The following is a 72,089-nucleotide window of genomic DNA, read 5'->3' as shown; positions in this document are numbered from 1 at the left end:
TATGTCCAGTTCATGCGTTCTGGATGACTACCCCTATATAACACCCCTCTCTTGGAATCCTCCTGACCCCACTGAGCCAAGAAGTAGTTCTGTTTTGCAAGTTTAAAAGGTTTATTTGATAATTTAAAATATATATATATCACACTTTATAATAAATTAATAATTGAATAGCACACTTAATCTGATATGATAAAGATCAACAACGGAGAATCTGGCACTAGCACACTTCTTATAATCACTAATGAGTTGACATGAAATGGATAAGGTATCACACTGGTAAATAGGAACAAAAGTATAATGTGGTAGAGGATGCTTTATGTAAGCTCAGGTGGATGCAATATTCAATGAATGCAGTACAGAAAATACTCAATATGATTTCAACCAAACAATGTAATCACTTTTCTCTGGCAATCCCCTCCCCCCCTTGATGCAAGGCAAGGAAGTGGAAGGAAAACACACAGTTCTCAGAAATGCAATCAATGTAAATCAGTTCACCCCAGCAAGCTTACACGACAGAAGTTTAAAACACAGGCAAATGCTTTGATATGTGCTAGCAATGGATGAGAAATATGCTGGAACTGCTTTTAATTCCCTTTCAGAGGTTCAGGGTGAGTGGTATCTAGTTAATATTAGTCCAGGCTCACACTAGCAATGAGGCAGGGATAGTTAGCAGGTTAAACGAATTTCTGGCAAATGGAAGGCAAGCAGCAGCAGTTTTTACATGTGAAGAAATTTGCAAATCGCGGTAAAATTCGCGGATGCGCCGAGCGCTATTACAGAGGAACCACAAGGACTATCTCTATCGTTTTGGGGTCCTAGGAAAGCCTAGGATCTCAGCTTCAAAATGAAAGTTACTGCAAGTCTCTAGCACGGTTGCGGAGATATGAACGATTGAATAAAGGTCGTTTTTCAGATTTGAAATTTTAAACGCACACTTTTTCAGCTTTAAAAATGATGGCAGGATAACACAATTGCTAAGCTGCAGTTCTACTTAGGTTAAAATGGATTGAATTATATTATTTTAACTAAGAGATGGGTTCTACACAGTTTTACTATGTACTCACACTATATTCTTGAGTGAAATGGGCCTCGCCATGGATCTGGTCAGGTTTTAAACTCGCCTCTGGTCTCTGCACTTCACAGTGATCTGGGTCAGCTCTCTCTGGTTCTCTGGTCTGGGTCTCTAGTTCTGGATAGATTGAAGTCTCTAGTTTGGCTCTCTGGAGGTTTGATGGAGGTAAAGTATGGATTTTTCCGGCAGAGCGTCCCGCTGCAGATGGAATTGAAGGTCCCTATCTGTCCTGTCTGTCTGCTTTTATGTGTTTAGAATGTGGGTGTGTTCTAGCATCACTGACCCTACCTCTCTCTCAGCTTCTAATTGGTCAAACTTCCATTTCTTATATGATTGGGGAATCAACTGTGAGTCAGAGGGATGTCATTTTATGGCTTGCAGATAGGACACTCCTCTGTCAGATTGCACACATTCTATATTTGATAATAAAAGACATATTTCACAGTTACACAGTTGCTTGAAATTACATATACATGGTGTGGCTGAATTTAGCCATGTCTCTGTCCAAATCTGATGTTTCTAAGAGCTTGCATTCAGAAATGGCAACTTCTAGCACTTTTTCATGTGCTAAACAACATTGGATCTTCATTAAATTTTATACAACTGTTCCTCACATATCTACCCACATACCAATGCATTTTCGTTTGTCTAGCTGAAACAGGGAGTCTGTAATATTAATAAACAATGGGGTTTTGCCCCAGAACATCACACAAATTCGAGTTTAGGCTTGAATTAAAGGTACATTTTTTAAATTAAAGCTCTCAAAGTTATACATTTCTGTCATTTGATTACAAAGAGTTATCAGTGTTTTTGTAAAATATATATTTTACTTTCAATTCAGTCCTCAGAGTGTTGAAGTCCGCCTCCAAGACTTGGGTGGGTCAGTCACAGATCTCTGCTGGCTGGCAGATCTTTGTTGACAGCAAACATCCAGAATTAACATATTCCTTTCAGAGGAAAGGGTCCTTTGTGTGGTGTCTGGCAAGCTCACATCAGGAGGCCAGGGGGCCACTTTGCATTTAATTAACAGAACCCTGTTATTTCCTGGCTTCTTGTGTTGAGTTCTGAAGTGTCAAGAATTCTCAGGACAGGCAACCCCTTTGAACCTTTGATGAAATAAGACCCCTTTCTTTGCACTCATGCAGTTTGCAAGACAGCTCTCCTGTCAGAGTTTAGACCGCTAGCGCCACCATCAGGATTTTGTGGTTACTGCATCCATCCTTGGGATTTTTTTCTTTTAGATTGATTCCTTTCAGCAAGTGATATTATATGGAGTAGATTGTCCATGTTCAGGACATGGCATTGGTGTGTTTCTGCAGTAAAGTAATTCTGTGCCCATGATTTTGCCATATTTGACATTCAAGAAAAATGAATTCCCAACAGTATGGGTTTGCTTTTGGCAATCAGCATTGCATCTCTGAACTCACAATATAGGCAAAATGGGATTTTCCTGTGCATTTTCTGGGGAGCTCTGGCCATTATGATGTTTTCAATGCCAGTACTGCACAGTTTTGAGGTAGGGCCCGGATGCATGGGTAAATACATCCCACAACCCCTAGTCAAAACATGATGACATAATCATATTCGGCGAAGAAAAGGGCCCACCCGCAATTGATGCGAGGACTGGGCTTTAGCTGTTTTAAGATATTGCAGGTCTCGGTGGTCTGTGATAACTGTAATGGTGTGTCTGGCCCCCAGAAGGTAGTACCGCCAGGCCTTAAAGGTGGATTTGATAGCCAAGAGTTCTTTGTCAGTGATGGCGTAATTAATCTCCAGAGGTGAGAATTTTTTCGACCAGAAGGCCACTGGGTGTAGCTGGCCAGTTTCTGGATCTCTCTGTGAGAGGACAGCTCCCATTGCCATACTGGAAGCATCAGTTTCCACGATACAAGGGAGATCTGGGCGAGGATGTTGCAGGATTGGCGCGCAGGTGAACCTTTTCTTGAGTTCCTGAAAAGCTTTTTCTGCTTCTTCGGTCCAGGCAAATTTTTTGTTTTTTCGTAACAATACGGTGATCGGGTGTAGAACCTGAGAGAAGTCTGGTATGAACCAGTGATAGAAGTTTGCAAAGCCCAACATGCTTTGTACCCCTTTCAATGACGTTGGTGATGGCCATTTCAAAATGGCGTCTACTTAATGCACGTCCATCCTGATGCCTCCTGGAGTAAGGATAAAACCAAGAAACTCAACTTCAGTGACGTGAAAGAAACACTTTTCAATCTTTGCATATAAATGATGTTCACAGAGCTTGGTGAGGAGTGAAGGAACGTGCTTGATATGATCTTGTTTCGAGGTTGAGTACACTAAGATATCATCTATGTACACTAAGGCGCAGACATCAATTAATTCTCTCAAGACGTCATTCATGAAATATTGAAATGCTGCAGGAGCGTTGCATAACCCTATGGGCATGATGCCTAGGTGTATTGGAGACCCGAGCCAAGACCTCTCCTGGCCCATGGGCTTGCCAGAGGGGTTGTTGGATGCGGGTCATGACAGCCATGTCCTCCCCTTCAAGCTGATCAAGCAACCACTCTCTCGCAGGTGGCTCTTCCGTCTCACCCCTATACATCTTCCACACTTCTAAAATGGCTAATCATTTAGGTAACTTCTTCCCTTTGACTGCAGCATGCAAATATATCAAAAGGGTGCCTTCCTGCAGCAAAGGTATGAACATCTTGCCTGCAGTGTCCCTAATCCACTGGGTGTGATGTTTGATTATTTTGTCCTTATATTGGGGTAATGCTTGCATAAGGGGAGTATCTCCCATAATGGCACCTCACAGTTTAACATACCCATACTTACCAAACCTCTGTTCTAGTGCTTACTTCCCATTCACCCCTTCTTCACACTCTCCCTTCAACAATGTGTCCCCTTCCTTCCCCCACTTCTACATCACCTCCCAATACCTTTTTTGTTACAATAACTACCCCGGCAGGCACCACAATCACTGCCCATGCTACGGACCACTCCCTTTTGGTCCAAACCACAACTTTAAGTCCTCCACAATAGGCACCACTAAGCCCAAAACTTCTCTTTTCACAAAACTAAACACCTACTGCTGGTGACAGCAATCATGAAACACATGAATACACTACAATATAACACTGTCGTCTTCTCACCAATGGGTGAGGTGTCTTCTCATCTTATCATACCCTGCAAGGGAGTTTTCAATGCACTCTTCTGTGACCTTCTCCTGGGGAGTTCTCCCATTAATACCTCAGACAAGGTTTAGTGCCTTGTTGCAGGTATTCCACTATATTCAATCCTTTATCATCTCACAGTGTCCCAATATACAAACAGTTTCCTCCCCTGTTTGCCAGGTCGATGATCTATACTTACATCCGTGTATCAGCCGAAGATGTCTGGTATCGAACTTCCCTCAATCAGCCAGCCACTTTCCGCCATATTGAGCGCTCTGTGGGGATTGGACAGGATTTTCTCCAAGAGGGCTCCTGTCGACCTTCTCAGTGCACACATGATTCACTGGTCTCCACAGGTCACCTCATAGTCGCCAGGCCCCGACAAGGAACTTTGACAGTCCAGGTGCCTTGGCCAACCATCTGAACCATTACCATATGTAATAATGGTCTGGGAAACCCCAGTTTAAGCAGACACGGTAGGCCGGGAAATCCCAGACTCAAAAATTAAACTAGTCAAGGCAAATGGCAAAACCTGCTTTATTAACAATCCACATAAAGCATGGACAGAATAGTCTTGAGCTCTCAGCTCTTCCCAGTCACGACAATGGTTTAAAAACAGAAAATATGTCATCATTGATGTCGCATTACAATCTTGGTTACAAAAACCTTCAGGGTTGAGGGATTGGTTAAGGGAATTGAATACATATAGAAGCTATAGTGGTTAGTCTATTCATTGGTTACATTTACTATGATGGCTCCACCTGGGACAGCCTCTAAATTGATAATAGAGAATACATGTCATCTTTAAGGTAGTTCATTGGTTACTGCAACATATACTGGGCGGCACAACATTGAGTTTCTTTTGGTTGGCACTTCACTTACCAACCTTGGGCAACTGACAGGCCATTAACACATGGGCCAAAAATGGGAGTAGGGGGCGATGAACCCAGAAACCACTTCCTTCCAATTAAATAAGACTATCTCTTACTCCGAGGCTACGAACCAGAGTCTACTTTTGTATATAACCTTGCTAGGCGCCATGGTTCTGAGAATATGTGAGGAGTCGATGCAGGTGCTTGTCTGTGCCTGGTCCTAATGGATTAGAGGTCACTTGCGAGAGGACCATGTTCCGAATTATTTCACCTTGCTTTTACTGCAATTGTAGCCAATATGAACATGAGTGTTATTACTTTTCTAATCACTAGGGACTTGGTTGATCAATTCCTTATGAAGTTTTAACTTTAATAAGTCGACACCTGGCCTTCAAAGGCTGGTTCTTCTTTGATTAATTTAAGAAAAATATGCTTTGTGCATTTGGAATTATTATCTTGTGTTCTTACCTGAACCATCCAAACCCTCCCTAATCGTTCAGTAACCTCAGAAAGGGGCCATGCAGCTACTGCTTGCCCCCTTCACGGATCTGTATTTCAGTGAATTCAGCAGTTATGAGTCTCAGTAAGCTTCAGAGCCTTCTATTCATTTTATTTCATGCAGTGACCTCTATTTTAATAAAGATGGCTGCCTTTTACTGTTGCCTTTTTATGTTAGTAAACTATATATGTATATCGTTTGTGTTGCATTTCAGCATATACATTGCTTATGTTATGTTCTTCATGTCTTTATGGTTGCAAGTGATATTGTTCATGTATGAATGCACGTTTGACCTAGTGTTCATGTTTCTTCATGGTGAGTGTATATTAGTGAACAGTATGTTTGCTTATTCTCACCTTCTTTAGTTAAAACAAGTGCATTTCTTCCTGTATCTGCCTGGGATAAGGCTGGTATGGTCTTAATGCTCATCGTTTTTCACCAACATGATGTGGGGGGAAGGGCCATAGCTATGAATGACATATTAATTTGCCTGTCAAAATAGGTGTGTACTGCAAGTTCCAAAGGAGAGCTGTTAAGACCGCGTAGCACGCTGTGCTTCTTTTTTATATTTAGTTCTTTTGGTTAAAAAAGAAACTTTTACAAAGTGCACAGTCGCACAGCAAACAACAGGATCTCTCAAAACAGTGTATAATACTTCAAGACGAGTGAAAACCCATATTTAGAAGAAAAAGCAGAAAAACAGACGAAGAAAAGAAAATAAGAAAAGGAAAAGGAAGAGTCCTTAGACCAAAAGGCGCCCGGCCTTGACATGGGACCATCTTTCGTGCTTCATATATTTTCCCTTTATATTGTGATGGTACTTCTTTCCAGTACTCGCATTGTTGTTGCTGTTAATAGGGTCTCATGTCCGGCTATCATTCTGTCCCAAAAAAACTCTGCTATCAGGCCTTCCTCCCGGGCCACGAATCTCCTGAATAGTAATAGTCTGGCTTCCCAAGTGACCTCATACTCCATTAATGTCTTAATGATTGTTTACAGGGTGATTTGCACTGTCCACAGAGCTTTTTTGCCTGGTCCCCCTGGTTTCTCTTTGCCAATATTTCCCCTTTATGAGCAATGTTTAAACTGAGTCTGAGAAAGTTATTTCTCGCAGTTTTATCTGAAATTTTTTGTAGATATCTTGGTAAGCATCCTAGTTTTTTTTCCGCTTTAAGTAATAGATTTGGGGGATTAAGAGATCTCACGCCCGCGATTGTGTATATCCAATCGCTTGTTTCTAATGACCTCTTCACTTTCAGTGGGATTGTAACTAGAGTTTCAAATCTGTTCAAGATATCTCTTGTTTTCTGCTCCAGACTAAGAAGTATCTGAGATCTTGAGGTTTTAAGATGCTCATTCACATCCACATAAAGTGAATTGTTTTCTGCAGTGATTATTTCTCGATACAGTGTGAAAGCTTCCAGTCTTCTTCGACACCCCAAAGATACTAGGCCCAGTTCAAATCATAGTCTCCGAATTGCTGTACACATCGGGAGGCCCAGAGTTCTTTTCTAGAGGGGGCCCTCCAGCTTGTTCCAATGTATGTGCCAAAGCAATGGTTTTGCTTCCAGGCCATAATGTAGCACTGGATTTGCTTTTGCCAGGTAGAATCTCATTTGAGGTGTTATTTGTGCAACTTTCTCCATAATTGCTATTTCTGCTTTGCTTTTTGCTGGGGAGGCATATATCTTGTATCCCAGATATATTAACTCTTCAACCCGGGGTATGGTTTTCCCCTCTAGAACCCAGTTCATGTATCCAATTTTCTTTCTTGGATGCTTGAAGACTAGGATTTTAGATTTTAGAGGGTTGATTGAAAGTCCATTTAAGCTAGCATACTCCCCAAGCTTATTTAGGAGACGTTGCAGGCCTACTGCAGACCTGTCCAGGAGTACTATGTTGTCCGCAGAGGCCAGCCAGTCCTCCTTCCATTAATCACTGGACTGACCAACGCTGAGTAAAACAGAAATGCACCCAGATCTGACAAAAAAAGATTAAAGAACAGTGGAGCACCCAGGCAACCCTGTCTTACCCCTCTAAAGACATGTATTAGTTCTGAGAGGTGTCCTTGTGCATCTAACCGCAGTCTCATGGTGGTGTTTCTGTGAAGATCAATTAGCATTGCCAACAGGGAGTCTGGAATCCCCCAACTGTATAGTTTTTGCCAGAGCAGGGATATATCCACATGATCGAACACTTTGGATAGATCTACCCATGCCCCGTAAAGCAGGGTGTCCACTTTCTCCCTTGATTTTTCACTTACTAGGTTTAAGATTAAACCATTAAGGCTGTTAGAAAATCCCTGTCTAAACCCTGCCTGGTGGCATGATAGAATCAGCCTTGTCTCCACCCACTGTGATAACTCCTTCAGCAGTAATTTCATGAACACCTTGCTGTCGATGTCAAGGAGTGCGATTGGCCGGTAGTTTGCCGGACTTAGCCGATCACCCCCCGCCCCCTTGAAGAATGGAATGACAAGCACGTTCTTCCAGGAGGAGGTAAATGTACTATTCTTCAAGATTCTCAAAAGAGATAGTTTAATACCTTGGCCAAAAGTTTTGGTTTGTTTCTCAAGACCTGATAGGTCAACCCGTTTGGGCCTGCAGCTTTTGATGTAGACGATTTGGTTATTATTTCGAGAATATCTTGCTCTTCAAATGTAAGTTGCCAGGGAGCGTCTTTAACCATATTGGTTTCTGTTACACCGGAACCTTTAAAGTTACCTGAGAGGTACTCTACCCATTTGCTTCTGGGACTAAATCAATCAAAATGAAGAATCACTAGCTGATGGCTCTAAGACTAAGTGGTCACTTGAGTTTGTATTTGGACATTTTCTCTTGCAGAACTCCTGTACCACTGCACAGGTAGGAGCTATTGTTTATACAAACAACCTATAATGATGTTCAAATGGTAGCCAATGCAGTTGAGCAGCATTTGCCTGAGCGCTGGTTAAGGTCCATTTTACAGCAGCATTTGGAACAACTTACATTATTTGTGTTAGGAAGACTTACTACGTAAATGATGTTGGTGTTATGTAGGCATGATAGTACTGTGGGGGTAATGGTACTCTTTGGATAAAGGAGAGGTATGGCATGATGTGACTGAGTTTGTGTAGTTAGTTGAAGGGTGTTTGTGTCCCATTGTTGATGTTGGGTTGCAGTAATAGAGTATGTCCATGAAGTTTTAAAGTCTTGCACACACTGAAACCATTTAATCCCAAACACTGCCATTACAGTATGAAGTACCTTGAACCGAATGCAACTAGTATCACAACTTTGCAAACATCTTGATGACTGGGAGTTGGAAAATGAAATCATTAGCCAGGATTTTTTTTGGCTGTTTCCAAAATGACTTCATTTGCTCTTCCAGGAAGGGCATTCATTGGAATTTGCCAAATAAACAACAAAACCACAACTGAATCAATAACGTATAACCCCATCATATATTCTGCTTTATATTGCAATATTTGTGCTCTTCTTTCAACTATGAGATTATTCAATTTCTTTACCTTTATCACCCGGCCTCTGAGCCATCGCACCGCCTACCTACAGGCTTTACTATACTGCACTCCATGCAGAAGTGTCAGTGTCTCTTAACACATGACTCACTTCCTGAAATGGCTCCTGTATCTTCCCATTTGCTTTCTTCATTGTTTGTAGGTCCTTTATGTATTCATCATTAAAACTTGTATGTGGACCTGTATCAAGGGAGTTACAATAGGTCAGGAAACCCACAAAATAGCCCTATACGCGGATGACATCATGCTCTTCATGGGAGACCCAAAAAATACAATGCCCAGAGCTATGGCCCAGCTGGAGGAATTCAGACGAGTCTCGGGGTTCTCCATAAATTTCTCCAAATCGAAAGCTATGAACATAACGGCAAAGAGAGAAGATATCGAGACATTGGCGAGATCATTCCCGATGAGCTGGGTTGAAAGAAAACTGGAATATCTAGGAATTTATCTTGCCAGCAATGCGCACAAATTATATCAGACAAACACGCCACTGTGGAAACAACTACAGGAAGACTTGCGCAGATGGGACTCCCAGGAGTTGTCATGGTTCGCCCGCATCACAGCGGTCAAAATGACCATCCTCCCCCGCCTCCTCTATGTGGTAAGCTCATTGCCAGTGCCAATACCACCAGCCAAGATCCGAGAACTGCAAGATGCGATATTCAAATTTATATGGCATAATATGAAACCTACAATTCAGAAACAAATCCTAATGCGCTCCCCTCATCTGGGCGGTCTGGGAGTTCCAGAAATGGACAGATACATCATGGCGGCACAACTAGCACCAATGCTACGATGGGCGAAACCAGAGGATCATAAAGGTTGGTGCAGAATCGAACAATCAGTCTCATTCGTCCCCCTAATAGCCCTCTTGAGCCTGAGCAAAGAAAACCGAAACAACAGAGAAGCTCTACTAGAAATGACGAAATGGTCTTTACTAAGCTGGGACAAAGCCCGGAAAAAGAAACGCATTACTGGTGGGATGAGTCCATATACGCCACCGATAGGCAATCCAGACTTCACACCGGGTCTCCGGCGGGTATACTGGGTGGGCTGGTCAGGGGCAGAAACAACGCAACTGAAAGACATGTACAAAGACGGTGCCCCACTGCTCTTCACAGATTGCCAGTTAAAATTCAACATAGGGGAAAACGATCGCTATAGATATGCGCAAATCAGGCACTGGATTACACACCCAACGGTGAAGAAAGCGGGCACGAGGACGCCATCAGGCCTAGAACTGTCGCTTCAAGAAGGCAATACTGCGAAAGGGGTCTCTAGACTCTACAAACTCCTCTCCAATGACCTGCCAACTGATCATCTCGCATACAAAATGAATTGGGAAAGAGATATGCAAGAGTCACTAACGGAGGAGGAATGGTACCAAATATGGGCATGTGCACACATCACTTCCAGATGCACCACAATAAAGGAATATGCGTACAAACTGTGCCTCTAATGGTATAGGTCCCCGAACCGCATCCACAAAATTGCAAAGTCTTACTCACCAAACTGTTGGCGAAACTGCAGTGAGAAGAGAGACCTCTTCCACATGTGGTGGACGTGCCCTAAAGCAGCTGCCTACTGGAAGGAAATACTAAGCTACATAAAAGACCTCTCAGGGGTGGATCTACCGAGATCTCCGAAGACAATCCTCTTAGGAGTCCCTATAGAAGGGAAATACGCGATTTCAGGAGCGACAGCTAAACTCATCACCCATCTATTATCAGCAGCTAGAATGACTGTTGCACAAAATCGGGAAAACAAAGAAGGTCCAATCTCAGCATGCTGGTGGGTTAAGATCTGGGGGGTGATGGCTATGGAGAAGATATGCGCCATCAGCACCGGCAAATACCTAAGATTCCTAACTATATGGAATCCATTTCATGAACACGTACGGGACAGAGAAGCCCATTTCTTCAAACCCCGCCTGTTCCGAAACACACATGTAACCTGAACCTGAAGGGAAGAAAACGGTAAAAGCCTGGAATCTGAAATATAAAATAATACTTGTAGGGGGGTTGAGGATTGTATAGAGGCGGGGGGATTAATACAAAGAAATGGGGGGGGTAAGAGAGGAGGGAAGAGGGAAGGAAGGAGAGAATTGGGGAATCTCAGGAGGTAATGCGAACTATAACGTTCTGTAAGACAAGAACATGAGTAAAATGTAGAACATAAGAGTTCAAGGTGCTGAAAAGCTATGCTGTAATAGCTTATATACCCTGGAACCAAAAATAGGCATGGAAGCTAGACCGAAATGGTAATGTCGGACTGAAAAACAGCCTTAGAATGGACTGTCACTAAGACACAACTCGATCCTGTATAACGTATGTAAGTGAAATTGATTTTGTACATATAAAGCTGGTTAAAAGCACAATTTCTTTTCGAAACAATACCAAAAGAGCATGGTCTAAGCACTGGTGGTAATTAATTGAGTTGAACAGAGTTGTCATTTACAATGCCTTCAGATGTAGTCCGAATTTATTAACGCTTCAGTAAAACATTGACAGGGAGACGAAGCAGGGAAAGCAATGTATTGCAAAGTTTCACAACGGGAACCTTAAGTTAGAATCCATTGTTGCAGGCAAAATACTTTCCGAATGTACCCCTATATGTTGCATATTCGATCTCAAGCCAGATCGGACTTGAGATCGAATATGTAATAAGGTTGCTAAATGTAGTGGGGGGGATAATCTATTTTTGTTTATTAACTGTTCAATGGCTTTAGGAAATGACCTACTGTTGCGGTTATTCTTGTTGAATGTGCTTAGGAAGTACGCTATCGAACTGTTTTATCATTACTGCTCTGTGTTATAAATTGAAAATCTAATAAAATATTTGTTTTAAAAAAAAACTTGTATGTGGACAATAATGGGCTAATTGTCACTATAGTATTGTCCACAGACTCATCAGGACCTTGGAGCATGAAAAAAATGCATATTTCCCAGGTTTCTATACACAGGGCCCTTTTAGTTAGATCCTTCCTATGCTGTATGCCCGCAGTCCACTCTCCTCACCACCTGGCTAACATTTGAGATCAAGGTGCTGCCTGTAGATCCAGAAATCCGCATCAGCAACCTCCTCCTTACCTCACAGCCACATTGTAAACATATAAGAAATACCTCATCTGTGCCCCTGGAACTTTGGGATCCACCAATTCAACCTACACACATGTCCCCAGCTGTAGGCTGGTCCCTTGCTCATAGGTCCCAAGTTGAGGAAGCCCCCACGAACTGATCACCTGCCAAACAGCCCAATTCTGCGTGGTGCCGGAAACTCACACCTCTCGAGAAACATAGATTGGTCCTGCTGGAAAGAGTCACAGTGGTGGCTCTTTTTGATTTTGTCGAACTGAATTCATCAATGGTCAATTCATTGATTTTTTCTTTTTACTGAACCCACCCCCACATATTTGGGGCAAAATCCAATCAAATGAATCCAATGAATTCTCCTTCGATAAATTTTACCGTGGCAAAAACTGCTGTTACCACAGTGATAACCCTGCATGCTGGTGATCAGATGAGCAGCTGTGCACTGCACTTGTGCAAATTTTATTTTTATAAACGGTTACACTCATTATGAAAAGCCAAGTATTAAGAACCATCTGGAAGGGTACCCAAATTATCTTTTCAAAAAAGGCTCAATTAGTTAAAGTTTAGGTGAAGATTAATTGTCCTTTTTAAAGGGGTTCTCGCCCTGTTCAGTTGGGCCCTATACATCTATCCCCAACAAGGCTGCACACTAGACTGGGTAAGCCACCTCAATTGTGACATCCCCCCGTCACCTCCCCTTGCCCATGGTCGGATCATCACATTATTGTATTCAAATTCCCCACTCAGAACGCCCCATACCAGCTCACCCTGCCAAACCTGAATACATGGCCCAGTGCACAAAAAACCTCAAACCGACCAACCTTGCACCGCTACTTGTCACCCTGGCGCACCCGTCACCTTCAGTAACAGACCGAGCAGCACTGGTTGACCTCTACAAGCAATCTATTGCACAAGCAGTCAACACGCTTGCCCCTCTCAAACTCTGGAAAGCCAAACCCTTGCCCAAAAAATTGCATGGTTCACCCCTGAACTCCTTGAAATCTGCGCCAATAAGCACACTGCCGAGTTAGTTTGGATAAAAGAACCTTCCACCGCCCCCAGAGCCCTTTTCTCCTCCCTTGCCAAAAACTACAAAAGGAAAATCCATGCTGCCAAAGCCAATAGCTACAATTTCAGAATTAGTAATGCCTCCTCTAATTCTCAGTAACTTTTCACAATTCTGCTAGAACTAGAGACCCCTCTACCCACAACCAGACAGGCCTGACAGTAGACAGCACCTGGTGCAAAAAAATCCAAGACTCCCTAACTGCAAAGGTCAATTCCCTCAAAGGAAAAACCATCGCCAAGCAACATGCCAAGCTCACCAAACCACCACTGCCCACAGCACCCAGCCCCTTATCGACCCACACCAGCACCCTGTTCAGTTTCCACCCGATCACAGACATGGACGTCACCATGAGTCTCAAACCGTCACGCTGCAAAGGCGACACCTGCCCAGCTCCAATCATTAAAGACTCTGCCAAGACACTCATACCCCTCTTCACAGACATCAACGCACCCTTCTCCACCAGCTCACTGCCAACTGCCTATGTTAAGTCACATAGAAGGACACTCATATACACACAATGTTTATGTTGCACTAAGTATATTAGGTTTATTTGTGCGTTTTACTGTGTCTAAATGCCTTATGAAATCTCTTTTGCATTTTTTTTACACATGCCTCTTTCTGAACAAAATTTGCGGGAATTACTCATTTGTACCACTCACTATTGTGTTAGTATTGCACTATGTTTTATGTTTCACCGCACCAAGCCAAGCACATGCTAATTTTGGTAAGAATGTATTAACGAACGTGTACTTCACTGTTTGCAAATAAAAGCACTTATGTTTCGGCGTATTTGAGAAAGGCCGTCCCTGAAATGAAAAGTTAATTAAAAATAAAAACATATGTTATAAGCTAACCCTCTTTGCTTATGACTTTTTGAATCTAGGATCAGGCTACTGATGGTTCCTAAAAGGCAGATTAATTCAAGCCAATATTCCTTTGACTAATAGTACATACCTTACATCTGGTATGTCCAACTTGTAAGCTGATGGACTCCTTCTGCTTTATAACTTCCTTGAAGGAAGCATGAGTCCTGCCACTCCTTAAGAAACCCTCCCTTGACCCATCCATCCCGACAAACTACCGGCCCATTACTACAGTTCCCTACTTCCTGAAGATCCTGGCATGTTGCCTACATCCAGGTCAAACAGTATCTTGAGGAAAACAACATCCTGGGCACTTGCCAATCAGGATTCCACCCCAAACACAGAACCAAAACTGCCCTACTAGATTTGAAAATACAAATCCATGCAATCAAAGACACTGGCAAGCCTGTCCTCCTGATGATGCTAGACCTCTCTGCAGCATTCAATTTGGTAGACCACGAAATCTTCTGCTCTCAACTTGCCTCAACAGCAAATTTCTCACCATCAGCCACCAATTGTGTGAGGTCCTTCCTAGTTGACAGATCCTCTTGTGTATTCATAAACGACTTCTCCGTTGAACCGACTCCTGTCACTTGCGGAGTCCCCCAAGGCTCCTTCCTCTCCCCCACCCTTTACAACATTTACACTAAACCCCTCTTCGACCACCTTCACCTACTAGGCATTTCATACACAAACTATGCAGTTGACACACAGATCTATATCCCCCTCTCCAGATCATACGCCCAACCATAAATGCTGCTTACAATGTCATTCAAAATTGAATAGCTTTTCACCTACTCTGGCTCAACGAGGCCAAAACTGAAATCCTCATTGTAGGTTCAATCTCCACACTTTGCAACATCGATGGTAACCGCATCATCACTTCTACCGCTGCCACAACTATTGGTGTCTCCGTGGATGCCAAACTCGATCTCTCATGTCAAGTGAACTCAATCGCTTCAGCAGCGGCTTACACAGCCAAACTGCTTCATGTCAGCAGGCCCTTCCTCTCTGCTCACAACTGCCTAACCATAGCAAGAGCTATCACTGGAGCCAAGCTCGACTATTGTAATGCCTTATTTACCGGCAGCACTGAACGCAACCTGACAAATGCCAGACGATCCAGAATAATGCCATCCGAGCAGCCATTGGCCACTCCAAATCTGACCATATCTCAGGAGCGGGGAGAGCTGCACACTGGTTGCCTATCCGGCAAAGTATTACATTCAAAACATTGTCGCTGGTCTACCGATGTCTCTTCAACACTGCCCCGACTTACCTCTCACAAAGCGTACAGAAATAAGCCCCTGCCCGTCCTCTGAGATCGTCAAACTCTCACATCCTGAAGACCCCCATTTTCAACTGCCTCTCAGTAAGAGGCACGAGTTTCCTGGTCATGGCGGCGAAACTTTGGAACAATCTTCCACTAGCACTCAGAAAATGACAGGCCTACCGGACCTTCCGCAGAAACTTAAAGACGTGGCTGTTCAGCTGACTGTATTCCTAAGACTATTGTATCCCCACACTGCTTTGTACCACCCCCCTCTCATTTTCCAAACATAACTTTTAACTTTGTGCCTCTTTTCCTAATGTAACATGTAACCTTGTACACTAATGTAACTAGCACCGAGATACCTGTGGGTTTCGTGCACTGTAACAAATGCAAAAATAAATAAATAAATAAATAAATAGGGACTGTTCTCCAAATATTAGAAGAGGCATCACTGTTGCAATAACAATCGCAATAGGGTTTTTGGGTAACCCAAAATACCTCTATATTGTAGAACAGCTTTACATATACTCCAGATGTCTTCGAGGAGATTTCAGCATGTTTTCTGTGCAGTGCACTCATTACGCGTCACTCTTTCTCGGCACTCTTTCTCATGCGCAGAATTTGAGAGTGAAGCCCCAACTCCTACTGAGGTTCGGTTGGTGTAATAAGAGACAGAAAGGAACGGAAGATAAGTCAGCTGCTAACCGCGCACCTAAACCGCAGAAGCTCTCTAGAAATAAGTAAAACGTAAACGTACCACGGAAGCACACTTGGCACGAGGAGTCTGTTACGACTCAAAACCGGAAAGACTGTATTTCATCCAGCATTTCCAAGGCAAATATTTGCAGCCTTCGACTCGGAGGCTGGCGATCAATTAGGGAGTTTTGTGCGAGAGACGTCACGCAGTAAGGTTCTATTATTGGCATAGGCGCGGATGGACCCAGGAAAGAAAAGTCTACCAAAAACAAACGACTCTGCTTGACCATTTAATAATTATTTGCCGAGCTCTGCCATCAGCAGGTATAGTAGCAGCGTGCCGCTGATATGTCATATGCGGTATCCATACTAAAGTGATTAGCTATCCACACGTCAACCGCTCCTGACATTTAGCCAATAACGCTGTGAATGCTGGAACTTGTAGTTTCATACGTAAAATCAAGAAGAAAAGCCGAACTTCAAGCTTTCAATTTTCAAGCCACACACAGAAAAAGACCAATGGGTAACCATCGGGGTTCTCCCAGCGTCTCCTTGGGCATTCTCGAGTAGTGTGCCGCTTTAGGGGGTGCGGGGGTGCAGTAGCCAGGCGTGTGCCCATCACCTGCGCTTGTCCCTTTGAAGCCACGATTTGGCGCTGGCTCCCCTGCACAAGGGGATTAACTAAACAGATTAACGTGGGAGATCTCGCCGTGATTCGGCCGCAGCACTTGCGAGGCATTTTAGCCAGTTAGACTTGTTATGAGGAGCGGAGCGGTTGGCTGGGTCCGCCGTCCGGGCTCGTGAATCACGGCTCGGCGCGTGCGAGCCTGAACCATCAGGTTTCAGTGAAGCAGAGGGGCCTGGCGTGCTTCTGTTTCTGGCTGCTTTCCCCTTGGATTTCCCAAACTGTCCAGCCTGTGCGACATCTCAGAAACCAAGTGAGTAGCACGAATTCGTTGTACAAGGCGTGTATACTGAAAAGTAATCTTGTGATGACAAAATAATGCACCAAGTGATTATTTGCGAGGTTAATGCTCCGAGCTCTACTAGGAAATGCCATTTTAGTAATTTGTCTAGCAGCTGTCAGGCTCTCTGGGGAGGTGCTCCCTCGCAGCAGGTAACTGCTGTGTAGGTTCAGGGTGCACCCATGTCGGGAGGGTACCCCGCATGTGCTGGCAAAGTATACCGGCTTCAGGAGGGCGAGAAGTGATGAGATTGGTGTAATTAATAGGCATGTTCCTTTCAGGGGAGAACGGCCCATACGTGGCAGCATATCGCCGGCGTTGTATGGGGCTGCTTATAAAGTAATCCTGGTTGAAAGCTATATCTACACGCATGTATGTGCCATGTTATGATTGATATTCACAACAGAACAGTTTGTAGTTCACCCCCTTTATTTTCCGAGGTAAACACGCACACCTGTGCATTGTTCTGAAAGACCAGTGGACGGGATTAAGCAGAGGCGTGCAGTCTGCCCATGTGTACGTGGGCCAACCAGTCCGTTTATTTCATCGCAAACTGGGATTTATTGTTCTGAATTTGGAATGGTAAAATAAACCTGCAAGTCCCATTACAAAAAAAACAAAAAAGTACACAACTAAGACTGGATGACCTACTCGTGTGTGGCATGGACCCACTGAGGAGCTCTGTATTAAATTAAGGAACTAGTAGGAAGCAGACTTGTGGTTTAATGTGTTGCTTGCAAATGCAATCGGTTACTATATGTCTTTTGATTGAAAATAGAATCAGTGAAAGTTATATACATGCCTTCTGCAGTTTTTTTCTCCATTTATTGTACCTCACAACTAGACCCACGTCAGGTGGCTGTAGAACCAAAGCTCTCAAGCTTCGACATTCGATGCGTAAGAAACTCCCATAGACCCGTTTATTTTTCTTGACATTTTTATTTTAGTGTTCCTAAAGTTAAAATGGCACCCATACCAACATTATCCATTCCACTCGGGAGATAGTCCAATTTTGCTTTAACATTGTATGCTGGGATGTGTTGTCCTGAATGTCCTCATTATAAACCAAGGACTACAAGTCCCAGAATGGAAAGCTAAAACCGGGACTGGACAAGCATGGATAATGTTGGCAAATATGAAATGGAGAAAGGAAAAAATATATGTGCCAGAATTCAACAGGCGGAGGGGGGATGGCTCAGGTCTGGATGACCTTCTCACACCTGTCATAGGAAACCTGAGGACTCCGTAGATCACCTCATCCAGTTTTGGAAGTCTACTCCTTGTTTTGTCTTTGCATTTTGGAACTTCTACTATGTTTCCTGGCACTAGCTCTGGGTCATAGTGGGAAAATCTAGGATTGTAAGTCCCAGAATGCAAGGAAAGACCATGACTGAAATGGATAATTGTTAAGGGGATTTTCTGTAAGGCCCTGTGTCTAGGGTATGTCTTCTTGACTCTGGCACTAGTAGTGATTCCCTCAAACTAACCAGCCGCACCAGGCGGTATTCGTGGAAAAAGCAGCCCAACCCTAACTCAAAGGCAGCGTAGTGGAGTGATTCATAGGTAGTCTACACGTTTTACGTTTGATATCAAATAAGAAAAGTTCCACACACTATATTTGCATCAGAACTATAATCTTAATATTAAATATAGGCAAAGAGAAAAACAATACACCAACAGTTAGTAACCACTTATAAAACCGTGAAATTACATTGCAACATGGAGCAAACACAATGTAGCAAGTATCAACTTTTACATAAGGTATCTTTTAGAGTCAAGCGGAAAGTCCTTCATAAAGAGAAACGGCAGTACAAGGCAACTGAAAGCTTTTTGGTTCAGGTAGGCAAGTTCTCAGAGACCAAGAGGGATGTTTGTGATAAAACCTAATCCGATTTTATCACAGGTGAAATAAGCATCAAGAACATTTCATATGCCCTTATCCTCTCTACTCACCACCCCTTTGCCCCTAAATAGCCCCACTTACCTGCATTCGCCTCTCTGCATCTGGCTTCACCCTGCAAAGTTGGAGAGACACTTGCGTACGAGCGCGATATAAATAAAATATTATATCGTAACAAAGTCATTTTCATCTCCCAATTATGGGTGGGAACTGACGGCGCAGGGTCTCTTACTTTAAGAAACATTTTTTTTACTCCATTTAATGAAAGGAAAGCGGGGGACACTACGGACCGACCCCCAAAATATCATAATGTCAAAGAAGGGGAGCAGAGGACACTTGCGTTATTCGAGAATTTCTTTTTTTGTATATTTTTCCGCGCCAAATTGAGCATTTTCTCGATTTCTGCAGTTTTTCTACGATGCTTTCTACAGCCAGTTTTGTGAATATGCACAGTTTTTGGCAGGAGAGCATAACTTCTGTGCAAAATTTCCCCAAGGAGCAATTCCCAGAGTACAATTGGTGGGAGATTTGTGAGTTAGTGGGGATGAAGAAAGAAATGAAGATAATGTCCAACAGCAGTGCATGATTTTCAGGAGAGCAATACCCTGTGAGAGGCTAAGCAGTTCTGCAGGGTGTGGTTGTTGGTTTCTAGAGGCAGTTACTGTGCACATTGTTCAGCGACTACCCAGGGTGCTGGTGATGATGCACCAATGTAGAGGGGAACCTCAGCCTCTTGAAGAATTATTATTTGAGATTTGGAGACTGCCCAGGTCCGGGTCTGAGCCAGAGTAGCTGGAAGGGGAGATGCTGCGGTTGCCAGGGATTAAGGGCTCGCACATGATCCAGCCTGATTTATCAATTTACTATTTAGGCAATGATTTCTGTCCACTGATTCACAGCCTAATGTGTTTCACTATACCAGTGTGTATTGCAGGATTCAGTTTATTTTAGCGATTGTTTACAAAATGCGGCACGCAGCAAAGAGAAAGCATTTTTGGTGTTATTTAAATGTACTCCTCTTTAGCTTTAATACAGTGAAAGCAAGATGTATAACTCGCAAGCTACAAAATCCTATTATCATTATGTTAATAATTGATGAGCCCCTGCACAGAAAAATTCGGTTTCTACAAGAAGTCAAATATAAGCACTCAATCATATCTTGATATTTGTATGTGAAATGTTGTGAGAAAGCACTATTGCATTTCACACACACATATCAAGATATTCTATTTGGAATGAACACCCCAGTTCCCTCCCACTTCACAGACTTAACAGGACAATGATCCTAGGAGACTTATCAAATTAAATTTTGAGGGAATTTTTATGCTCTTGTCAGAATAATTCTTTAAGGTGCCGAGTACGGATGGACATTCGAGGGTTTGCAAGAATCTACCAGTCGGCCCCTCCTCCCTTTTGGAAAGCAGGTCTGCTCCAGTTAAGTCTCCTTCTGCATAGGGCCCAATCCTCCAGGTAATATCAGGGCTCAGTTCTCATCCATTTTTATCAGGTGATATGCCTTCTATTCCAGAGTGCGTTGCATATTCCCTGTGTGTTTCTCTGTTTATCATGGGTGATATTCCCACACTTTGTCAGCATTATGTCACAATTTTGGCTGGTCAAATCTTTCCATTGGTTTACCTAATGGCCTCACAGAGAATAAACCCCGCCCCCCCTCATCTTCATATGCTTATCAATTGGTGGTTGTATGCTTTTAATACTTTTGAATACAAAATCATTTGTATTCCACATTTCAAAGTAGCAACACACCACTTTCATGGAATGGGAATTTTCTGGGATCCCCCAACACTCACAAATGTTGAGGTACATGGCATGGATATGTGCAATATTTATTTTATGAAGTTATTATTTATGATTTTCAAAATTGTTTTAAAAAGTAGGCAATTTGCATTTGGTTTAATCTGATAGAGGATTAGAACATGGTCCCAACACACCTTTCTCTTTGTATCTAGGTCATGCAGTTTTGGATATGTAAAGATTTTAAAATGCATTGACAATGTTGATTCCAGTGACCTACAATTCATTATTATTTGAATTGTGAAAGCCAGAGTTCAACACAATGAGTTATGCATACAGGTCGCCCCATTGTTCATTTTCCATTACTGGAAATCTAGTTGGCTTAGTTGCCTTTACTGATGTCAAAGGTGTCACTGTAAATGCAGAAACGTTTCTTTGAATTCCACTATTAGTATGACAGGCTAGAATTTCATGTAAGAAATTCTGATTTTTATCTACTTAGGGCCCTGTAGATTCTGTCTTTGTGGAATTTTAAACTGTATTTATTAGAAAATGTACTTTAAACATGCTGACAAGCGTGGGGGCACTTCATTAACTGGGGATATTGGTTCATATGGCCTCTTGTTCTATGAACCCAGTGTGTTTTCATGATAAAAGCAATGAAACATTATTCACTCCAGGGTCATTTAATCTTCTTCCATTTGAACATTGTAAGTAGGACTGAAGTGGAATTTCAGTTGTAGTCAAGTCCGCAAGCAAACGGCATTTGCCAAGTCAACTGAAGCAAAATATGATTTGTGTATGCATGAAAGGCATATTCACTTCTGTTGTATTGACTGGGTATGTTCTATGTGTTTATAACGACAACCAAAATAACAACATACGTTTTCAGTGACACTTTAATAACAAAAAAAGTAAAATTTAAGTTCTCTTTTTTTAAATTTGTTGGTCCCCAAACCCTGCTTTTCTACATCTTTTTTACCCTTCCCCAACCGTTTAATCCCCTTCCCCAACCCCGTATATACTTTGACAAAAAAAACGTTTTTATTCAGGTGTCACTGAAAATGTTTGTTATTATTTATTTTTCATTATTAACACTGCATACCGACGGGGTGTAAGCCATTCTTCTCAAATATGTGCGGATGGCCTTCAATCACCTTATCCCAAACAGGCCCACCACTTAAGATGTGATTACACTGTTGTCCATAATGCAAGTGTATTGTACAATATTCCGGGGAGAAGTTAGATGATATTGCAGGTCCAAACTAACCAAAGTCTCAACGAACCACATCAGTTCACATCTTTTATACAATTTTGCAACAGTTAAAACACTCACAAAATACTTTATTGCAATCCACCCACCAAACATGATTGGACACAACTCTCTTTAAAAAAAAAAAAAAAAAAAAAAAAATCTTTTCCCAATTCCTACGTTTTCATTGGCCAGGGTTATCTTTATATTATATTCATAACACGCCTCTTCTTTATGATTCGTCCATAGTAGGTCATGACAACAACATATGGTTATTGAAAACATAATTTATTACTAGAAGTAACTGGCCTAAGCCGTTTAAACTCTAACTCTTGATTTGCACATGGTTCGCATGGACATTTCCCACGATCTGAGGCTGGTGAAAGATTTCTCTTTGTTCATGATGCCATTGCATTTCCCAGGTCCCCGCTCAATTGAAGATGTCCAATCTAAAAAAAACTCCCACTTTATTGCTTGTGGACTAGAGGAGATTCAAAGGTCACAAGAAGCCTGCTCGAAGACCACAGTGACAGCCAAGTCTCTGCCGCACAGAGATTTAAGATATGCTAGATAGAAACTATGATGATCATGAGAAACCCATGCTGGTGGCAGGGTAAACTCAAAATAAAGCTATGCCTGAGCTTGGGCATGGTGCATGGTACTACTTATGAACATGGCCGGACAGGAAACTGGAGGGCCAGGTCTCTTTGATCTATTTCAGTTCCATCAGAGAAAACTGTCCTGGGCCCAGGCATCAAAGGAGCACACCCATTCAAAAGGAGTAGCATCACACCAAGGCGCTGCATCTCAAAAGGCCGTTGTTCTTAATGGGAAGGGGACTGATTAGAGTAGGAAGGAGGCCCTGATCAAAGGAAGGAGACTTTCACCATCTTATTTCCCTCTATCTTTCTCTTTCCTATCCCCTTCACTTCCTCTGGAGCAAAGCACTCTGGGTGTGACATCAGAGGGGCAGAGTCGACTCCGTTGAAGAACAGGGATTCGGCCACTAAATCAGGCTTGCTTTAGTCCAATCACCTGGGAAAAATTGACTTTAAAATAAGGGGTCTCCCACCCCTTATTTAGATTCTCTCAGATGCTTTTGGATCCTCTCAAGACAAGAAGATTCACCTGCGAAGAACTCGCTGGAATTTCTTTGGGAAATTTGTGCCTTCCAAAGACCTCCGTCTGAGTTGAAGAATGAGCCATCTAAGGCAGAAGGACGGTCTGCACCGTACCCACACACAGAGCACATTGGGAGTGACCTTTGCTGTGGACCAGGATGTACCAGAATCTCTTTAAGCTGGGACAGTAGACCCTGAATGAAACCCTCCTGTCCACAAATCTCCCTGAGTAGGCTTCCCAGCAGTTGGAGGGCCAGACCAGCTGTAGCTCTCTGTTTTCCCAAACTGGTCGCTTGGTGTTTATTGCACTGCGGATGAGAGGGAAGGCACCAGCGCTGGCTTTTGTGCTCTTCCACCAAGTAGAACTATTGCTTGCAATTTGAACCAGCTTGATGCTGCCTCTTGCCCTAGCTAAGCCCGTCACCTGCTAGGCCTGAAGCAACTGCTCGATGCCAGGACCTAATGTGAATCACTGGTGAGTCACACGCCAACTCTGACCAGACGTTGCAACTATGACTCAGCCCAGCTAGCCCTCAAACGGCCATCTCAAAGACCTGCACATTGATGCCCCCAAAGTCACCACTTCGACTGTTGCCCACTGACCCAAACTGCTGGAGTGCCACTCATCGACCCCTCCCTGTGATTAAAGCCTGACTCTGCATTGCTCAACTGCGAAGCAATCTTGGGACCGCCCTGGCCTGCATCATTGCGAGCACCCCTTCTGCCACACAGAGCAATCACATTTGCCCCTACTTGGCACCCACCAAGAATTGAATCCTGGTACTGTTGACACTGAACTGCCCTTTTGGTCAACTTAATGCTTAGAGACTGTTCGGTCATGATCACGTACACAAACTAAATACGTGGCAGCAGACGCGACCACTCGGACTAGGAAGCCGACTCGAGGAGACTCGTTCTGGAATTTTGAAGTAAGCCCTAATGACAAAGCGGATGAGTACTAGAGGGACAGTTACCACAAGAGGGTAACGCTCATACACAAGAGTTATGGAAAAGATTATACCTAAGATGTACGTTCATGGAGGGAACGTCTAACTTTAACTTCTACATTTTATTTTTAAAAAAAAGGTGACCGAGATCTACAAACAAAAACTAACTTAAACTGTGAAGGAATGGAACTTAGAAACACTTGATGATAGTAACGCAGATGCAATGGGGTAGGATGGATTGTGTCAAACACGGGTGGATGTTCCTTAATATGCATCCAATAATCCCATTGACACCAATGACATGAGAATCAGCTCTTCACTTTGAAACTACGGGATGCTAATCTTTAATGCAAGTTTCTTGAATGACCAGATTAGGTGGAATGTTTGCTTAATAGAGATATGTGTTAAAGGTGGGATTTAAACCCGAATAATTATCTGATGTATCGAAGAAGCTATCAAGCATGAACTAAAAATGAGTATTTAGGGTAAGACCTGTGCACAAACACACTTTTTGGAAGAAAACTACTAGTGGCACAAACGCATGGTTCTGGAGGTGAAATAATGGGAGTCAATACAATCCAGGTGTTGATCTGCAACTGTAGAATATGGGCAATTGGCTCTTTGAATACTTCAGTAATGTAATTTGGCTTAACGTAACTACATGATATGTTCATATTACTTGTAATTCAAATACACAATGCTCATAATTCCCCCTGATTTTGCTTGTGTTTTGTTTATTTTTTTTAATCAAATTCTACTTATCCCACCCAACACCCATCCTTTTTTGTCTGTCCATTATGATTTTGATCTTAACCATTGTTTGTACAACGTTTATATTCACAATGAACATTAAAGATAATTGCCCTGATTTGAAAAAGGCACACGAAGTGCAGAAACGCATGTAATCAAGAGGGCACATTTTCCTCCCTTGAGTGATGTATTTAATTTCAAGATTATGAATTAAAATAATCTTTTGTAACTAAATAACAAGTGTGGCACAGCCATTTTTGTGAAGGGACCTTCTTGTTTCTAGGTCATGATCACACCTGTTTTTAACATTGACATATACTTTTTGTGGCTAGTAATTCACTTACAACTCCTGGAACCATGCCCAGATACCCTTGGGTTCAGTGCGCTATACAAGCAAAAATAAACTAAACTAAAGCTCAGAGTGGTAGTTTCTTCTTACATATTCTCTGTTCTTCCTTCAGGGTTGGCTTTTCTACAGTGTTTATTATTTGTTCCATTGCTGGTGGTGTGTTTAATTCAAGTATATATATTTCGTATGGAACGTTGATTGGGCATTCCTTTTATTTTGGAATGAGATCCTGTGTTGTTTGGGTCACTACTGGTTCACCTTCACACCCTTCTTAAGAGCATAGCCTTCCCTCGGCCCATGTTACCACAAATGGCAGAGGAGGTATATCTGCTAACTGACCCTGTTTTTAACTTTATGATTGAAGCCAGATTGAATTATTTGGCTCTGTTAAACATTGAGTCTGGAATAGTTCAAGAGAGAGAATTCTCTGACATAAATAATGATTTTGCAATATGCAAATCTAGAAGGAAATGCATAGTTTAATCTTGGCAGTATTCAGGACCATCAGCCTTGTCTAGTAGAAAGCATATACTCATTGGGTGTGTAGAGGAGGAGCCAAGAGCTTCCACCGGATGTCCCGCCCCTAGCTTGCCTATCTGTTGGGAACCAGAAATAGTGACAAAGGCGACACCTGTAATGATGCATAGAACACAAGCAGCCTTTGAAGCAAAGGTTCCGTTAAGGAAACCATTCTTTATGTATCCGCGAAAAGCCGACAGTCTCTTGGGAAGGATCCCTGAAGAGCATGTGAAGACGGATGAAAGAAGAGACTGGTGACATCACATGAAGAAAGTGACACACCTCATAAGAGATTACAAGAAAGAAGGTGGCTAGACCATATTGAATCTGATGATGAAGTAAGAATCGAGGAAACTTTCATATGCTGAATGCAGATTGCATGTGTAAAGCACAGAAGAAAATGAAAATCAGTTTATAATTGTACAGACGCAGTAACGCAAGTAGACTAAGTAATCATCCGGCTGGCTATACATTGTAAGTAGTGCAGGCGGTGCTGCCAAGGTGTGTATATAAAAATTACACGGCCACGGTAATCTATTAAAGAATGTACTCATCTAATATCATTGTATTGGAGTGTTGTTGTTAATACAGAAACCTAATTACACGGCCATGGTAGTGGCCATGTAGTTATGGTTATGTTGCTGTTTCCATAGGAAGAGCACTTTTTGGGCGGCTTATAACTTCGCTCCCCCAGGACGAATCCTCATCAAACTTTGCAAAAAAAGTATATGGCCCACTCTGCAAAGTTTGGTGAGGTTTGGTCCAGGGGGGCAAAGTTATAGGGGGGGGGTCCCAAAGCTTCTGTTTTTCCCATAGACATAATGGGAAAAACTTTTGCTCATGCCTACAGCCCAAACCGCTAGACAGATTTACACCAAATTTGCGGCAGCAACGGAGGCTTGCTCCTGAAAGCGTGCGTTTGTTAATTTGGTGTAAATCCGTCCAGTAGTTTTTTTTTTTAAATGACTAAAATGTAAGGCAAAATAATTAGTGATATCTATGTTCGCTCCGCGGACACCCTTCCCTGTTTGCTCCGCGGACAGGTTCCTGATTGGCTGGGCGATCCGCGTCATGTCCGCGGACATTCGACGTGCTCGCTGATTGGGTGGTTGAGAGCATGTGGTGCGTCAGTTTTTCTGGGCACGCCCACCATCTTGTATCCGCGGACATCCATGGACAGCGCGGTAAAACTTGGAAAAATACTATTTAGTCAAGTGTGTTGGCATGTAAGACTGTTTGGGGAGGGTGGGGGAGTAAGAGATGGGTCAAATGTTGTATTTATTTAGGTGGCAGGCACCCCTGTTGTGTTCATTCTGACCGCGGACAGCAGCACTGTTCTTAATGTCCGTAGTTAATGAAAATGGGGTGTCCTAATGGACACGGTACCTGTCAGTATAGTTTGCATGCAAGTCGAAACTGTTGTAAGAATACATCAAGTGTTCTAGGATGTTCGTAAATAAACAAAATGGGGGTGTCCGGAGGACAGTACGCCTGTCCGTATTGTTTGTAGGCAAGTTGAAACTCTTCTAAGAACATTCATATTATGACATAAAAAGTGCCCATATGGCATAGTTAAAATGTTTGATTCTGTGGGTTTGATCTATGGGTGTGATATGCTGCGGTGGTTGCGGCTAGGGCCTAGAGTATTGGGTGCATGGCCGCAGCATATCACACCCATAGTGGCTTATAGCTTCGGCACCCAGGACCAAATTTATAAGCAACAAAGTTATAAGCTAGTATGGGTGTGATATGCTGAGGTGGTTGTGGGCAGGGCCTTTAGTCTTGGGTGCATGGTTAAGACCTAATTTATAAGCAGCGAAGTTATAAGTCACTATGGGTGTGATATGCTGCGGTGGTTGTGGCTAGGGCCTAGAGTCTTGGGTGCATGGCCAAGACCAAATTTATAAGCACCAAAGTTTTAAGCAACTATGGGTGTGATATGCTGCGGTGGTTGTACTTATTATAATATACTTACTGTTTGGTTTGGTAACTCGAGTACAAATATTCCTTGTCAATTTCTGTGATAAAAGATCATGTTAGTATTGGTAGTTTGTAATGACTTATAACATTGAATAATATACATTTTTTATTTATTTTGACCCTCATATTTAGTAGATTACAAACCAGTGTACTGTGCAATTTGCTCAGTTTCTGTGTTTGTTGCTAAAATCATTGGGTCTGTGGGAAAAAAAAAAAACATGTCAGATTAAAAAAAAAACTTTTTTTGTTATGAAACAGTCTATTTGTTTGTTTTCAGTGTTCACTTGTTGTTTCTGGCTAATGTTCTATCTGTTGGCTTGTTGCAGATTTTTGGAGCAGTTAGATACCTGTTGGCATATTCTAACTGTCTATTTTATGTTATAATGTAGTGGTATTCATTTATCTGTTTAGTTGTTATAGAATCTTGGGGCAGTTAGATAGCTGTTGGCATATTCTAACAGTTTATGGTTTTTTAATTGAAGTTTTGTTAATGTTTAAGTACAGTTTTAGTTAATAAATTTTGGTTATAAGAAGATTAAATAAGCGTTTGTAAGATTTGCTGGTAATCTCTGCTTTAGAGTAATGGTACTATCATTACATTCAAACCATGCACATTTCTTTTTATATATGCAGTGTAATGACCTGCATTGGTTGTGGCTCCGGTGTGGTAGATTATACCTATTGTTGTGAAGGTTTTCTTACCAAGTAATACTTGACCATGTGTGAATCCAGTCAGCTTGCAGTTGTTTTTGGTACCATCTGCATTGTAACATAGCAGCATTAGTATTATGTATTTACTATGTGTTTGTATTAGTAAGGTGGAGCGATTATCCGAATTGCAGGTAGTACATAATCTGCCATGGTTTGCATTTTGTACAAGTTGCTGAAATGGAACGGATTCACAATTAGATATGGATACATACACGAAGCGCTCATTAGGGATTTGTTCCTGTGTCACATTGTTGCAGAGAGTGAATGTATGTTTTCACATGTATGAAATCTGGAAGATTTCATTTATAGGTATGTTTTTGTTTTCCAGTACTTGTAGTAAGTACATTAGAAATTCTTGTGGATCTTCCTGTGAGTCTATAGTGAATTTCACCATTCCAGCATAGTAGTCCAATTCTTGTCTTATTCCATGAACACTATATGTGTTGTCAGGATTATTTGTTGCGTTTCTATGAAGTACTTACATTTGCAAACACAATTGGTCTGTACTGTGTAAGTAAATGTTGTCAACAATTGGTGGCAATTGAAATGGAATATTCATTGCTACATTTGCGTAGCAACTTACACCAGTTATATTTGAAAATGTAAATGGACCAGATAGGTCTGTGTCCAAATCATTTTTTCGGAATGTGTGGTTTCTTTGAAGAAGTACCCGAGTTACTTTGAGTGATAGGTTATTCTTTGGTTGTGGTAATTGATGAAGTATTACCTTCTTTTACTCTCTTTGGAGGATTTGCAGTGACATCTTGTTGCATTTCTGTTTGAATTAGTTTTGTTTTATAACATTTTACTTTTTGTGGAACAGGATATGTTTTTAGATGGGGGGTGTATAGTGAACGCAGTCAATTGTATTCTAAAATGCAAGGCATATCAGCGTTTACTTTACTTGCATCAAAGTTGATTAGAAATAGACCGTCAAGTGTACGTAAGCGTGATAGTGCTGCGTAGCTCATGCCTTCTTTAAAGACTGTTACCAATATCTATCAATGCTTTGTCTAGGGTAAGACCTTGTGATATATGAATGGTGACTGCGTATGCAAGAGTTAGAGAAAATTGTTCCCTGCGTACATACATGTCTTTGAAGAGAAGGAATCGAGCTGTTGAGCGTCCTGTCCTTTTCACTTCTGAAATTTTGTCAAAGAGAATATTGACAAACTGAATGTTGTCACGTGGGTATGTTTGAAAGCCAACAACTGTACCCAGTGCTCCATTAACTAGTCCTTGATCCACGTCAAGGTTACGTTTAAGCATTACTCTACAATTTAAGGATAATTATAATATTTATTTCCAACCCAGCTGTGAACTATTTAGTCTTGTGGCTTGCTCACACATGGGTAGTGTCATACCATGTACGTCTAGTTAGTCTGTGGCGCTAATTTCCATTATTGGTTGCATTTCTTTATTTAACATTGTTTCATTGAATTTGAAACAGCTTGCAAGAGCTCGCATTAAGGCCATACAATTGACATTTTTGTGCTCTAATTGTTCCATAACATCAGTAGCACATGCATTATCGCCCTAAAGTGCATGAATGTGCCGGGTTTCAATATTGCTTGTGCTTCTTGAGATAGTATACCAACTCTAATAAAGATGTTGGCATAAGTGAGATCTGCACATTGCTGCATGTTTTTTGTTAAATCTCTGTATTGGAAATGTTGCCAAAGGTTGACATTTCCTATGCTGCCAACAATTTTACAGCAGAATTTGTGTCCTAAGGTTTTAAAAATAGGTTCACCTTTCACTGGTGTCAATTGAATAAGATCTCCGAAAATAATAACGTGTTTTCCTCCAAAGAGCTCTTCGTAGTTTGTTTTGAGTACTTCTTGTAATCTGATGTGAATCAAAGCCAACATTAGATGAAGTGAGCATGGTCTCCAACCTATTAGTAGCATTTTCATTTGTTTTGCACCTTCTGTAGAAAGTTTGTTGCAGCTTCTGTAGAAAGTTTGTCATAGACTAATTTGTTTTGGTGTTCTACTGGCGGAAGTAGTAATCGGTGTCAAGTGACACCGCCTATGTTGTAGGCAGCTAAACCTGTGGGGGCAGTGACAACAGCTGACAGTTTGTTGTTTGTGAATTGTTGAAGGAACTTGCTGATGATTTTGATTAAGAATGTTTTGCCTGAACCAGCTTCACCACTGATGTACAGTAGTATAGGTTTGTAATTTTGGCAGGTGCATTCTTTATTTTCATGTTGTACACCAAGCTCTGTTTTTTCAGCTTTGGTTAAGTATGCTGTAACATATCGTGCACCTGCAGTGGAATTGACTGCAATGTACTGCACATCTATGTCTGGGTTCCATAAGAGGGCAATGATTGCATTGTAATCATTGATATATTTTACTTCTTCTGTTCCTTTTTGTAATATGTATTTTTAGGGGATTTACCTTTAACACTATGTCTAACTGAAGACATGAAGTTGTTAACCGGTCTAGGGAAACCAAAGTGGCATTTGGTGTAGTATTTCCCTTTGTTTTTGTATTTGCAACGACAATATTTGCCACATTTGTGTCTTTGAAATTGTAAAATTTGTGCATGAAGATCACTATTTGTTGCTTCTGATGGAATTTTACAAGTGACATATTTTCGATAAACTGTAACACAGTGGCATCATTGTCTTGACCAAACTTAGGACATCTTTAATCCATAAAAGCATGTGGATATGTGGTGCTCCTCTGGCTTGGTATTCTTTTCTCCAAAAGAAGTGTTGCACTTCTCAGAGGGGAGGAACAGTTTTATTACAAATAAAGTGTAGCATAGCAATGAAGCGATGGTGAAAATATCTTGAAACATTAACAGGATCTAGAGAACAAAGTTATCCAGGTGTTAGTATATTTATGTTTGTTTTGTTTTTGTTTGATATGCGTAGGAAATCATGTAAATCTTCCCATGCATATTCTGCTCAACTTAATGTAACAAACCAAGTGGGTGGGCAAAGGTTTCTTAACATACAACGTACATCTCCATGACGTCGGAACCAGTACTCTCTAGTACCACGCGTGTTTGCTAATAGATTTGTAATACTTGATTGTAAAGCCTCATCTTTTTCTTGCACTTTTTGTAATAATTGCGCAGCTGACATATTTTGAAAGTGGGTTCCTGATTTTAATGTGTGTGTAACTCCGTAACATAGAGTTGCTAGTTCACTTTCAAAGAGTAGGTGAAATATGTATTCCCAGATTTAGACAAAATGTGGATCTTCAGAATACATCCGTAACGAGCGGTATTCTGATGCTGTTATTTGAATAGGTCTATCATTGTACCTTCCTCCTTTGCCAGTAGGAAAGAGTAGAGGAAAAGCACGTGCTTCTATACTTTTTTCCCATATGCTGATTGGTGATCCTTTCGTTTGTTGCATTTGGTACGTTTCTAGTGCATCTTTTATGGTGTCATTAGAGTGGAATGGATGAATTGTATAATGGTCTAAAATATTGGATAATGTAGCAGGATCTAGGAGCTCAAATTGACCAGTTTCTGGTGACTCTTGAATTAATTTAGTGGTTTCCTTCAAGTTTTCTTCAATATTCATTTCTTTGTAGTATTCATTATTGTCTTTTAGATATTGCAAGGCTTGTCTAACTTTATGTAAGTCTACCAGTTGCCAAATTATTTTGTCTTTTGTAGGTACACCATTTACTAATATAATTAAGGATTGCTTTATTGGACGTTGCATTACCAGAGTGTGCACATTTTGTTTTAGATCTAATGGTAAATACATTACTTTGCCATGAATGCCTTTCACCAATTCAGAGGGAGGTAATTTTGCTGTTTTTGGTTGAAGGCGTATTCTTGCTTGAAAGGGGTGCACTGTTTGAATTATGATGCTTTCATATAAAGTGAGTTGTTGTAGGGGTTTTGGTAGTGGGAATAATTCCAAATTATTTGTGATAGCACGTAAAGGAGTTTGGTTGTTGTCAAGTTCTATAGTGCAGTAACTGCAAAGTATTAAGGGGTCAGATATTTCGTATTAGTTTTCTGCTATAAGGTAGAGAGTTAATTCAAACCATTTAGAATCTTGGTTGTCTTCTATTTTGTATGTTAGGTCTACAGTTTTTGTGTTACGGTCTGACAGGTAGGTGGGACTGCCGAGACTGAGGCATTTATGAGTCGTGGTTAGTATTTTATGGGTTATCCGGTGTTTAATGGGAAGCCAATGATGTTTTTTTCCTGAAGGTGGGAATGTGTGCGCGACGGGACTGAATGAAGATATTGTGCACAGCATTATTCTAAGCCACTTGTAATGATTGGATGTTGAGAGCTGTGGTGCCCGCTAGGAGGCTGTTACAGTAATCCAATCTAGAATTAATTAGTGCGGTGGGAATAAGAGCGCAGTTCTCTTGTGATATGAATGGGCGAATATACCCTATTCTCTTATTTATGAGACCACAGCTTGATTTGATGCTGGAGACGTGAAATTTCATTGAGAGATCTTCGTCAAGAACAACTCCCAATGTCTTAACCTTCTTCTGAACGAGAATGGTGTCATCAGCAATATGGAAGCTAGCATAATCGGGATCTAGTTTCGCCCTAGTGTTTTTAGATGCCACAATGAGAGTTTCAGTTAATACTTTTTTTGGTATGCTTACTTGGCACTATGTGAAGATTTATAGGAGCAGTTTTATCATTAGTGGTAGCTGAATTCTTGTTAATTGCTTTCTGTTTCGTTTTACATTTTGATAGAGGAGGCAAAGTTTCTGTACTTGAAGCTTGTTTTGTTTTTCGCTAAATGACTGTACTAGCTGTTTTGTTTGAACTTTTTGTACAAATTCTGCTAGAGATGGATGCTTATTTTGGACACTTCTATTTTAATTTGCTCTACTTCTGCATTGCTTTCTACGGACTTGCTTCTTGGTTGGCATTCTTTGGGGTCTGTTGAAAAAAATAAAGAAGGTATGGGTTGGGTTGTTCTGCAATGTATGTGTGCATGAGTGTCTGAGTATGATGGTAAAGATGTATGTGATGGTGTGTGATTGTGCATTGGGCAACTAAAATTAATTGGGATGGCTAGTCTTCAATTTGTGTGTTACTATACTGGGGTGCAGATGCAGACTTTTTTTGTGTGGAATGAGCAGGTTTCTTCTGAGTTGTTGTTTGTACTTTAGATTCTGCTACTGCTTTTTTAGAAGAGTGGTCGTCACTGCAATTGTAAAGGTAAGACGTTAGTAATGTTATGTGTTTATAGCACTGATGTTAATTTAGACATTGATTTTTATGTTTTTGTAGAAGCATACTTGTTTGATATCTGAACATAGTGTGTGCATGCAATTCTGTTTGACTATGTGCAGTCTTTATATTTTTTACTTTAAATATGTAAGTTCAACATGCTTTCCAAATATGTGTAAAAAGAAATTTAATAGCAGATAGGTTTGGAAGTGACAGTTGATTATAGCAGATGGGACAAATGACAGCAAGTTCATTTTATAGGTTATACAGGTTACAAGGCAGTTATTTTGTTTATATGCATTTATAAGAATTATCTGTAAATTGTGTTCATGCATATGGATATGCATGCAGCTGCAAGTAGAAATCTTGGAGACTTGTACAGTAGTTCTTGTAGTAGGTGCTTTTCAATGATATGACACTTGTATTCAGAGTGATTAACAGTACATTTAAAGTGCTGATATATGACGATGGAGTTGGATGTAGAGGTCTTGGATCTGATTGGTGGATGGTTGTGTGACTGTTTAACTGTATCCAATCAGGGAATGGCACAGTGTGTGAAGTGGAAATGGTAGAAGGGCTGTCCATGTTATGATCTGTCCACGGACATGGCGGTAGTCCGCGGACATCGTGTGTTACATACAGGGATTTTGGGGTGGTGGGCATGCAAATGAGAATGAGCAGAGCAAGGGATTGGTCAGTAAAGTTTAGTGGGTGAGTTGTCGGGAGAGAGTTTGTCAGAAAGTATTTTTCCTGAGAGAAGAACAGATAGCTATGGCTGTGTGTTTCAGAAAACCGATTGTCTGGATTTTTGGAGCTTGGTGGATACATTGGTTGAAGGTGCATGCAGAAAGCTGTGGAATAGCTGTAGAACTTGGATTCCCACATGTGGAAGTGCACTGGCATGGAGTGCGTGGAATGAAGTGGCTGGACTTGGTACCTCTCTGTGCTACTTTGGAGACAGAGCATCATCCAGACATAATGATAATTCATTGTGGAGGGAATAGTTTAGGACATGTGTCTGGATTTTCTTTGCAATTTGCAATGAAAGAAGGACTTGGGAAGGTCATGGACATGTTTCCAAATTCTGAAGTAATTTTTTCTCGGATTGCGCACAGACAAATGTGGCTGCGTTCTTCTTCATTTGGTCCACAAATGGAGAAAGTGAGACGCAATGTCAATAAGGCTGTCTGTGCCTTTTTAAGAGATGTTGGCATGTCCTCTTTTCACAATGAAAATATTATGTTTCGTAGGACATACATTTTTTTCGCAGAGATGGAGTCCGTCTTACTTATGCTGGCAATCAGATTTTTCTGAGAAATGTACAAAATGCATTGCAACCTTTTTCGGAATTACAGCCATCCATTTTGCAGTAGGTGTTGACCATTTCAAGTTTTTCAAACACAAACAAACGGCACCAAAAGGTTTTTTCAGAGCCACCACTTCCTCCCAGAGAAAAGTGCAATGGTTATGATAGGGCAGCACCCCACATTTCTAGATGTCTGCGAACTGTCCACGGACTTCTAAAAAATACACAGCTCCCTGCTCCATTTATTTGCCACTTCTATTTTTAAACTGTGAAAGGCGGCTCTGGAAAGAGCCTTTTTTTTATTTTTGTTTTTTACACACGACACACTAGGAGAGGAGGGTAAGGGGGGGACACCAACCACAGGGATAAGAAATGTGGAGAGAGGAAGATGTAGGATGGGCCTTGCTTAGGTAGTGGGCAGGTCTTCTCGTGCTCTGAGAAGTCTCTCCCCCCTGCAGAGTACTGTGTCACAGCACATACACACAACTTTGACCCTTGAAAGGTAAGGGTCCTCAGCATTGCGAATGGCCTGCGAGGCCGCTGGAGGAATACGCTATCCCACAGGAGTGTTCCTTGTGGTGACAGGAACGGAAACAGAGGATGTAGTAGAGGATTTCTACCTACTACGCTCCTCGCAAGGTACAACCTTGCGAATGGCCCCACCGTGGAATTACCTTAGGTGTCGCTTAATAGTTGTCGTTCCAAAGCTGTACGAACCAAGCCTCCCGCGACTGAGCACCATTTTGCACACCATGAATGCTAAATAACCGCCACACCCAAGAGTCACGGCGAGTGCTGGTAGTAGGAGCTTCGAATACCTCATCCTCTTCATCCTCACTCCTGTTCCCCTCTTTAGGCCCTTGAGGAGGTGGTGGTGGTGGTGGAGGGGGTGGGTGTGGTGCTGAGGCAGATGTAGCACCAGGTGGAAGCAGAGGATCCATGGTTGCCATCAGGTTTCTGAAAAATCAGGAAGATTGGCAGCCAAAGTACAGTGTTCTGTCAGGTAGCCAGAAACACCATGAGAATGAGCTCTGGGTTGTGGACTTTTATAGGGGTGCTGGTGCACGCTTCGTGGACACCCGCGCTGACCACGGACAGATCAAACACCAAAAAAAAGCCTCAAAAAGTATGTAGAAAGTCAGGATCATTGTCTGGGACATGTGCTATGATGATTTATTATTATAAAATATTGTAGATTGCCTGAAAAGGTACTTTTAAATTGTTCAGAAACACGAACAGTGTCCGCAATCAGAACACACGCTTAGCGTGGCCAACATGTCCGCGAAGAGAACGGGTGTCCGCAGAACACCAAATGCACGGGAACTGTTTTGCGCATGCGCGTTGGTGTTCTACGGACAGTGTTCGGGTCCTCAAAGTAATTAAAAGTGCGACACAAGTGAAACGAACAGTTACGGACAGGCGGTTGTTCTTAGAACAGTTTCAACTTGCCTACGAACAATACGGACAGGTATAGTGTCCTCAGGACATCCCCATTTTGTTTATTTACGAACATCCCAGGACACTTGATGTGTTCTTGGAATAGTTTCAACCTGCCTACGAACAGCACAGACAGGTATAGTGTCCTCAGGACACACCCATTTAGTTTACTTACGAACATTGCAGGACACCGTGTGTGTTCTTAGAGCAGTTTCAACCTGCCTACGAACAGTACGGACGGGTATAGTGTATTCAGGACACCCCCATTTCATTTACTTACGAAAGTTTCAGGACACCCGTGTTGTTCGCGGACACCAAAACTGACTTTTTTTTTAAAAAAAGCACAAAGGACTAAATCAACACACACATAAGATTTATTTTTAATTATATTATATATATGTACAATTTATGATAGAGAATGGGAAGCAGAAACTGACACAAACGCAGGGGACTTGGGTTTTTCAAGAGGATGGACAGGAGAAGATGAAGGGATCGAAGTCTAATCAAAACGTTTTTCTATGTGGGGAGGGTTTGGGGATAATTGACTGGGATATGGAGAGGGGGGACAGGTACATGTTGCACAATGGTAATCTAATTTTTTCTTTTATATGGTCCTCCACAAAATCTTTCAAAAGGTGGAAATTTGTCATGAGCTTGTTAATTTTTTCCTCCATGCGCTGGAGAGTTTGTTCTAAAGTATATTGTTGTGTATTGTTTTCAATGTTTGTATGGTCTGTCAAAAATATATATTAAGTGCACATAAAGTAATGCTTAATAATTTGGTTATATAGAGAAGTGTCTACCATTAGTTTCACTATCTTCAGACATTTCACCATGTGAGAAATTCTCCTCAAGCCATTCTAAACTATTTGACATTTCTGTGAGGGGAAAAAAAATATTACTTTTATTGTATCTAATACAGACATTTTAGAAATATATAAGAAAAAGAAGTTTACTTACTAGATTGTGATAAGTTGTCTTCTCACTGTTCTATAAGTCTGCTGTTGCTCCTAGTTGTGCAGTTTCTGTGAGGTAATTATGTTAGAAGCATACCTTTCTTGTTTTGGTATATTCCATTTTAGTATATATGGTATTTAAATGGATGGTTGATGTGTTATATAGGTTCTACTTCTTATTTATTACTACATATAATGTGTTTGTGTGTTGGTTTTTCAACTTGTGCAGTGTTCATATGGCATGATATAACAATTTAAGATTCCCCTGAGTTTTTGGGTAGTGTTGCTGTTGTCCGCGTCCATCCGCGGACATACGCACAGTCCGTGGACATCAAAATCTCTAGCTGGGGGTTCAGTATGTTCTATGTTACATATATATATAAATATATATAAGTCAGGGATATTATGGTTAAGTTGCACTTCTAAAAACTTATGAAATTCAGTAAAAAAACTTGGTTAAAGGGACGTTATGGTTCAAAGTAAAACCTAAGCAACCATAACGCGCGCCACCGTGCACTGCCAAGACCAACACCCAGGACATCAAAGATGACATCCCAAATTTCATTGACGGTGGCGCGAGTTATGGTTGCTTAGCTTACCATAACTCGTGAATTTCAAGGGTTTTTCGGTTTTACTTTGAACCATAACGTCCCTTTTAACAACATTTTTTTACTGAATTTGATTGGTTAAGCTGCGCTACTAAAAACCTTAATGTCCCTTTAAAAAAGTTTTTTTTACTGAATATATATATATATCACGGCCTGCAGTAGCGGCCGTGTAGTTATGGTTAAGTTGCTAAACCCATAGGAAGAGCACTTTTTGGGTGGCTTATAAATTTGTTTCCGCTGGACGAATCCTCACCAAACTTTGCAGAAAAAAAGTATATGGCCCGCTCTGAATTTTTCTGCAAAGTTTGGTGAGCTTTCCTCAAGGGGGGGCTAGGTTATAGTGGGAGTCCCACATTTTAAATGTTTTTCCATAGACTGAATGTAGAAAATGTTTGCTCACACCTGAAGCCCAAACCGCTGGACGGAATTTCATCAAATTTGCGGCAGGAGCGGCTGCTTGGTCCCCAAAGCATGCTTTTGTAAATTTGGTGGAAATCCGTCCAGTAGTTTCTTTTCAAAAGAACCAAAAATTAGGTCCAAAAACATTAGTGATATCTGGGTCCGGTCCGCAGACTCATTGCCCTGTTCGGTCCGTGGACCGGACTTTGATTGGCTTAGCAGGCAATGTGCTGTCCGCGCCCACTGATTGGATGGTGAAAAGCGTCTGATTTTTGGAAACGCCCACTATCTTGGATTCACAGACTTCGGCTGCTGTCCGCGGACATTGCAGTAAAAACATATTTAAAAAACACAACATTGCAGTTGTCAAACTTATCAAATAATCTCTGGGGAGGTGAGGGGTTATGAGAATGGGATGGGATATGGCTGCAAGAAGCAAAAAGAACGGGTGTTTTTCAATGTAAAAGTCGGTGAACAGTCCGGATGTATGCGAACAGTCCTGTGAAGTTCGCAGACACCTCTGTATTACAGGGTTGGTGAAAAGCATTTCTTGGATGGCTTATGACCTTGGCACCGCTTAATGAAATTGCATGAAATTTTGCAATGATATTCTTGATCTGATTCCAAATGAGTTTGCAAAGTTTGGTGGGATTCTATCAAGAGGGGGAAAAATTAGAGGGGTGGTCCCAAAATAATGTAAATGCTTATAAATAAGGTGCCATTTGACGAATCTACACTTAATTTGGCAAACTGATAATAGATCTAGATATAAATGTTTTTGCAACTTTTGGTGGGATTTTGTCAAGAGGGACAAAATTTGAGGGAGCGCCCCAAAATATTGTAAAGGCTTATACATGTGGTGCCATTTGACGAATCTAAACTAAGGTTTGCAAAAAGATTATAGATCTAAATAAAAATGTTTTCGTAAAGGCTGAATGGTTTTTGTCAAGTGGGGGCTAGGTTATATGACTATTGTATGTGCGTACATTTCACACTTTTGAAAAAATAACACCTGGGTGGATTTCCAGCAAACTTGTTTAAGGAGCATTGGCAAGGACTTGAAAGCATGGTTTTGCAAATGTGCCAGTGTTTTATTTTTTGACTGTCATAATGTAGGTACAAAAAATAGTGATGTACCTTTTAGTGACTGAGGTGTAGCCTGTGAGATTGTCCGGGTCATGGAATAAGGTCATGATCCAGACAATCTGGCTACTGGCCATGACCAAGAGGGACAACACATGGGGTTAAAGTGGCCATGTCCACCTGGGACTGGATTTGTGGTAAAGTTATTCGAAATTGGAATAGGTTTGAAAGGGAAGAAACACGTGCTTGTGATAATATGGTCATAATATTCTCTTTTCGCCTTCTGCAGGCTGCCATGGAAAGCGAAGAGGGGCCATGTATGGAACCCCGCCTTCCCGTTCCATGGTGGCCATCTTGGAAAAGGATCCTCTTTTATTAGCACCCCCGGTTCCCGCTTTGGGAACTTGGGAACCTAGGGTGCTAATGGCCTTCATCCCTCATTACAGGGCCTTGAATGGGGTAAGAATAGTCTGGAGACCCTGTTATCCACCCTCGCTTCGCTTGGGCTAATAACTTGGGCGCCGGGCCGTATCCACCGTTCCAGTCCTTGGAACGGGGGATGAATACCACAATATATTCACATTAGCATAACACAAAATGCAAAAGGAAATGTTGGAAAATCTAGTCTATGTACTTTACTGAGAAATTGAAAGTAGATCGAGTCTATACAATTTTATTTTTCACTTTATTTTTCATAAAGCATTTTAATAATACTGAGGACATCAGGGAAAGCCTGGTGCCAATCATGAAGAACACGACATAACAATGCTAAACTTTTTTTTTTCTTTTTTCAACTCCATCCCCCATTCTTTCCCCCCCAACCTATGATTCTACCAGGTCCAAACACATGACGTATACAGGAAACCTTAGAGAAGACAAAGCATATAGTGGGCAAGATAATTCAGTACAATTGAGGTGTTTGGGTCGGCATATACAGCCAGGGTAGGCAGTGAGATCCAGTTGTAAAAAGGAAAGCAGCAAGGCACCAACAGCAAGAGGGGGCCAGAGTCTCAGGGAGTTACATTCCTCACTCAAGAGAACTTTAGACCAAGGAGTCCATTTTGTTGTTAGTTATTGATAACAATTGTTCATAAGTAAAAATGGCCCACAACTTAGTGAGACACTCGGCTTTGGAGGGCATAGCAGGATTCTTCCACTTTTGGGCGAGGGCCAGTCTACTGGCTCACAACATTGCCTCAACCACTCTTGGAAAGGTGCCCACCTCAGACTCCAGGGTCGGTGTGTCTAAGAGGACCTCCAGTGGGTGCAGGGACGGGGCAGTGCCCATGATTTCTTTAATCCAACTCAGCAGCTCAGACCAGTTAATCTGGACCAACTAACACTCAAACCACATGTGATTCCAGGTTCCCCGTTGCACACATTCCCTTGGACAAAGAGATGTGTCCCCAAACATTTTAGAGAGTATGTCTGGAAGGAGATGCCAGGAGTGCAACATCTTGAAATTGTGCACCATAGCCGAGGTGTACAGGGACCCCAAAAAAGAGTTCTAAAGATTGCCCCCCATGTTGCCTCCTCGAGAACCATCCCCATCATATCCTCCCAAATGCGTCTGAAGGACAGTCTACCTCTAGGTTTGCCGTGACTAAGGTAATGTAAATCTTAGAGAGGAGCCCTTCCTTGAAGTAGATTCTACCATGATCATCTGAAAGGCGTTGAGGGGACGGGAAAGAGCTACACATCACTTGGGGTTGGTAAAGATCCCTTTAAGGCGTAGATGTTCAAATACTGTGAGCGAGTGGTTCCCCATAGCTGTTTTCAATTGGTCTTATTTGATAAACGTATTCTGGCAGAATAGCTGGGCATCTCTCTCTGAGCCCATGTCCGATCAAGACTGGGTGTCTCGGAAGCCTTTGGTACCCAGGGTGAATGAGGGGCCCAACAAAGTGGTCAAGGGGGATGGCCAGGAAGAGAGAATTTTATAATCTGTCATTTTTCCAGGAGGACAAAAGCACAGGTAGCGCTGGATGAGTCCTGGGTCGGGCGGGTAGAGTTTTAACAGGGGCCCACATGAGATCCCAGACTTTTCTAGGGTGGGCATGGCTATCCTCTATGTAGGTCCAGTACGTACCCATGTTGTCCCTCATATGCTCAGGATCTTGACACCCGTATTGAAAAGCGAAATGGGGCGATAGGATTGACATTGGGAGGGGTCTTTCCCTTCCTTGGGAATCATCACAATGAGGGCTGACGTCATGGATTGGGGGAGAGATCCCATTTCGAGTGCAGCATTAAACATTTTGGACATGAACGGGGCCAAGGTGGAGCGAAAAGATTTATAGAAGCGAACCGTAAAGCCATTGTCCCCTGGAGTGGTATCCCCCGTCATGGTGCCAATGGTGTCTATTATCTCTTGCTGGGTGATGGAGGACTCGAGGGGGTCGGCCTTATCGAGAGAGATGTGGGGGATAGGCAAGGCATCTAGAAAACGGTCAATGTCTGACCGGTCTCCTGAGTATTCTGATGAGTACAGGTGCTCGTAGTTTAGGTGGAACTGCTGTCCTATTGAGACATCACGTATGCATTTCTCTCCCTCAGGTGAACGGATGGAGTCAACCCTTCTGCTATTCCTAAGTTCACGCAGCCTCCATGCAAGAATCTTAACTGCCTTCTCCCTTTTTTCCATATACCTTTGTTTTAAAAAGGCCAGCTTCCTTTCCGTCTGGCCTACAAGAAGAGCTGATAGCTTTGTCTTAAATTCCACCCACTTTCAATTTCCCTTCTGGTTGGATAGCATGCATGTTTTCCCTTAACTTCTTTCCCCGTTTTCTCTCTCCCTTTTTTTTTTTTTTCCCCCTCGATCCCATACCCATAATGACACCCCTAATTGTAGCCTTAAACGCGTCCCAGACGCCCATAACGTCCACATCCCGTTGTCGTTAATTGCAAAGTACTCTTTTATGGCGTTTAGGAGAGACTGGGAAAGCTCTTTATCTTGCAGCAGGAGGTCATTTTATGACCAACGTGCTACACAAGAGAGGTGGGGGTGGGGCTCCTATGCTAATCCTGACCAGGTTGTGATCCAACCACGGGATGGGTTTGACGCTGAAGTTGGATACGTGGTTGCGGAGGGAGGAGTCCACCAGGATATAGTCTATCCTGGAGAAAGTTGCATGGGGCCTAGAGAAGAAGGTAAAGTATGGGTCGTAACCTTGTCTTGTCGTATGCGAATTAGACAAACCTAGTTTGTCGTTGACCCTTTGGAATGTGTCCGCAATCTTCCTTTGTGAGGGCGTCGGCGTGTGTGGGTTTGCCGACCTTCTGTCGCTCTCCAGGTGGAGAACCATGTTAAAGTCGCCACCCACCAATAGGGTGCCTTCCGTAAAGGACATGATTATCACTTTCGGTTCTTCCCAAAAGTGATCTTGGGCTTCATTTGGGGCATATACAGAGGCTGCTGTAATCATACTACCTCTTGCTTCGCCCTTAACCATGATATAGTGCCCTTTGGGGCTGGTGCGCTGGGCTTTGGGTGTAAAGTGGGGCCTGGAGGATAGCAAAAGCGCAACCCCCCACTTTTTTGCTGGGTAAGAGTCATGATAGGTGTGTTGTATGGATTTAGCTTTAAGGCTCGGTTCCTTCCCCTTTACCAAATGTGTCTCTTGAAGGAAGAGAAAGTGTAACTGCAGCCTGTTAAATTCCCTAACCACCATCAATCTTTTGGTAGGAGAGTTTAATCCTCGAAAATTTGGAGACTCCAACATCAGTGTGTGATTCGTGTCGTCCATCGGGGAAGATGAGAACCTCCTTAAACTCCACATAAGGAGTGCCTAATTTTCATCTCATCACCTTGTCCCACTGAATGTTGGTTAGTTACATAAGGACCTGTACCCTTGAGAAACCATCCCTATCTTGGTAGCCAGAAAACGCAAAAATTAACCCAAACTCCCCCATTGCCCCCCTCCCTGTGTGCGCCTGGACTGTAGGCGGTGCAGAGACTGTCACTCGGCCAGGCCACCAGTGCCTCATCCCTCTGGATCTATAAACCCCAGAATACAACTTCTGAGAGCCCCCCACACCCACAACGTACAACATCAAACATTATCATTTGCCTCCCCCCTTCCCAGGAGAGGCATGAAAGTCAGAAAAGAAATTCCCCCTGTAAGAAAGGTTCCAAAGAACCGAGTTCTGAAAGTCTCACTGAAGCATTTCTATTGTGTAAAGCAGTGTCAGCATTCTCCAACCCTGCAGGGTAGTCCAAGCCAAGAGAGGGGTCCCATCAATCATTGGAGGACATTCGGGAGGCCGGGGCGACCCTTCTGAATTTTCTGTGACCCCAAAGTCTGCGCCTCTCAGGGTGATCGTTGGGCATTTGGGGCCCGGTTAATTTTTTCCCCCGATCAGCCTAGGCAGACTCCGCGTTGTGGTCACCCAGGAGCTCCTGGGACAATCTCTGTATATCATCTTCCGTAACCAGCGCATATTTGTGTTACGCTCACCTGATATCCCGGGGGCGTCTGGAAGGTCTGAGATCTGGAACCCTGGATGCGTAGTTGCCCGGTGCTGAATAATGAGTCTGCAATTACAGAAGGGAGGATTTGTGATAACTGTCTCTAATGGGTGAATCTCCCACCTCCCTCTGACTGATCCCATTCCCACAGGGTCTTTCTCACCATAGTTATTTGTAGGGTGAGCTATCCGTCCTGCGTTTCTTGTGCAGGGGCACTTGACATCCGTTGGCGAGCTGCCTGAGATGCTTCACTGGTGCAGTATGATTTCCTTGGGCCCAGGTCTGCTGTGACCCCAAATCTGCTGATAGGCAGGTAGGTCTGTTCTGTTTATGTTGAGAATTTGTTAATCTTTGTCTCCTTCTTTTCAGGTGTGAAGGTCTTGATGCTGGCGTGCTGGATGGAGAGGCACGTTTTTAGGGAACAGAAAGCGCGAAGCACGGCACCTTTATTGTCTTTTAAAGCTAACCTGTGTTTTCTTCTTCCTCTTCTCACTGGCCGCTGTTGTACTGCGAGCGGATGACAGCGCGGTGAAAAGAAAACTGACCCCCAGAATCCGTTAAGGTAAGTAAAGCCCTGTGTGGTTGTTTAATATAGAAAGCAAACCTGAATATGTCTCCTTTTTCATTTGCAGGATGTTGCTGTCGTGCTCCGGATGGAAGCGCGCAGCGTAGCACGATGGAATTGAGACTATTGTTTTCCTGTTCTCTTTATTGCAGGTCGCGATGTTCGAGCAGCAGCTGTGGTAGCGGTTTGCCGTAAGTCCTAAAGCTAGCACTCGCAGGTGAGTGATGTTTCTTCTTCTCTCGGTTTCCACAGATTGCATCCCGGTTGAGATGCTGAGTGCTGGATGGTGAACTCTCAGGTAAGACGGAATAACCTTGTTCTTGCAGGAGGATACTGGAGACCAGGAGCTGGACACGGTGAGTGTCACGCTGCTAGTTGCAGAATAACGTGAAGCGTGTTCTGCAGCCTGGGCGTGGTTTATATAGCCCATGTAAAATAGTACCCGGTGAAGTAGTCCCAGGCCCCAGACACACCCAAGACACTAGACCGCATGGTTTGGTTCACAGGAACTGAGCCATGTGGTTGCTTCCATGTTGGATTTAAAGGCCCATGTACATAAATGGGACCTAATTTGAACAGTCCCTCCTTACCATATATGAGCCTGGCACCAAAGGTGCCAGGACTGGCTGCAGGAGCCCTTTTGCAGTGGTTTTAAGGCCCCCAGGGTTCTAGTGGGAGCCTGTTTGTGGCACAGCTTGTGTCCCCTAACAGTGGTCATGACAATATGTAGCCCGAAAATTCAAAGGAAAGCGAGAAGGGATATTCCCATCTGTACCTCACGCCCTTGGATTGCAACATTTTCGTCAGGGGGGCACAAAGCCGACACTTTGCCAGAATAAGGGCTGACAAATCCTGATAGATCAAAATTTCCACATTTTCCCAGCTGATTGGGCCCTTCCTCCGTGCGAGATCCAGGATCTTGTTCTTTTCAGGAAAGTAATAAAACCTCTGCAGTATCAATATGGGATCCCTGCCAGTGGCCCCCGAGCTGTGCGCTCTGTCTATCGTCGGCTCACTGGTGTTGGCATCGTCCGGAGTTTCCCAATTACAGCGTTGACTGCTTTGATGATGTCCGCTTTGGTCTTGCCTTCTTGTTCTGGAAAGCCCAGGAACCTCGGTTGCACCGGCGTTCCCTGTTTTCTAAATCATCAAGCTTCAGGGTGCTCTTCTCTTCTCTCCAATCCAGTTCGGCGAGGCACATGTCAAACTGGGTCTCAAGGAGGTCAATAGATGCAGTGTTTGCCTCCAGAGCCTGATCTTGGTCGTCCATGGTGTCTACTTTTTGTCCAGGGTATCCAGTAGTTTACCAATGTCTGTCCTAAAACCATGAATCTCCTCTAATAAGGCTTCCATGCCCTTGGAAACTGAAGTCACATCCAGCGGTTCTGCTTGAGTTGGGGTCAACATGTTGAGAAACAATGGGCAAGGAGTGGGCATGCGCTGAAACTTTTGGAGCCATTCAGCCCAGTCCATGAAGGCTCCACCGGCACATGGACCCACTCCCGGGAGCCTGCAAAGATTCTGCAAGTTCGGACACTCAATGTTGTGTGCTGAAAGAGAGCTGGCGTGACCCAGCGGGGACTCACAGATCAGGCGCCAACCAGAGTGGGGGTAGAGTTGCACAGGTGGGTTGCCTCTGGGATCTATGCCTCAGATGTGTAGCAACAAAGGCGTTGCCCCTCTCGTGGTTCTCTCGAGCTGAGGAGAAGGACAAAGTTAGCTGGACAAGACACTGCGGGAGCAAGACAGCCACTCCAGTTTTCAGTGGAGGATCTGGGGACAGGAGGGCGGGTGGGGAGCTTCCAATGTCAAAGGCTGAGGAGCTGGGACAGATGCGCTGGGGGACTTGCAACTGTGGACAACACACCACCGTGGATGTGGATGACCAAGCCTCTCAGTACAGGCCACCAGGGCTAGACTGGGCTCTCGTCAGGATCAGTGCAAAGAAATCAACAGGCACCTGTGTAGGCAGAAAGCCATGAAGAGACAAGGAATAGGGTGCTGGGCTTCTCGGCCCCCAAGCAAGGCAGTTCATGTTTTCCTTACGATATTCCTCTTGAGGGTCAGGGCCTGAGAGCTATGTTTCAGGTGGCTGGCAAGTGAAGGGTGGCCTTGCAGAATTTGTAGGGTCTCAGGGGTGTGGTGTCGAAATAGAAAGTATATCGTGCCTCCTATTGTAATGAATATATTAATATTGGCCTACGCCAAGCTGCTCGAAAGTCGCTTCGCAAAAAGAAATCTGTGTTGCAAGGTCCGGACCTTAAATCTATGTAGGCCGCCATTTTAGGTCAAGCCACCATTTTAGGATTTGTTGTGTAAAAGTCACCTTGTGAGCTAAAATGGTGGACAATGTCATTGCAGAATACAACATGGCCGTCTTCACCTCTGTACATAGCTAATGTGTAATCTGCCTGCAGGCCACTTGTTGAGGTCATGAACTGAGATCTCGTCCTTCGTTGACCTATGTATAAAGGGATTACTAGTGCAATGAAACTAATCCACGAGCATATATTGAGACAATGTGTTTACATACTGAACAAAGAACATCAGTCTTACTACATTGTATTTATGTTTAAGAAGGCCTGCATGGGAAACTTTAGAATACACAGTTAATGCATACGCTTGTTGTTACATGTATAAAAGTCAAACCAGTTATATGCGGTTATTTGAGACTCGGCACGGACCCTAGAATTGGTGATATATTAAAAGGTATATTAACCCGGAGTGGGGCTGGGCATCGCGCCCACAAAATGTATAAAAAGCGAATGCATTCTAATGTATAGCGTCTCTCACTGAACACACTGAACCATGTTCGTTGTGTTGTACTGAGGGCCGATAGCTATCTGATTTTGCTCTGTTTCTTGTAATTGAATTCAGTATAGAATAAAGTACTTTGTATGTGCCTTTGTAACCCGTGTCTGGTGTATTTCCTTTTGGGGTACTCTGCCTCGATATTTTATTTCTGTTTTCACAGTGGCGTACTCCTCCATGGCTTATGTTGCTTGTGTGCGCAGACGAGGAGGACCTATGCTGGGCAGTCTTGAGGGCGGGTGGGGGTGGCCCATGCCTGTAGTGTTTACAGATTGGAGTCAGGTCTCTGGGCACCCCTAACGAGGGGAACCCTGGTTGCCAAAGACAAGTAGATTGGGGGTAGCCTGCCTCGGCCATCCCCCTCCCTTGCCGCCCACCAGGAACCCCCACTCAACCGTTACCTCCTCCCGTGGAGGTCTGTCGGACTCGGGAACCTCATGCTGTCTGGATGTTGCAGCAGGCGTGCCTCCTGCCTCCACCACTGCAGCGGGGGCCCCCGGCCAATAATCCGGCGACTCTGGGGTTCTGAGGGCCACAGTTGGGGAGGGATAGGCAACGGGCGGCACGCCACCACTCAAGATGGAAGGGACGCTGCTGGGGCATGGTCTCTGTGTTGGATCCTGGAGTCTCGCCCACACATAGCTGAAGCATTGTATCAGAAGGCTCCCGGAAAGCCGATGGAGCACGGGCCTGGCCGAGGTTGTCGCTGCACTGTAGTGGAGGCCTGCAGGGCCCACCTCCCGCTCTCTTCAGAGGCCTGTATCTTCGGACCTACGGCTCCTCTGAACGTCGGGTTGGAGCAAATGGTGCTCTGACACTTCACATAAGCCTGGGTGTTTATGGTTCCACTTCTGGGGGTTGTGGGGGCTCAATCCTCTTCAGGCTAACCCAGAGAGAGTGTGCTATGGAGATGCTCCCGCACATCTCGGCACCCCCTGGTGGCTCCAGTATATGTTTATTAAATTTCTTTTTTTTTTGTTTTTGTTTTTGTTTTTTAAGTTCTATTTTTCAACTGTGAAAGGTGGTTCCTAAAAGAACATTTCTTTTGTTGTTTTCGGATGTATTTTTTTTTTTTTTGGCAGGAGAGCTTAAAACGAATGACGGGGAGGGAAATGGCATCAAAAACTAATATAAAGGGGCAGATGGACAGGGGAAAATGTTGCACGTGTGTTATTTCTAAGGTAGGGGGCAGTGTTTCTGATGCTCCTTGATTACATCAGTGGTGGTGGCTCTTGGGGAGGACGGATGGTATTAGTTGATGCCATTTTAAGATAAATAGCAGTTTTGCTAAAAGTAAGTACTGTGTACTGGATTGTTAAAGGATAATGAGTAGGAATAGGTGTAGGTGCGTGCAAGGGAAATTTTGAAGTTGAAAAATCCTAGATCAGTAGAAAATGCAGTTCTGAACTGTCCGCAAAGCCTGGATCTTATCGTGAAATGTGGACGGGTTCTCATACACGTCGTCATGCCACGTGCCAGCATATGGTCATGTGGCACTGTCCGCAAGGTCAGCTGTGAAGTCAGAAGTCATTTCGTAGACGGATGCAAAACCAGTTGAAATTGTTGCAAAAAAGAGTATACAAGTGTTAATAATGATTCTAGAAGGTGGGAAATGGCAGAGTTTTAAGGTGACACTTTTTAAATTTGACACAAATATTGCTATATTGGCTAAGTATGATATTAGTAAAATATAGGAAAATAGCATGCACTGGTAAAAACCCATGAAATTCACTGAAAAAAACGTTGTTAAAGGAACGTTATGGTTAAGTTGCACTAATAAAAACCCATGAAATTCTATGAAAAAACATTGTTAAAGGGATGTTATGGTTACAAGTAAAACCAAAAACCCCCAGAAATTCACCAGTTAGGGTAAGCTAAGCAACCATAACTCGCGCCTCCACTGTGCACTGCTAAGACTAACACCCAGGACATCAAAGATACCATCAAAAATGTCATTGATGACATCAGGTTTGCCTGGCCCAGTGTCAAGCATTAGGGCAGCCAAGAAACTGGTTTTGTATCATGGAAAGATGCAATGAACGAGAAGGATAGAGCTGAGCTCCTATTAAGGTGCAGCGGAAGGACAATGAGTGCCAAGTTTTATTCATTAAATATTATTAAATACTGCAAAGAAGCTTACAACGTGGTCTCCAGTCACGTGGTCTGATTCAAATAGACTTTGGGCAAGCTACACAGAGACCAGAAGATAAAGCTATGCTCGCCCTCCCCTGTATTCCCAGGAGCAGTGAGACTTGCAAGGCCATGTCCAAAAAACTATTCTCATGGCCGACAGCTTGAGCGATGATAGATTTGGGCTAATTGGGTGGGGAGGCATGGTCAAGTCCGACCCACTAGCATTTCGGGGTACAAGCTTGGTTGCTGCTAACGAGTGGAATATTCCAGAAGGGTACAAGCGTGCCAACCAATTATAAAGGTCCATGTACAAAAGAGCCCTATAGTTTAGAGATTCATTAAGACGACGTGTACTTAATGATGCTCACAATGACTTGCACTAGGGGTGGGCAGAGTTGGCCACCTGACAGTAGAGACCCAATAACAACACAAACCTCCATAGAAAGTATACCTAGATATTCCCCATTACCCAATCACAGTCCCACATACGTTTTCTTAGTTTGTCACATACTATGACGTCAATGATGATGAGGCTTTAGTATATGTGTTTTTTCTGAAATATTCGGAGACCTTACTGCATGACATCCAATGATGTCCGTATACTACCTGTTTTAGACAATAGTTATTAAAACAGACGGTCTTTGCCAACTCCCTAAGTCAGTTTTATTATTGAGTCATTTCTCCATCCCCATCCACCCTGTAGAGTGTTACCTCGTTTTAAAGGACCTACGGGTTCAGGTGCTTCTCATTTAATTCTTTTTATGATTACTTGAATTTATTTGTTGGCTATTTGAGAATGAACTGACATGCTAAGTGAATTTTGATGTTTGTTACATGCCCTTTTGTTTTCTCTGCTGCCTATTCATGAAAAGTGTTTTCAGGAGTATGTACTTTGGACATATTCATACAGAGAACATTGTCAGGTTGAACTGTTAGGTTCTCAGTGTTTTTTTCAGGAGGGTGGGAGTAGGACCTGTGTTTCAGGGAGGGGCCCAGAGCTGTCTGTGCCCCGGGCCCCAGAAAGTGTTAAAATGGTCCTGGAGAGACCATGTCCTTTTAGCCAATGATTGATTCGAAAGTTGGAAGACTTTGTTCTGCCCGCCACCCTATTTATAACCAACAATCTCTTAGCGGTATTAAAAGCAGGGAAGTCTTAAGACCCTCCAAGGGAACTCCACCAGCCTTTGACGTAATGCAGATGGGAGATGTTATGAGGATAGCCCTTGAGAAATGCTACAAACAAGAGGTCACCCATACTTCTTGGTACACAACCAAACTTCCTGCAGTCAACGCCATCCGGGATTGACATCCGAGGGCAAAGGCACTTGTCATGGAAGCCTGGCTTGGCCCCTTCCAGAAGGCTTGAAATTCACTTTTATGCTGTGGCAACATTATTATATAAGGTGGTAAATTCCCTCTCCCCTTAGTTGAATCGTCTTTAGAATTCAGAAGAATAAGGTTTTGACTGGAACTTTATTCCAGCCATTAAGATGAAGATGAAGCTTTTCAAAGAGCGAGCAAGACCTTTCCACCGGATACACCAAGGTAACATGTTGAGTGACTTTTCTAGGCAAGGCCTGCCGCTGCCTGGACAGTGGTACCTAGAACTCTGCCTACTGGAAGTGGCAACTTCTGAAAGTGCTCACTGGCCAACATTGTGGCAGAAGGTGGACTCGCCTTTCCTCAGAGACCAATTGCAGGTTCTAGCCGCACACCAAGGACCTGCTGCCTGGTAAACCAGCCGATGTCTGGAACCTTAGTAGGCAGGGCTCTGCTTATTGGAAGTGGCAGCCCTGCAAGTGCTCTCTGACAATGTTACTTGCTGGGAAGGGAAAAAGGAGGACATGCCTTTCCTCAGACACCCTGGATAAGCCTCAAAGCACCCCAGGAAGAAAAGCGGCTATCTGTCTCTCTTTGCAACTTCAAAGTACTTAAAGTGCTTGCCCGCTATACTGGTGGGAACATTGCATGCCTTTCCCTAGCTTTTTTTGTGCCAAGTGATGTTCCCACTTGTTGAACTGCATCAGGTGTTTGACCTGTTTGATCAGTTCACCAACTTGACGCTGAATTGATTCCTCTGAAGCATCCAGACACCTGGATAGATGATCTCGGCCCAAAAAACAAGACTAAACGGTATCTCCCTTAGTTCCATATGTAATGGGCACACATGTATATGATGCTTTCATATGCCAAGGGAGAGTCCGATGTCACAGTAATGACATTAAATTCCTCTAGATTCTTTATATGCTTCGTGAAGTAAGAACCTTTGTAACGGGTGAAGTGAATGGAGGCATGTGGAAGTGAGTCATGTATTTCTTCTATTGCGCTTTCTCTATATACATTTATTGCTACCACACAGAAGCTGCTAATCTTTTTAAGAACATCAGAATGATGAAAGGCAGAACTGGCCTTCACCATTTGAGCATGTGAACTGTAGATCAACCACAGATCTCAACAAAAAGCTCTTAGAGAGGAAGAGGGGGTGGGGGATAGAAGGCACGGCAGGAAGATGGAGAGAGGGAGGCAGAGCACCTTAGTGACAGAGATGAAAGTGAGAGAGGCAGTAGTGACGGGGGTTAAGCAGATACCACCAAGCTACTATGATCGGACAACCGCTCCAAACCAAGAGGAGTGAAAAAGCAAATGGCTACCTCAGAGACCCAGAGTTCAGAACGTGTAGGGCGTGAAAGGGCAGGTACAATGCACAGAGCAAGAGAGCACATAGCGAACAGGGGCAGGTCAGCAGGAAGAGGCCTGATCATGGAGTAGGGGACGGGGTGTGTTGTCAGCCCCTCCTCGGTGAAAAAGAGCAGGGAGCACAACCAAAGCAAGGAGGCAAAGCAAATGACACAATGGTGAGCACCAAAAGAAGCAGGAAAGGAGCAGGAACCAAGGGCAGGATTAGGGAACTGAAACCGCTTTTGTGAGGGTGGGTGACTCCTGAGGAGGCAAAGGGTGTCAAGGTCACTAATGGCTGGGGAATATTTTCAGTGGAGGTGCAGTCGCATCTCCCCAAGTTAGTGGGAGCAACCGAGGATGGTGAGGGAGCACTAAACAAAGTATGGCTAGTCTTTTCCCCCTCCCTTAATTGTTCCAACACAGCAGAACCTATTTTAAATAATGTGGTTCATTGTACAGACAAAATTATGAATATAAAATTGCTTCTCTCAGGTAGCACATTTAAAATCTTCAATAGATGCCCGTACATGAGATCACGTCACATTTTCTTGATGCCTGTGTCCACAATATTGCAGGATTCCCATTGTAAGTACACCCTTAAAGCACGCTACCATTTCCCCTTTGGTGTTGCTTCCACTATAATGGCAGGGTTCTCCCTGGATAGCAATGAATTGCTGGTGTGCCACAAATACCCACCAACGCTCCAAATACATGTACCCATCACATTTACACAGACACATCCACACTCTCAAACACCTGTAGAAATATATACATACACACAGTCACACAATTATTCAAATGCTTACACACACACAAACATAACATTGGATAATATTCAATGCGTATAAACCTATAAAACATTTTTAAAGCGTATCTGAAATTGCAAGATTGTTGTGGTTTTTTTAGTATTCTCACTGGGCGGGGAAGCAGCAGTCTTAATAATCACGGTCAGACCTGTTTGGCAAAAAGAAAGACCGGAAATCCAAACTGCATTTCTTCAGCCATGCCCCTAAGGCTTTGCTAAGCAATCTACCTTGCAGTATGTTCCTTCGAATTAGAAAAGTGCGCCCCAGTGGAAAACTTTAATAACCAAGCAGACATGTTCCAACATAGTTTGTCTTTGCATGGCCACCCTTCTACACTAATTAAGCAATGCATTAAGCGAACACGTTTTACACACTGTGAATCTCTGCTTGACATTACTCCTAAAAGATCAGAAAGGATTAGTCGGTATTACCACATTTTGGCAATTTAGCAAAGCAAAGAAAGGCGTCGCTGTATGAAAAAAAAAATGGCACGCTTTACATACCTATGGACCCCACTTAGGAAAAACTTTTGTTCCCATTAAAAGAAGGAAAGGGTCTCTAGCTAAAATTGGCAAAAACATCTAGGAATACTGCCAAACATCAATCCCTAATATGTGGAATCTATCTTTGACTGGCCATACCCCGTAGAGATCTTGTATGGCATGTAAATTCTCTAGGCGATTGACCTCTTTCACCCACGAAGGCAAAATATGGCAATTTCTTGCCCTCACTACATGTAAAACCAAAAATGTAATCTGTCATCTTGTGTCCATGTCAGAAACTATATGTAGGCAAAACCACTCGTGCTGTGCATCTTCGAATTATTGAACATGACTCTAAATTTGCACACGTACATTGCAAGCCCCCTCGGTTTCACATTCTATTGAATGTGGACATAGTGTGAAGGATTTGTCACGGTTTGTGGTTGAAACAGTAAATTCAACTTCTACTCAAGAACTGGCTAGAAAACATCCTTGCAAAGAACACATTTGGATCTTTAATTTGCGTACTACAGAATGTAGTCTTAAGTATTTCAAAGAATGGCAATCTTTTCCGTAATCGGGTTCTTTTCAATTGAGTGTGATTGTATTAATTTAGTGCTTGTGCCAGATCTGAAGAAGGACACAGACACGCTGAGGACATTTTGACTATGTGTTTACTAACGAAAAAAGGCCTATCTTTCCCTACCAGAATGGAGTGTTCCCTACCTACATTACTAACTACGGTGCTTGTCAGTCGTGAATCAATCTCCAAAACAAACAGTCTGCTGTCCAAAAGTAACCTAACTGACCCTACCCCTATACTAATCAACGAAGGTCAGGAGAATGGTTCCCTTCTCCTAGTCAATAAACAGATTCCACAATACAGCTACCCAGCTTTCACACACCGAGGTCACAGGTGTCCACACCAAACGGTATAGCAATCTGTCTTCAGTCATTTAGACCGAGGTACAGAATTTGGTTAAAAAAATCCATATTTTAATCAATACACACACAGTTGCTACAACAGCATACTAACACATACACAAAAACATATAAAAAACAAGCATTATATCCGACTAATAGACATTTGTTGACCAATTCGCATATCTACCATTGCAAGTCATCTATTACTACTGCAGAGACAGGAGGTGAGGGTTGGACTGACGGTGAGGGGCAAATCTCAATACGTTAACCCTCTCTATTTTATTTTCAATCTTGTCAACACTTAGTGGTGTTTCTTGATCTGGTGGTGAGTGCACGCCCATGGATAAGTCTTCAGGACACTTCTTGTTGATGGCACGTGGTTTATTTGAACTTGTCTTATAATGCGTAATACCATATGCGCCAGAAACTGTAAAAGACCAGAACAATGATACTTGTTAATGTCACTGTTATCTCTATATCCGATGGTGTGGTTGCCCAACACTGACCTTTTCTTTGTAGTGTGTGAAGTTACATTTCTTGGATTACTTATTTCTATTGTAACCCACTCAGTGGCTTCTGTTGTGCACTAAAAGAAGAATGAGAAAAAGTCTGTTTACATTTTCGCACTCCTGCATTTAGACTCCTTGTGATAAAATGCAGAAGCTGTGGGTCACCAAATATCTTTGGACAACCTTTTTGGTTGGCAGAGCATCAATAAATCATAAAATGGAAAGCGTAAACATTGTCTCATTTTCTCATGATCAATACCATAATTTTTTTTTTTCAGGTCGACCATCTATACTAGGACAGCCCACAGCGGGAGCGGAAAATGCGCCTCCTACTAATACAAATGACTTCGTTTTTTTTTTTTTGTGTTAAATAATCTATTTGGACTGAGTCACATGGTCAGTTAATGGTTGAAACACCTCAAAGCAGGTGTTATTACAGAGGGTTTGCAAATCAAAACTATACCTCGAGTTTTCTTGGACAACCCTAAATTCATGACCAATTTCAGTGGAGTGGGCAATAAATGCTCCCACGACTGGGTCTTTCTTGTTACAGGAACGACGGAGCAGGCCGCAAAAAAACAAAAGGAAAATCTGTCCCTCCTCAAAAAGAAAATTCAGGATGACTCCATTATCCCTGACATAAAAATAGTGCTAGATAAGATTAATGATGCAGAGACAAAGTTTAAAACTTTCACTAATTCACAAGAGCGTACAACAAAAAATTTGTCGTTTTCCAACTCGTTAAATAGTAACGACTCTGACTATAATAGTGGCTTACCAACCAACAATAGAGGTGGCAACCAACAAAGGGGCCAGTTATTTCAAGGAAGGGGAAGAGTGGGCAAGACCCGACAGCCCGGCAACCATGGCATGCGGACACGACAGTGCCAGCCTCCGCCTCAGAATTGGTGATAGCAATTTTCAATCTTAGTGATCACATTTTAAAATCAGTCTGCTAAGTAAAGGGCTTACGTTTGTCCCTACCACGAAGGCAGATAGATTAAAAACCGAGATTGAGATGCATAATTTTTTCCGTGTCCTAAAATTGAAGTATTTATTTTGTGATGCACAGGAACAAGAGCCAGTAAGAATGAATACATCTGGCTTAAAACCTCCATCCTACTTTACTCACCTGTCTGCAATGGTTTCACCTGAAATCATTGCCTTTGAAAACAGAGTTCTCCAGAAGTTAACCATCTGTTTAATACCAAGAACCACTTCAGAAACAATCTGTCAAAAACAGAAAGAGGTGCATTAAAAAATCTGGGACCAATACCTCCTTTCTGATTAAACCAGCTAATAAAGGAGGAGGCATCGTCCTCTGGCGACGTCACTCTATGAGACAGAGGTCAAAAAACAACTAGATGATACAAAGTTTTATAAACGTGGCTGGTAACCCAACCACTGGGATTGTGGAAGAGATCAAAAGCTTGATGACTCACGCACTAGGCAAATGTTGGATTGACGTCGACGAAAAGACTTTTTGGTGAAATATAACCCGGTCACTCTGGCATTTTATTGTCTCCCAAAAGTGCACAAACACTACACTAGACCACCAGGCCGCCCCATTTTGTCCGCAATTGGTTCAAAAAGATGAGATCATGCGTACTGTAAGTGATTTCAATCCGGCACACACCCGAGTCAATGCCCAGCATGTAGTGCACAACTGAAACCCTTATTTATTTTTGTCTATAAATTCAATATTCTGAACGATATACCACTCCTATCACACCCTTCTCCTGGGGCCCCCTTGGTTACACTGAACCAGGAATCGGGCTAGTTTGCAAAGGTAGCTATTTATTTATGTATTTAGAATGTAATCACAGTATATTTTAATAGGTAAACAACAATCACAAATGGGGTGACAGAACACGGAATAAAATACTTAATACACTAGGAATAAGTAATGAGCAAAACAAATGCAGCACAGAAAATAATACTTTTGTCTGGGTGTGGACAGATGGCACTATGGTTAGAAGTTCCCCCTACAATACCCGTCAACCCCCCAATAGGCAATTAAATAGATGTGAGGAGAGAGCAGGTATTCAGGAATAACACAAAACAAACAGAATATCAGTCCCACCTTCCCCCTTCAAACACAAGAGAAAAACGGAATTGACTTTTCAGCTGTCAGCATGGCTTTAAAATTGTCTTTAGAATTGACTGTGCAAAAACACCAAATATGGTCAAAAATACTTAAATTGTTGTAAATTCCTATGGGAGCCACTTTTAACCGTTGCACAGTCACAAATAATGATTTAGTCCAAAGAAAGCATTTGAAATCTCAAGTCCAAGTAAGAAACAATTTAAAGCTATTTGACACGTGTGGAATTCATTCAGAATTGTAATTTGCGGCAAACTTTTCCTTGCGTGATATTCGTGATAACGGGAGAATAGCACTGTTTTGCAATGTGGTTTTGGGTTCTATGGCTAATGATGGATGTTAGGTACAAGTAAGAGTTGAAATTCCGTTTCTATGACAACAACTGAGGGAGTTAGAGGTTTTAGTAAGAGTCGTTTTTGTGAGATGGGCACGAGAATGGAAAACAGAAATGCACTTTGAAAATGAAAAATGGGTCTGCTTACACTAGAGGATGACTATGAAAAAGTGAATACCACAGAGGGATCTTACAGTCATGTGATCAGTGTAACTCCCCTGCTGTGGAAACTTTACTTCTTCAGATGAGAAAAGGGTCAGCGCAAAGATGGTTCTAACAATACTGGTTCTGAATGAATGGGTTTGAGATAGGGATAAGATAATCCAAATATACTATGGGCCACAGTTCATCCTATTAATACTCACAGGATAACTTATGAAATTGGACCGTCAGCTCTGGTCATTGGATTGGGTCTGGTCTAGGAAAGACAGCACATCATGCACGGTACTGGATCAGTTAGGCCGGTCGCCGGGTTTGTACAGGATCTACTAAAAAATCTAGTGGTTGCAAGCCAGAGGATTTCAGGATACTGGTTTAAAAGGCCTTCTCACCACACAGTGCTTCACTGGCTGGAGAGAATGAATTTGAGGATTTGGGCCTTGCTGGAAATCAATAGTTCTCTATTGCTGGCAAGAGTCTTGGCCTCTGGATCTGGAAGGATGTTAAAGCTGGATGTATAATGCTGGATCAGAGTGCTTCGCTGGAATCGGGCAAAGTCAGTGGATCAGTGAGTCCCTATGTGTTGTCTGCTCTCTCTATTTATGCTTTAAAATGACATCACAATGTGGGTATATGGGCCGGCTTAGCTAATCGTGCCCTGTGAGCTGGGATAGGATCAAAAATTAATCTTCACCTTGCAATTTGAGTGATTGGATCAAGGCCAGATGATGTCACATTTTATGGTTTGCTTTACAGTCCTCAGAGACTTTCCCTTTAGCCACTGGTCCCAAAATCGGATTTGATACTAAATGTACATTTCTACATTGGTCACCTTTATACAAATCACACACAAAGATGCCATATTTTATGTAGCAGCTATTACTCAAAACCCTGCAGCGGTGCGATCTTGTCTCAACTTTCTACAGAATTTTGTTCTTTTCGCCATGAGCACAATTTCCAAATTTTATGCAAATTTCCACAAATGTGTGTGTTTAACATAGGGATGTGCATGCACATTTTCACCATTCTAACATAAATACATTTAGCACAAAACCATATATATTGCCATTCCTGTTCAGAACATGTCACACAGTTCTAACACCTCTTCACACGTGGAGCCAAAAATTAAATTAACAACTCTGTCCTTTTAATATTTTTCACCACTTTGAATAACAAGTTATGAGTCTTTTAAAATTGTTCATTCTTAACAGCAGATGGTCGCTTGGCTCCACCCCTTTGTCTTTCCTGGGCGTCCAGTGCATCCCCCTCTTTGGGGAAAGCTCCCTCCAGGAGAGTTTACAACCACCTTTACACCTTTGCTTCCTGGGCTGAAAGGCTTGTCATTGTTCCTTCTCTTTCTGTAAACAGCCTGTTCCACCCCGCAATTAAGATCTCCCAGTGAGTTTCTGCTGAGAGAAAGGCCCTCCTCCTAGGAGAAAAACCTGTTTTTCCAGTTCTTGCAGCTCAGCCAGGCTAATCAACTTCTTAAATCCAGCAAAACCAAATTTGTTGCATCAAACCATAAATGCATTACTTTCTTAGCCTTAAAATCTGTGCGATTAAAAACACAACTAAAATCTGTATTCCTTTTTGGCAACAATACTTTTTTATGTTTGCTAATCCAGCAGACTTTGTTTTAGCTCACTTTAAAGTTTCATCAGTAACTCACCTGACAGCTGTCATTCAGGTAGCCCAGGGTACTGCACCCAGATTTTGGCATGGGCTGTCAGTTTTCAGACAATCCAGTTTGTCTGAAAAATGTTTTGCTCTACACATTAGGACTTTGTATGTTTCACAATACTTCATGAGATACATGAATTTTAGCACCAGGCAAGATTTTGAATGTTGAGAAGTGTTGTGTTATAAGCATTTTGAGTTTTTAGCAACAAAGCAGATGTCATTTGTAGGCACATTTTGGGGTTTCACTTGCAAAGTGCTGCTTCTCTCTATGCACTCTGTTTGCTGGTCATGGGGCCCACTGGCACATTTCTGCAGGGTGTGCTCTATTCCACCGCACATGCACCATGGGTGGCAGGTTGTTCATCCCTCTTTTTGTGTGCTGAAGCACACGGTTTTCGTAGGATTTTGGCGCGCACAAGGGTTTTGTGCCGTTGTTGCCGTTTCTTTCACCATAACTGGCAGGGTTATGCTGCATAGCATAGCGGAGTGGGTCAATACATCCCACAGAGCCCCCCTACCAACTTAGTTTTGACCTCCCGTCAAGGGGGAAGTCGGGAGATTGGGATGTTCTTTTTCTGTCCGTGTGGAGAACTTCAGTCACTTCTTCCGTCAGTGCTGGAGGCGAACCACTCTCCTCAATGGTTCTGGTCAGAAATATTGCTGTTTCTGGTTGGGTGTATTTCTGGTTCTGGTTCTGGTTGGGAGTATGGAGCGGCACTCCGGGCTTCTTGGGTCTTTTCTCACGGTCCTCGGGTGGTCCTCCTTGGTAATCCCTTGGATGATTCTTAGTCCAGATGCTAGAAGATAGAACACAACATGGTTATGGATATTTTCCCACGACTGTGTCCACAAGTCATCTGGGGATGTCAGCAGTGGGAAAGACACTTGCATTGGTTATAATTGGCAATATTCCCCATCTATGTTTACTAATGGTCTTAACACTCTTCTTGCACATACACAGTGAACATTTGGTGATTCTTTTATGTTTCAGATTTTCCCCCTCTGGGTTTCCGGTTGGCTCCTCCATTTGCCGCAAAGTAGGCCTGGGATGGCAACTCTTCAGCTGGTTTATGTGGACACACTTGTCTTCCCCTTCTGCCAAACTGCCCCGAGGGTGCGGATTCTGTAGGCGACTGGTGAGATTCTGTCCACAATTTCAAAAGGACCCCACCAAGTTGCGAGGAATTTGTGCTCTTTGGCCTGGTTCCTTTGGAAATTTTAAAAGTAGACCCGGTCTCCTACTTGATATTCCTTTTTATTTGTCTTCAGGTCATAGTAGGTCTTCAAACTGTCTGAAGATCTTTCTAGATTTCGCAGAGCATAGGCAAAAGCATGTTGAAGGTGTTTTCTCAGATTCTCAACATACTCATGAGTTGTGGAGGCATTTATCAAGGTCTGCTCTTGGGTTCTGTAGAGCAGATGCTGGGGTAGCACCATCTTTCGTCCAGTCACCAGTTCAAATGGAGTCATTTTTGTTGCAGAAGAAGGGGTAGATCTGATGGCCATCAGGACCAGCGGTAATCAAATGTCCCAACTTGGCCCAGAATCTGCCACAAACTTTTGTAAGATGCTCACAATAGTGTTATTGTACCTTTTAACTCCACCTCTATAGGACTGCTGGTAGGCATTGTGTACTTTCCTTTTGACCCCAAGTATCTCCCACATCTTTGTCATCACTTCTCTGGTGAATTGGCTACCTCTGTCTGACTCAATCCTTTGGAGTAGTCCAAAACACGAGAAGATGTGATTTATCATCCAGGCAGCTGCTATTTCTGCCTTGCAATTTGGGGCCGGGAGACATTCCACCCATTTAGTAAACAAGAATGTTACAGTCAACATGTACTTGTACCCCCTAGAGGAGCGAATCACGGGCCCGATAAATGTACTTGCAAATCTGACCAAGGCAGTGTCATCCCCCTCTTTTGGAGGGGAGCATGGTGGTGAGTGATGTTGGCTGAAATTGTGCACACACAAGATACCCCTTCAAGTATTGGTCGAGGTCCTGCCCCATGTGTGGCCAGTATGCAACCTCTTGCCGGATTTCTAATGTCGTATGAAACCCCCGATGACTGGATGTGGCTGCATCATGGGCATGACTTAGCATCAGGTTTCGGAATGAGGTAGGGACCACCCACTGGTCATGGCCAGCTATGGATCTCCTCACCAACAAACCGCCTTGGATTCAAAACATTTTTGGACATTTCATCAACACTCTGAGGTCCTCTTTCCCAATGTAATTGGTATCCATCAGGGGGAAGTTCTCAGGGTCCTCAGTGTGTTGATAAAATTTACCAATTATTGGATCCCCTTTTTGAGCCGTAATCAAATCGGCATCTGGGGTCTCCTTACTCCATGGTGTAGTTGCGAGTTCATTGTGAGCATTTGTTCGGGACCTAGTGATAGCAGTGACCTGGATTTCCCCCAACAGGGACTCGATCTCAAGTAGATCCCCTTGGATGGCTCCAGTTTTGGCCAGCTGATTAGCTAGGACATTTCCAGTTTTGTCTGGTCCCTCTACTTTAGAATGACCCTTAATCTTTTTCCAGTAGATGATCATCCCATTCGAGGTGACCAGATCATTAATATTTTGTATTAATTGTCCGTGTTTTAATGGTTTATTAGCACATAACGCCTCTGTTTTTCCAGTTAACCAGGTGCTCCACGAACCCGTTACGTATATAATCTGAATCAGTGATGATGACCAGTTCCTGGAGTTGGTGTTGGACAGCAGTGAGGATGGCTTGATGCACAGCCATCAGCTCTGCCACTTGACTACTTCGGGGACCAATTATGTACCCAGTGGAGGGTTCTGGGGCATCATTCACCCATGCATTCCCCACGCCGGCCACAAGTTCCCTTTCCCTGTTGTTGTCAACATGGTAGGAGCACCCATCCCCATAGACTGTGGGAATTCCCTCACACTTATCTTCTTCATAGACCTTGTGTGGGGAATTAAGGTATGCCTCCATGTTGTCCTTGATTTTAAGACTTTTGTCCTCGAGACAGTTTTCTCTGGTGCAATCATGCAAGTCTGCCAGACCTTGCGCGAGGGGACTCTTCTTGTTTTGCCATATAGGACCTCCACAGGAAAGCTTGCATTGACAGAATCCAGGCCAGATTCTGTCACTTTCAAGATATTGCAAAGGTTGGTGTGGAGTCTCCACTATGATGTGTTCCCCCTGGATAAATGGGCGGTAATTCTTCAATGCCCACACAGTTTCCAGGAGTGCCTTCTCACAATTGTTGAATTTTTCCTCCACAGAGGATAAAGTTTTACTTGCATAGGAGATTACTTTATTGACCTTGTCATGCTTTTAATATAATACTGCAGCAGGTATTTGAGAACCCTGTCTCCAAGAAGAACTCCTTTTTTTGACAGGGTAAGCTGGGCAAGGCACTTGTGAGAGGCTTCTTTTGAGTTGTTCTACTGCCTCGGCTTGTTCTGGACCCCACTCCCACTTGACCCCCCCCTTCAACAGATGGATCAGGGGTCTTGTGATCTCTGCGTAGTCCTCAATGAACTTTCTGTTAGTTAGTCCAAGGAGGCTCCTTAGTTCCCACAGAGTTGTAGGGTCTTTTATTTTCTGGAGTGCTTCTACTTTCTTTTCCTGGGGACAGAGACCTTCAGGAGTTGTCTCATGCCCCAAGAAATTGACACGGGTCCTGCACCACTGTACCTTTTGGAAAGAGTTTTGCTTCGGCAACCCTCAACTGTGTCAGAGCATAACGGATCTCCACTATGTGTTCCTCCACCATTGAGCTTTGATTAGAACATCATCTACATAGGCCAGGTTGCCCCTTTACCCAAGTCGGCATGACCTCATGAAGAAAGATGTTAAATTAATGCCAGAGTTGATGTACCTGAAGGGAGTCCGAGTCCAAGTGTTCTGTTGCCTCCCGAAGGTAAAAGCCTGCTTGTATTGGTCCTCCCTACTGACAGATGCAGACCAGTACCCATTGGTCAGATCAATGGCAGTGAATACCTTGGACCCCTGGATCTGGGCCAGCCCTTGTTCAATGTAGGGAAGAGGCCATCGGGAAGTATGGACCCATTTGTTGAGCTCCCTTAGGTCAGCACAGAGTCTCCACTGGCCGTTTTGGTTTCAAAATCCCCAGCACCGGATTATTGAAGGTGCTGTGGACTGGACAAATTATCCCACGGTACTCAAGGTTCTTAATTATTTCAGTAAGGGACTCCAATGATACGAGAGGCCAGCAATATTGCTTTACAAACAATGGAGTCATGCCAGGGTCTGTGGGAATTGTTGTTGTGTGGATGTCGGTGCGACCACAGTCATATGAGTCCACCACAAAGAGATCTTGAAAATCTAGTAAAACCTGTTTCAATTTTTGTTTTGCTCCAGAGTCTCACAGGCATCAGCTAGGATGACTCTCTCTTCAACCATCTGCCTGAAGCCCGGAAAGACTTCTGGTTTGGCTATCTCAGCGGCCTCCTCCAGCTGGGTGGAGAAGTCCCTGGTCATAGTTCTGACTTGGACTGATGGCTTCAGGTGGGGAAGGCAGTCCTGGCGGACTTGAAAGATCACCTCATCCCTCCTGATGTCACAGGTCACATCTTCCTTACCATAAAGGCAGGAAGAGTACACCAGGAAATTCCCCTCATGCCGGGTGAAGATCCTGTCTGGTGTTGTCATCGTCGCTATTACTGTCAAAACAGTCATTGGGGATCGGTCTCATCAGTTTGTTACCTAAATCTATGGAAGAATGTCGGTCATCAACCGCCATTCCAATAATGGTGCCTGCGCCCAGAGTGATACTCTCTAGTTTGCTGTTATCCACCTCTATTGGAATGGTGTCATGTTCGGTATTGACTAGTGATGTTGGGTTTACCCCCTACCCTTGCTTTTGGAAATGCGCATTGAGATGAACATAGGCGTCAAGATTTTTCAGTTTCTGTCCTCTTTTAATCTTTACTTCCAGTGAGAATTGTCGGGTCCGTTCTGGAATGGTGACTTCCTCTCCAATCTGAATTTCAATGGCATATGGCAGCAGTTGAGCTGACAGAAATGCTTTCTCTGGGTCATAAAAGTCCATGGGATTACCCGCTAATCGGGACCAGGCTTTGAAGTTTATTAGGTCCAAACTAATGGCAAAGCGGTGGAGAATGTCACTGCCTAAATAAAATGCAGCAGGGACATCTCGCACAACCCAACAATTATGGACTATGCTCTTGTGGCCTAAGGACATTTTGAGCATACACCTGCTAGGCAGGTGATGTTTGGAATTGGTTGTTTCCAGGTCCAGTTCCCATTTATCTAGCAGTTTAAATGTGGGAGTGGCTGGATCTTTTGGGAGTTTGCGGAACATGGCCTCGCTGAGGAAGCTCTTACCGTTACACTCACATACTCGGGGGAGTACAGAGTCCTTCCCCCTCATTTAACTGAATCGGGATGAACAACTGTTCTCCAATGTCAGCCAAGCCTTGAGCTGGTTTCTCATCATTTTGGACTATAGTATTGGGATTTTCTGATTGTGAATTTGTATAGAATTTCAGTGTATTCCCTTCCAGTGTGGAATGCCACTTGAGACTGGAAGGAAGGTTGATTTTCAGAAATAGAGAGGACATCTTTCACCAGTTTGTTGTCCTACTGCAATTACTGTCGCGTCCGGGATTTGGTTGTTTTGGAAACGGAATTCAATTTGGTCAGGTTTTTGTTCAACCATGTGGCATATGCCATTTAAACTAACATGGTTGACACTATGTTTGAATTTTATTGGTCGGTTAGTCTGGGTCCAGAGGACCTTGTTCACACAATCTGAGGGGAGACAATCTACACAGGATGTCATTCGCTAGTAAACATGGTGTGCCCTCTGGAGTCACAACTGTGACCAGGTGCTTAATCTTGTGTCACCCAATTTTAATGTCTAAATCTGCAGTCCCCTCGACAGGAATTTTCTTCCCATCGAAGTTCTGAAGTTGTCCAGGAAGAGGTGAGAGGGATTTGGTATTTCTCCCCCCTTCCTGAATTCAGCTGATCAAAGGCCCTTTTTGACAGCAGGGTGGCTTGGGATTCAGTGTCCACCAGTGGCAAAAATGTACATTGCACCTGTATTTGGACCGAGGCATAAAATCTTCCCTCCTTTTCTTCAAAGGGGAAAAGATGATGCACATTTTTGGCCAATTTGTAGGTTAATTTCTTTGCTTTGGATTCTGACAAAGTGGTAATTTGGGCAGGAGTTTTCATTGGGATCTTGGGAACCTGTAAGAAAATGGTGGCAATTGAATATGGGGGAAGTTTTGGGCTCCCCTGGTTCGGATTCTGGGCTGCTCCCTCTGCCCCCCTTTTTAGAGGCAGTCACCAGAATTGGTTTGAACAAGGAGTTTCTTGCTGGTCATTCTGGGGTTTGATGATGGGCGGTTTTAATTCGGTCCCCACATCTACCCAGTCTTGATCAGGATCTCTTGGGAACCATTTTTCTTTGGGAGGGTTCCCCCATCCCTGAAGGAGAAGATCCTTTTCCCAGAAAACTCTGAGGACCCCTCTCCTTCGAATTGGAAGATTTGCACCTCCTCCACAAAATGGGCCTTTTTAAGCTCTTTATTTCTCCTACCCACCCTCTGTTCCTTAGGTTGCAGACTTTCAGGGGCAGGAGATACTGGTTCCGGTTCCTGGGTTTCCAGGGGCTTTTCACAAGTGGGGAAGGAAGCTTCCTCTATGGCTTTACAACCCCTTTCCCCCCATGCCTCCTCCCTGGGAACCGGTGGGTTGTCGGGGTTCTTCCCCCGTCATTGTTCTTGAGAACCAGACCCTTGATTTGAGGAGTTTTGAGTCGCCATGCTCATCTGAGGGTTCTGTTGAGCCCTCAGCATGCGACCCAGATCCTGTGCCAAGTTCTGGACCTGGTGCTCCAGTTGGGAAACCCGCTCTGGCTGATACGGGGTTCTCTGGTCTACCCGTGGTTGATCAAGGGAAGGGTAACTGTCCCTTCTTGCGTAATACCCTTGTTTGGGATCATTTTGGTACCCCTCCACCCTTGGCCTCCCTTCTCCCGGATTGGGCTGTCTGGGCTCGGGGAAGTGGGGCAAGAAAGAAGGGTTGTTTTGGGGGTTGACTTTTGGCGGGTACCGGGGAAAGAAATTCAACCCGGCATTTGGGGGTATTACTGCCCTCCTGGGGAAAGTGAGGAGGGAAGTTTCCTGGGTTGACAGCTGCTGGTTGTATCCCCCCTCCAGCGCTGGAGGAGTCCACACACGGCACAGGATGGGTCTGTTGCCCTTGTAACAGGGGCTGATGTAGTCAGGGGAGTTAGGGGTCCCATTTGTGGGGTTACCTCCCTGACTCCCTGTTTGGGATTGGCTCGAAAGCCTTCTGGGTCTGGGGTTGGTAGGATTCTGTGCAGGAATATTTTTAGGCCCCCCATCTCCAGATCTAAAATGGGGGCAACCTTCACTTCCGCCACCTTAGCAGCAGCAGGGGTGTTGGTTGGTTTTGGGCTTTTATTAGCACTTTTACTCTCTAGTGGCTCCTACACTTCATAAATGCAAGTTGCTTGTTCAATGACTAAGTCTAGTGATCTTTTCTCATAAAAGTCCCTCACAAGCTGGGTTATAATGTATTTAGCGAGGGAGTGAAAGAAGGTATTGATAAATTCCCTACTGTCTGTGCACACCCTCCTGGTGGTCTGCGCAAAGGCACGTTTCAGCTCTTGGATGAATTCTTGTGGGGCCTGGTCTTCCCCACATTGCAGGTTGTAGGCTGCCTTGTAGGCCTCTTGAGGGTTTCTATGGATTGAAAAATGCTTTAAGATGGCTGCCCTATAGGTGGACCATCTTGAATGATTCTGATCCTCCAGCCCTGCAAAGAAGCTGGAGTATTCAGGTGAAAATATCCACTTGACCTACTGAATACAGCTTTGGCTGTCCTTCAGGTGGAAAGTCCATCATCTGATCAAACAATTGGAGGTGCTCCCAAACTGAATATTTGCATTTTTATGGTAGGGCGCTATGACGCACCTAATAGCCTTGATTTGCTTCAGGGGATCTTTCAATAGGGCTCTCTTAATTGTGTTGGCCTTTTTAGTTTTGGTCAACCTTGTCCACTCATCCTCTGACTCAGAGGCACTGCTACCTGAGGTGGCTATCTGATCCTCTAGGCTCTCCCTGATTCTGCGAGCTTGGGAATGGCTGGCAGAATGTGGGGGCCTAGTCTCTTGAGACCTGTGGCGCTCTGAAGAGTCTTCTGACTCTCCCTTGTTCCCAGGATTGTCTGAGTACCTCCCCCACCCTCCACGGTCCTAGCTGGGAAGAGGTTTTTAAAATGCTCTTTGTGGGCCTAATCTCATGGAATTCCCCACCAAATTTGACAGACTGATCTCTAGGTAGGTGATATTTCTGAGGAGCCAGTTCTTTGATTCTCCCCTCACTGCAGTTTCCCTGATCAGAGAGGCTGGCCCTAATATTTGGGAACCTGGTACATAGATGCCCGCCCATCCATTTCTGGGAGGCGTTGATCCCTCAGTCCCATATTTCCCATTGTGTTGAAGTCTACCATCCCGTGGTCCTTGGTTCATATGAGCCAGTGGACATGGGGGTGGCAGAGTCCATGGAACTGAAGGGATTAAAGTCCCTGATGCCAGGGTTCCTGAGGTTTTGCTCAGGGGTTTCTCTCTCCCATTTTACCTCATCCTTTTCAGCCCCTATTTCCTGATGACATGCCAACATCTGACCTTTTTGCTCTTCTATTAAGGCCTCACAGGTCTCTGAGTTGTTCTTGCATGGCTATCGGTTGGTGGAGCCTGTCATTCTTTTCACAGAGAGCCTCGTTGTCTCTCTGTGCTTCCTGCTTGAATTGGGAGTATTGGGCCAATTTTTGCTGCAGGAGACTCACCTCCAGAGTTTGGTCCTTACTGGTCCGATTATTCTTTTCCAAGGCATCCTCCACCTGCCTAGTGTGCTCTAGTAGCTTTTTGTAATCCATTTTGATTTTACCAAGTTCCTGAAGAGCCAGCTTACTTTCCTCCAACTTTGTTTTAAAATGGCTGACTTCCTGGCCCAAGGCATCCCTCTCCTGAATTAGAGTACCCCTCTGTCCTGCTAGGTCGTCCCTCTGTTTTTTTTAAGGGCACCAGCTTTATGGCGCTCCTCATCAAACTCTGCTTGGGGTTCTATGTCTTTGATAATGAATTTATTATTTTCCTCTTTTAATTTGTATAGCTGGTCCTGTATGATGACCACCTGTTCTGCGCAGACTCTATTAAAAGTTAATCGTTGTACCAGGTTTTGTTGACTCTGTTTTAAAGAGGCCAACCTTTCCTGACACACTTTTTGTAGTGTCTGTACCTGGGCATCTTGCTCTGCATTCTTTTGCAGTAAGAGCGTCAGATCTTCTTGGAGTTTGGCGGCATACTGCCTAGCCTCTGTTTCAGATTCTTTGCTATCTTGGAGCCTTTGCTCTGCAGAGTCCAGATTGCTCTGGATTTTCTGCAGTGCTTCCCCTTGCCTCTTTGTGAAATCTACATGGTCTGTGTACGTTTCCTGTATGACACCTATGTGGAAGTACAAGTAGGCTGCTATTTTGGCAATTTTGCATTGCTCCTCTTTTATTTTAGGGGTCATATACAATTCGCTAAGTACTTGATGTAATGACCCCTTTTCCTGCCAGATACTAAGGTTGATTTCAGTGATTTCTTTTTGTTTTATTCCCTCCCTGACAGATAATTTGTGCAGTAGGTTTTCCCTTGCAATATTGATTTCCACTGGGGTCGCCATTCTGGAAATATGAATTTCCTTCTGGCTTATCTCAGGGTTACTTTACTTTTGCAAACAGGCCTAACTCCTTTGAGTATTTCTTTTGAGGGGTGCTTATACAGTGTAGCACAGTATAGTGACCCAACAAGGTGTATGTACCCCGTCGGCTAGCACGCTGTGTTAAACTGTCACGAGTGGTATGTCTAACTCAGGATCCCGCAACGAGTCCCCAAGCTGTAAGTGATTTCAATCCGGCACACACCCAAGTCAAAGCCCAGCATGTAGTGCACAACTGATACCCTTACTTATTTTTGTCTATAAGTTCAATATTCCGAACAATATACCACTCATATCACCCTTCACCTGAGAACCCCCCCGGTCACACTGAACCAGGAATCGGGCTCGTTCGCAAAGGTAGATATTTATTTATGTATTTAGAATTTAATCCAAGTATATTTTAATAGGTAAACAACAATCACCAATGGGGTGACAGAACACAGAATAATATCCTTAATACACTAGGAATAAGTAATGAGCAAAACAAATGCAGCACAGAAAATAATACTTTTGTGTGGGTGTGGACAGATGGCACTATGGTTAGATGTTCCCCCTGCAACACCCATCAACCCCCCAATAGGCAATTAAATAGATGTGAGGAGAGAGCAGGTATTTGGGAATAGCACAAATCAAACAGAATATCAGTCCCACCTTCCCCCTTCAAACACAAGAGAAAAACGGAATGGACTTTTCAGCTGTCAGCATGGCTTTAAAATTGTCTTTAGAATTGACTGGGCAAAAACACCAAATATGGTCAAAAATACTTAAATTGTTGTAAATTCCTATGGGAGCCGCTTTGAACAGTTGCACACAGTCACAGACAATGATTTAGTCCAAAGAAAGTATTTGAAATCTCAAAGTCCAAGTAAGAAAAAATTTAAAGCTATTTCACGGCAAACGTTTTCTTGCACAATATTCTCAATAACTGGAGATTGCACTGTTTTGCAATGCGTTTTTGGGTTCTGTGGATAATTATGGATGTTAGGTACAAGTAGGAGTTGAAATTTCATTTCTACCTCAAAAAACTGAGGGAGTTATAGAGGTTTTAGTAAGAGTCGTTTTTGCGAGATAGGCACGAGAATGGAAAACAGAAATACACTTTGAAAATGAAAAATGGGTTTGCTTATACTAGAGGATTACTATGAAAAAGCGAATGCCACAGAGGGATCTTACAGTCATGTGATCAGTGCAACCCGCCTGCTGTGGAAACTTTACTTCTTCAGATGAGAAAAGGGTCAGCACAAAGATGGCTCTAACAATACTGGTTCGGAATGAAAGATAGGATGGGTTTGAGATAGGGTTAAGACAATGCAAACATACTATGGGCCACAGTTCTTCCTATTAATACTCACAGGATAAGTTATGAAATTGGACCATCAGCTCTGGTCATTGGATTGGGTCTAGTCTAGGTAAGTCAGCACATCAGACACGATACTGGATCAGCTAGGCTGGTCACCGGGTTTGCACAGAATCTGCCCTCCTAGTCTGTGGGTATTTGAATCAGATGGATAGCGAGTTCCTCAGGCAAGCCTAGTGGTGGCAAGCCAGAGGATTTCAGGATACTGGTTCAAAAGGCCTTCTCACACCACGCAGCGCTTCACTGGGTAGAGCGAATGAATTTGAGGATTTGGGCCTTGCTGGAAATCAATAGATCTCTATTGCTGACAAGAGTCTTGGGTCTGGATCTGGAAGGATGTTAAAGCTGGATGTATAATGCTGGATCAGAGTGCTTCGCGGGAATCAGGAAAGTGAGTGGATCAGTGAGTCCCTATGTGTTGTCAGATGTCTCTATTTATGCTTTAAAATGACATCACAAAGTGGGTGTATGGGCTGGCTTAGGTAATCTTGCCCCTGTGAGCTGGGATAGGATCAAAAATTAATCTGCGCCTTGCAATTTGAGTGATTGGATCAAGGCCGGATGAAGTCACATTTTATGGTTTGCTTTACAATAATAATTCCTTAATGTGATGTAGGTTGAAAATACATTCAAACTTTACACATTACAAATTACATACATAGAATCATAAATATATGGAGAAACAGAAATCAACATCACATATAAAAAAAGAGCTAAAAAGGAGAAATTAAACAACTTTCCTTAAAATATTTACAGATTAATATAGATCCAGAATCAAAGTAGAGTGTATAAGAGTTATTATCTTTATACATAATTCTATAGAATTTTGGCAGCACACAGTCGTACATGCACATTTTTGCAAAAGGCAATTTATGTCTGAGTTAACGTAAATTTGATTAATGGAAGACCACTTCTTATACAAATAAAGTGCCCTATACATTACCTAACATCCCTGATGCTAAGATAATTCAAATCAGAGAGCCAGACCTAATTCAACCTGTTGCCAGGCATTATACAATGCAATGAATAAGTGCATGTTACACGTGTTGGTACAGTAAAGCCAGAACGGGATTTCACATATAGTTAAAGGGTCCTGCACAAATTCACCCAGATAGTACAGAATTGTATCCTTCAGTGCCTGGCATTCAGTTAGAAGATGTCTGGCTGTCTCTAGATGTTCAGGGGATTTACAGAGACGGCATATTCGCGCTTCAACAGGAATGTTTTCCCAGGCTCCTATATTATGTAGGGTAGGCAGTTGCTCCAAACGGAACAAGATGATAAAGCGTCTAAGCCTTCTAGTAGGGCAAAGGTATAAATAGGCTTGAGGTTTCATATAATCGTACAATCTATATTTCACGAAATTGTAGGTTTTAATACTGCTTAAATGAGAGAAATTTTCAAGCCAATCCCAAAAGTCCAGTTTTTTACCAAGGGCATTTAGAACTTCCTTAGTGACGGTAACCCCTCTGGGTGTCCAGCAAATATCTATAAAAAATGTTGTCATGGCTTTCTGTAGGGGCGGAGTGGTATGTTTTTTGATCAATTCCTGATAAATCACTGTCAATAAGGGATTGGAGGAGCCACTGATCATCTTAAGGTAGAACCCAGTTCTCTTTTTTTAGTACCATCGCTTTCAATGAGAGAAGGCCCAATTCAAGTCTAATCAGGGCCATCGGAACACCCAGAGGTAACCCCAGTATTCGTCGCCAAAACTTGCCCTCCATCACTTGAAGCCACGCCTGATCAAAAGTAAGCAGCGACTCAAGGCCTTATATAGTCATGGGAACAAACATTTGAATATATAAGTGGCGAGTCCCCCAGAGAGTGAAGCCCCCCTGTTTATTAGTAAATGCAGAGATAAACGAGGTGACTTGCATTACCCTAATGATGCGACCCTGTCTACAAAGTAGATCATCACAAAAGGGGCTCAATTTCCACTCCTAAGTAACGATATGAGCATAGCGTGTGAGATTTTTATGTACCATCAGATTCAC

The sequence above is a fragment of the Ambystoma mexicanum genome, chromosome 6p (genome assembly GCF_040938575.1).
Source record: "Ambystoma mexicanum isolate Mex_15411 chromosome 6p, UKY_AmexF1_1, whole genome shotgun sequence".
Taxonomy (NCBI): domain Eukaryota; kingdom Metazoa; phylum Chordata; class Amphibia; order Caudata; family Ambystomatidae; genus Ambystoma; species Ambystoma mexicanum.
The sequence above is the reverse complement of the archived record's forward strand: the minus strand, read 5'-3'. Positions refer to the sequence as shown.